The sequence below is a fragment of the Macrobrachium rosenbergii genome, chromosome 42 (assembly GCF_040412425.1).
Source record: "Macrobrachium rosenbergii isolate ZJJX-2024 chromosome 42, ASM4041242v1, whole genome shotgun sequence".
Classification (NCBI taxonomy): Eukaryota; Metazoa; Arthropoda; class Malacostraca; order Decapoda; family Palaemonidae; genus Macrobrachium; species Macrobrachium rosenbergii.
Window position 1 is genome coordinate 42,359,750 of NC_089782.1, and position 72,089 is coordinate 42,431,838.

At 36.7% G+C, this 72,089-nt stretch overlaps 2 protein-coding genes and 1 pseudogene across 9 annotated transcripts in view; all 3 read left to right on the top strand.

The window, feature by feature from the left end:
* The first annotated feature begins 1,338 nt into the window (after positions 1–1,338).
* LOC136828336 (nucleolysin TIAR pseudogene) lies at positions 1,339–18,397 on the top strand (annotated as a pseudogene).
* LOC136828334 (sphingomyelin synthase-related protein 1-like) lies at positions 2,530–59,373 on the top strand. Of its 4 annotated transcripts, none has more exons than XM_067086231.1 (9): positions 2,530–2,674; positions 18,547–18,593; positions 41,700–41,931; positions 46,377–46,570; positions 50,044–50,239; positions 55,221–55,354; positions 56,463–56,580; positions 56,729–56,879; positions 57,458–59,373. In XM_067086231.1, the coding sequence occupies exons 3-9, from the start codon at positions 41,758–41,760 to the stop codon at positions 57,823–57,825; spliced, it is 1,335 nt and encodes a 444-aa protein (XP_066942332.1). In that variant the 5' UTR covers positions 2,530–2,674; positions 18,547–18,593; positions 41,700–41,757; the 3' UTR covers positions 57,826–59,373. The 4 variants fall into 4 exon arrangements, with proteins under 4 accessions (XP_066942332.1, XP_066942334.1, XP_066942333.1 ...); XM_067086233.1 differs by having other exon boundaries at positions 2,532–2,642; XM_067086232.1 differs by lacking the exon at positions 18,547–18,593 and having other exon boundaries at positions 2,534–2,669.
* Positions 59,374–71,628: 12,255 nt separating this feature from the next.
* Positions 71,629–72,089, top strand: part of mdu (meduse) — a 452,262-nt gene continuing 451,801 nt past the window's right edge. For all 5 annotated transcript variants that reach the window (XM_067086250.1, XM_067086252.1, XM_067086251.1 and 2 more), the window contains exon 1: positions 71,629–71,954. The gene's annotated coding sequence lies outside the window, so the exon portion shown is untranslated. The remainder of the gene's footprint in view (positions 71,955–72,089) is intronic.

Below are 72,089 nucleotides of genomic sequence, written 5' to 3' on the forward strand. Positions count from 1 at the left end.
GAGAGAGAGAGAGAGAGAGAGAGAGAGAGAGAGAGAGAGAACTCGTCCTCCTCACCTAATGTTCTGAGAAAATCTTGAAGTATTTTTAGCATTTTCTTTTCTCGAAATTTCATTTAACCAGCTCTGAGACTTGGTATCTTGTTGTCTCAGTTTTTATTTATTTCAATACGTATTCTTTTTAGCTCTAATTTTTGTTCAACATGAGCTTGCACTCGTGTGGAATAAATTTCTTAAAAGACTATTAACTTGCTAGCTAATCTTCTTAAGAACAAGATATATATGAGGTAAAAATAATGGAAAGTATTAAATACCAACAGATCTCGAGATAGGTATAAACTATCCAAGCAGAGGTAAACGACTGATTCAAATGGATTCCACAACTTGGCAGGAGAGGGAATAAAAAAAAAAAAAAACCTAAAGCATAGACAGTATGACATAGTGACACCTCAGCAGAATACCGTTGATCGACTGATTTATGTACGCTGGCGTTGCAACGCGCATGGTCACCACTGCCGCGGATGCTGACGGTCTGCAAAACTGGAAGCATATGGTAGTTACAAAGCATCTTTCATGGTTGGATGGTTTGCTTAGCCTTATGCCAGCGCGGGCCGTTACTATATGAAGGCCTGCAAGTGTGGTAAAGCAAGATGTTAAAAGGAGATAAGATGCCTGGATTGGACATTTGGTTTCTTCTATGTTACCAACAAAAAATGTATGTTTAACGAATCGTGCTTGGCCACAGAAGCCATCTTAGTCTTGTGATACTTTTGCTAGATGAATAATAATAATAATAATAATAATAATAATAATAATAATAATAATAATAATAATAATAATAAATGTTATTACTAATTTACGTGGGACGGACAGAAGGATGGGAACCATGTCGTCCTTGTCCATTATAGTTCTTCAAAAATGGCAGAACGGAAAAGGGTCGGTGATGAACTTCTTCACTAACGATTCAGAAGTTTGAAAAGGCCAAGTTTAAGATTTATTTATAGTGATGATTTTTTTCGTTGAAACATAATGTACATTAATCATGACAAAACGGACTGTGCGTTGGATCTACTGTGGCATATTTTCCCTATTAAACTTCGTTGTTTTCGCTGTCCCACATTTGCTGTGTTTATCAGTCCACCTTATCTATTAAAACTCACCTAATTTCAATAAATCTTCTTATCAGCACATTTCCATGTTATATTTAATCGGCATTGGTAATAACTTTTCGTGGCCCCAAATCTATTTACAGTCGTTTAAACTCACTAATTTGCAACAAATATCTAAATAAAACGGAGACAGGGATTTTCTCCAACGGTTCACAATCATTTCCTGAATCCCGTTTTCGGGTCCTCACAGTCGATGTACATCTACAGTATGTACGCCTGTGGTGTGCCAGTACCCGTATTCATCCTAAGTTGCTGTATGAAGCGTGTAACGTCATCCTCCTCATTAGAATTTTCGCTTGATAGCATAGTTTTTTTAGATAACCCCTCACCTTGGCGCAAGTGTTCACCCCGAAGTGGGATACAAGTTTGTATAATATTGTGAAACACATTCAGTTAACTGAGTTTTCAGCTTCGCTTTTTAACAAAGGTCCGCCTTTCCTTTGAATAATAATTGTTTTTTTTTTATTATTTCAGTAGCATCGTATTCCCGAGAGAACGTGTTTGAAAATACCACATTTGCTGTTCCCTTTCATCGCAGAGGTTAGTGTCTGTCATGCTGACATTCGCTTCTGATCGCTCAGCAATTTTCATCACATCTCTTTGAAGAAATTAAACGGTGCCAGGAAGGTCTTTGTCTCTATCAGCTTTCTCCCTAACCCCGTATTTTATCTTTCCTGTATATTTCCATAGTTAATAGTTTGCGAAGGTTATTTATGAAACATGTGACCCCATTTAGCTTCTTTGATTTGCGCACGAATGTTGAAAGGCATTCAGTACTTCACCAAACTTTACCAGTGTTACAAGTTTTATGTGTGTGCATATGTTATATGTTTATGAGTTGTGTTAGTGATCTCCGAACAACTACTCATTAGCTTTTATCGATCTTAGATTTAAATGGCGGAGGATGAATGATGGAGTTCTGCGTAAGAAGAAATCCCAACTTTTTGCAGCATGAATCATCGGCTGTTCATCTGGGTACTATATCCGTGTGATAAGTATACAGTTTCGGGGAATCAGAACAAATATTAAAAGCAAAAATTCTAGACGATAAACATGACAACTTATCTTAAACATATATTATTGTCCAGTATATACAAAAACAGAAATATATCAGTGATATAGAAAAAAAATACACCTCCCAATTTCTGCAGTTCGACATGTCACCAAGAACATGTTAGATTAATATTCTATATCTATGACTTTGGCCAGCACCATTTTACTCCTAAAATCTGCCATATCTACGGAGAATGGTCAATAAAATCGTCGTTATTGTAAAGAGTATAAAACTGTGAGTGAGATATGTGACGTGGATAGTTTCTGGAAATTTTGGGCTAACAAGTCAGAAACGGAAAAAGAACCAAATGCTCAGTTGGTGTCTGACGCTGGCCGAGTAATGGCTGCTCAAGTTGAGCTAAATATTTAAGCTAAGAATCGCATATTTCTAGACCAGAGTGTTATCTGACCGCTTGCAAGCAGGTGACTAACGTTTCTCCGTAGATTAGAGTAAGGTGAGAGGCTGCGAAAACGCCGCTAGTGTCTTTTTTAAGAGGAGAAAAGGGCTGCTGTAGTGTGGTTTGACAGTTGTTGTTGCGAGTGTGTTATTGGTACAGTGGTTTTTTCGGGTGGCCGCCGCCACCGCCGCCGCCGCCGGTCCCGTTATCGTGAAGAGTGAATGTCCTCGGAAACATCGATTCGGGGCCCACGCTGGATTTCAATTTCAATTTAGCCAGCCCTTTACGAATGTGGTTTGTTGATACATTTTTTTTTTTGGGAAAGTTCCTTTTTTTTTCCTTTTTTTTTCGTAGGCGAACCACTCAGGAGGAGGAGGTCGACGTCCTTGTATTCCTACATATGAAAGGCCCCGACTGTAAACAATGACGAAATAGGGCCGTCAAAGGCCACGTTTCGGTTTTCTTGGGGGAATTGCCACCGAATTCTTTTAACTTTTATGTATTCCCTGCATAGTGTACCGAAGGGTGTAGGTAGGTAGGTCTGTGTCACAGTTTCGTGTGTGTGTGTCTGTGTGTTTCAGTTGCGTGCCAGAGGTTGCCTTAGGCCTCCTTTTTTCCTTTTTTTGGGGGGTTTTGAGGCCACGAGGGCCTACTTTAGCTTTTGGTCGGGGAACGTAGACAGATTTACGTCTGGAGTTATAAGTTAAAAATGTGTAGGGTCTTGTTTTCCTATTATTGAGGAGACTGGGTATTTGGGACAACATTCTAAACCCGTAGCCTACTTAGACTGCTTAGGGTAGGTGTAGGCTAACCACATGGCATTTATGCCTTAGCTAATGCACACATGGTAGGCATTCTACCATTAGGAAGAGGACTTGGTAGAGGCATACTTCACTTACCATACCGTAATGGTAATTGTAGGTCACATGTAGCTTCATATTAGGCTACCCAAGTGTAGGGAATCACACATGGCGCAACTTTAACTACCGTTGCGTAGTATTTTCTGGTTTAGACAGGTATTTGCCTAATTTTAAGAGCAACCTGGGTTTAAGCAATGGGTAAAACTGAAGAATAGGCTACTACGACTTGGCTCGCCTCCTAGTTGCCGACCAGCATATTTCCTGCCTTTTTTTTTTATGTTTGTTTATGTTAGTCTTTTTTTCATGCTATTTTATAGTATTTTGTCTGTTTTTACATTCATCCCTTAGAGATTATACTAAACATGGTGCCCATATTGCACTAAAAAGGGTAACCTAGTTACCGAACCAGAAGGGTGCGGTAGTAGTCTTCAGTTTTACTGAACAGTGGTAGGCTGCTGGTTTTGCGAATTTGGAACAGATATTTAAAACCTTTATATGGACAGTTATTTATTACAGGCTAGGGTCTGAACCTACAATCATTTTGATAGTTAATTTGGTAGATAAATGAGCTTAGGCCTGTTTTAGTCAGTTTAGCAGATACGAGAGCTGAGGCCTGTTCAAAAGTCTTTACCTGTTGGCTAACCTTGCTGGGACTGCCTCAGGTAGCCATCAGGTCTAGCTGAAGAGCTTAGGTCTCAAGCTGAAATAATTGTTGAGGAATAAGATAACATAATCAAACTTAAAATGGGCATTTTGTTTTTCAACATAAGAAATGTAAATGTAAAGGAGAATGCTGCATGAAAGTATCCCCTAGCGATATAATCTCATGACTTGAGAATATAGAAAAGTGTGTACAAAATATAGTACAGGTGAGATAATTGGAGGGCATGCCAAGATAAAGGGAAATCTACTGTCTCTCTATAATATTGCTTTCATCCCTTGAGGGGCAAGAGCTTTCTCCATGTTCAGTACCAGGCCCTCAAGAATGAATGTTAAATATGGTAAATTGCTCAAATGATCCCACCTATACTGTTATTATATACAAACTTTTCTATATTGTTGGTCAAAAAATTATATTAGTAAATGATATCTCTGTGCGTCCTTTACACTTACCAAAAAAACTATTCGAGTAGGGGTAGAACTTTAAAAGAAACAATACTCTTTGTGGTATTGAACCAAAACTAACACCTGTCCATCCCTGGGAGTACTGGAGTTGTGGTTTACGCTATAGGGTAAGCATTTTAAGTTTGGCGTATTCTTTTCAGCTTCGAGAAGATTTTAAGCAAATTGAAGTGAAAGCATGTGGAAAATTACTCTAAACAGCAAATGTGCAATGAAACACCTGGAAAAAATACTTAACACTGTGGAATCACGTCATGTATCCCAACTATGTGTATCAAGATTAAATAGAGGAGACTGCTATCAAGCAAGGGGGGGAGGTGGGGGGCTTATTTTTGTATAGCTAGTAGGTACTTGGCAAAATGGACATGGAACAGATGGCCTCATTTGACATTATCACTTGAGCTCGTGCTGTGTTTTTCTCTGTTTCTAATAGTTTATTGTGAGTATCCTCTCTTGATTGCTGTGTATCTTGTACATCCATCAAAATTGTGGTGTTTGTGTTTGTGTGTGTGTGTGTTTTTCTGTTGTAGGTTCTTATCCCTACAGCGCAGGTGATTGTAATTGTGTATGACCTGGCTATTTAATATATGCACACAGTTGGTCCTTTTCTAGAAAAATGGCCAAGTGTTTTTGGAGAACACACAGAACATGCTGATGTCAAAGTGTTTCTATTTTGTGCCAATCCACAGAAGAAAATGTAGTGAAAAGTACTAGTAATAGCTGATTGAAGCAGGATAACTTCATTATCCGACACATTTCCAAGGCAATCACTTCTGAATTAGCATTGAAACTGAAATACAATGATAAATGATTTATGCTCTGTTCCTTCTGAAAATGATACTTGGCCATTAAATTTACCAGCAAGACAACACATTGACTCGTCATGGTGTTAGTTTGCTCCGTGAAATTATCCTTAATCCCAGTTTCAGCTTGGCTACATCCAAACGTAATGCAACTTAACCTAGGATACCATGGCTCTGGTTGTGGGTTTTGTACTGAATGGGCCCATCTTCTCCAGTTCCTCATTTGTAGGATCTGTGTGCTGTACTGGGGCAGGTGGTCTTTTGTGTCACACTTTTTCATTAATCTCCATTTTCGTTGTCAGTGCTGGTGTTTCTGCAGCATAGTGGTACAGGTGTTATGTACCCATTATGAGGCTGTTGTCTCGCAACCATTATGGCATTTTTATTTATGAGTAGTCTGGCAGTCTCCGTTTCATCCATGAGCAGCTACCATCTCACATACTGTTCTTTCAGCTGCTTCATAGTCCAGTTATCCTGAATGGGACAGAAATGCACTGCCTCTACCTTTTCTTCATTTGCTTATGTAATGCATTTCAGGCCACGAAAACCTTCAAAATCCTTCGCGGGCATTTCTTGTGACACCATCCGTTATGGTTGATGCATAGTTCTCACCTATCCCACAACCACCACGTTGCTCTTTCCTGTATTTAGTTTTTCCTTTGCTTCTTTTTCAATTACCATGTGATTTGTTTTGCATATGCTGATTTTCAATTTTCGTCCCTGCATTCCATTCTCCCACCTGTTAATTATTCCTGCCTCCTCTTTCTCAGTTTCTGCTGTTAATGAAATCCACAAATGGGAAGAAGTTTTGAAGATGTCTTTGTATTAGGCTGCAAGAAATTAATCACTGTAATTTTGTTCCTATGTTTAAATATCTTGCTTGAGACTTGCTAGATCATAGAGAAAATGTAATGAAGTACTGAATCAACCATGAATGAAGGCTTGGAAAAAAGGCCATTGCACTTATGGAAAATGTTTTGGTTACATTTTTATAATGGTGAATTAGTATGCAAAGACAAGCAACAAAATGTGTAGTTCTTAGTGTTTTTATTTTAACACTTTTGATAACTTAGAACTTGCTTACAGTTGTCCAGATTTCAGTTTCAAGTTGTTTGGGATGGGCTGTTGTTCATATTTTTGCTAGTGATTTATTTGAATAATCACATCCAACAATTTGTTTCTTTCTGAAAGAATTTCCTTGAGAGTGTCACAAGAAAGTACAAGTAATCTTGTTTAAAACACCACCAAAATATGTATTATAGCAAGCAGATATCAGACAGTGAACAGAGTAAAAATTAGTAATCATTTGAGGATGGGACAGACAGAAATTGCAAAGCCCCATTACTGTAAAATACCTTGATTCATGTCCGTACAGCAGTACAGATCCGTTTAATATGTAAACTTGCCTAAATATTCTATTTGATTTCCAGATGTCATTCAGGCTACATTTTGTATGCTTTGCCTTTTATAGATTTTTACCAAATTCCAACTAAAACTTGTATTGGGTATCATTCTTCTTAAGAATGTGAAGATTCAGCCTCATTAATCCTTGGTACATTGTTCTTTCACTCCATTGTGCATACTAATTACATTTTGTTAACCTGTATATATCTTTCGTGCTATTGCTGGATATTTGATGCTACATCTTGTTATCCTGTACATAACTTTTGTGCTATCTCTGGATATTTGATGTATTCTGTTAGGCAATCTTTGTAAATCGCTTGTGTTTTGTAGATCAAAATGCATCATCTATATAATCTGAGTCAGGTGTCTTTTGTGAACTCAAGCTGAACCTTCTCTTATATATCCAGCTACATTTCTCTATTTTAAAATCCATGAGAATGGCAGACAACAAAGATAAAAACACTTAAGACTCCATGAACAGTAAATTTGTATCTGTGATTGTGGGTAATTTCTGTTATCTGTACATATTCAGCATGATTGCCATAGTGTTATAAGACCTTCCATAAAATGTGGATGCATTCAAATCCCTTCTTTTAAACCACAAAATCCATTCAAAGGCAATTTTTAAACTCCATACACCTGCATAATATGCCTCTTCAAAGCCCAGTTGTTCGTCTCTTGAGAATTTGATAAAATTCTTTCTTCAGTCTATTGAGAATAAGCTCACTGAATATGGGTAGTTTGTAGAATGATGGGACTACCTCTAAATGGAAGCTAAATTTATCGGTTTCTGATGTTTAGTGTTACTTGGGGGGATCCAAGGGGCAAAGCCCCCCCCCCCCCCTCCCCGGCTAGGTCAGGGCACAGCCCCCTAAGTGAGGCTAGGAAGGTAAGGTCTGGTTAGGTCAGGATCTGGGATTCTAGGAAAGGTTAGGTTTGTTTACACCTGCAGTACCTGTTCCCGTTGGTCTACACTCTCCCCCTGAATATTTTATACTCCAGCATAAATGAAATACTGGCAGTTGCCACATTCAGTCAGATCATCTTTGTTTGGTACCTTTGCTTTGACTTCCAATTACCAGGCTTGTTTATTCATTCCATATTCAACAGAATTCTGCTTAGAATATATGAGGTGTCCTTTCATTGTCAGCAAGAAACAACTATAATTCTAACATAGTCTGGTGTTTTTTTTTTTTTTTCATAAGATTCTTTATTACTGATTCCACTTACGGGTCTAAATTCATTCGTCCGTACATGCAGGCCCGATGCACTTGCAGGTGTTATCAGTCAAATTATCATCCTTATACTTACTTTTATTCAAGATCTTGTAAAAATACTGTACCCATAATTGGACCAGCATTTTCCATTTTCTTTTCTCCCATGGATATTTTTCATTAATAACTCTGCTTACTACGTTAACATTAATGCTGCTCATTGGATACATGGCTTTCTCAGCATCATCTGCTTGTTTTTGCAGATACAGTCTATCATGTCTTTTTGTGCTTCATCTAAACTTCAGTGTCCTATGTACCTAGGTGCATACTGTAGCTTGTTCTACTGGGTGTTCATTGCTGGAATTTTTCTGTTATTACCTTTATGGCTGGTCTCTTTTGTGTCCCAGGTCTCTTCTGATATTTGAGGTATTCTGTCTTATCCCATATCCCAGTACATTAGCTTTTTTTACCAGCTGGTTGATATGCATTCCTGACTTGATCCTGTCCTCATTATTGCCGACACCACCTTTACATGTTTTTTAGTACAACACTGTAAATCTTTCTAAATTCAGTTCATCTTCAAGAAGCTGTTTTTTTGTTAAGGCTGGTTTCTTGTCAAAGTTTGCTAAGTTACCACTATAATTAAAACTATATTTGATTTAAAAAGAACCTGACAAAAATTATACTGAGTGGTCTCTTTGGTTTCACTTATTTACTCTGCAAACCATCCGTGGTTATTTATTGAATGCAGCTCTTTAAATCTTTTGAGCAGATACTGTACGTAGTTGAAGCTCATTTAAGCAAAGCTTGAAATGGAGTAAGATATTAGAAGAACAAGTTCGCATGGAGTATACTCAGTTCTGATAAGCCTGTTTTTGTTAAGTAGTCTGAAAGAGAGAGTATTTTTGGCTTTATATAGTTTTTAGGTTTATCCAAAATATTGTCACAAATCTTGAGTAGGTGTTATCTTTTATGGTTAATAATATACTGTAATATTTGTAGTACTCTTCTTGTATAGGGTGGGATCTTATTATTAGCTTGTCATTAGTGGTAAAAATGTTAATTTTTGAGGGATATTGAATATTTTGGATGATGTTACCACTATTTGGGATGGGTGTAACATAAATTTTTGACTGGTCAGTGATGATAAAATAGTATTTGTGAAGACTATGAAGAATAGTCATGTTCTTTCAGGATGAAGATGAAATATGAACCTTTCTTGTATGTAAATCGTGGTGTATTGTTAAAAAAATGCATAAAATCCTTAAGCATTTGCAGACTACTGCCCTCTAGTTTCATTCCCTCTGACAGTAAGGACAGTAATCCTCATAAATTTTAAGCATTTTAAGTGTATTTTCAACACACCAATATTTACCCGCAAGAAAAGGGTCTTATTTTATCGTCAGTAGTATTTGTGACAAATTTATGCTACCTGTCTGCCCTCATTAGGGAAATGGGGTCACAGAATGTGAAAGTTGTAAGAACACAATTTAAGTTGGATACTTCTGAACCTGTTATTACCTAGGACATGGCAGCTCACCTGCAAGTTTTTCCCTCCCCCTTCCCAACAATAATTAGACTGACTAAAGTGTTTATAAAATTTTTCTTAATCTTTGCTCAGTGAGTTCGATCTTGAGGACAGTCACATCAGACTTGCAATAGAGCATTGCCACCAGTCAGTCATGATAGTATCTGTTACCGTGTATCTTAACTGAAAGTATCTTTTACCTTATATCTTAACTGATTAACAAGAGTGGCTGCTGATTGGTTTATGAAGATAGTATCTGTTACCTTGTATCTTAACTGAAAGTATCTTTTACCTTATATCTTAACTGATTAACAAGAGTGGCTGCTGATTGGTTTATGATATTCACCTTAAATGTCATGCATAAAAAATCTTTGTCTTTTCCAACTGTGGGGTTTACTCATTAATGGGGGTCTGCCAGTGGGATTGTGGAGGTTTAGTAAATTTTTGGGATATTTATATTTCTTACATCCTGTATCATTCACTGGTAATTTTCTGTCGTGACAACTTGTCCATAGAAATATGCAGAAGTTATGTGTTTGCTCTCAAGTGTAGATAATGTAGTACTATTTACTTTAGAGGTTTAAAACAGATGGATTAAGCTTGTCTATCAATCCCATCAAAAGTGTTGGCATTATTTAACTAATTTTTGGAATTAACATCATGCTTACGTTTAGTACTCTGTCTAGTACTGTACATTGTTGACCTGCAGTTTCATGTTTAAAGATTTGGTTTAGGCAAATGTTTTAGTTTCATGTTTAAAGATTTAGTTTTAGGCAAATGTTTTAGTTTCATGTTTAAAGATTTAGTTTTAGGCAGATGTTTTAGTTTCATGTTTAAAGATTTAGTTTTAGGCAAATGTTTTAGTTTCATGTTTAAAGATTCAGTTTTAGGCAAATGTTTTAGTTTCATGTTTATAGATTTAGTTTTAGGCAAATGTTTTAGTTTCATGTTTAAAGATTTAGTTTTAGGCAAATGTTTTAGTTTCTTACCCGTAGACTGTCTTGTTGCAAAGAAAAAATTGGGTCTATGGGTAAAGTTTTATACTACTGTAGTCTGTCAAACACTTAAGATCACTAGGGTGTGGCAAGTAGGGATTTGCAGTGTGGGTAGATGTCTCATTTTTATGATAAAATTATGCTCCTAGCAGAGCCTACTCAAGTGAAAGATTTTTAAAGTACAGTCATAAGTTTAAAACTGACATTAATAACACACATTTGACTTTTTTTTTCATTGGGAACTGAATTGTTTTCATAATATCAAAGAGCTGTTGCTTACTTTTCGAGCTGTGCTGCCATACCTCAAGTTTCCATGACACATGGTCAGCATCAGGTATTTAAAAGGTCAGCAGTCACTTTACTGGCGTGATCTTGAACCAGCCATCTTAAAGAACTATCATGCTCAGACTGCCGTTGTGACAGGACTGATAAGACATTATAGAAAGACAGAGCGGAAGCAATGCAGTAAATGACAGGTCTCAGGCAAAGCCATAAACAAGGGATTAACATTAACCATTAAGGGATGGCAGGACTTTTTGATCCCAATATAATTGCATATGAAACTCTGATTCAGCACGTATGATTACTGTTATTTTGTGCCATAATGTATTTGAACGAACTATGCACGAAAATGTTCCTGTCACTTGAATGGGCCATAAATGCCTGTATGGCAGCACTTCTGGCAACACTCACTACTCAGCTCAGGATACAGGAAATTAGTGTGACTTGAGATTTCATGGGGGGATGTACGTCTCCCTGTCCCAGTACATCTGGTATATATTTGCCCTAAATATACTCAAATAGTTGCTGTTGGTTTTAGCTCTCATTTTTTATGATAGTATGTCAACTTTAATTGTGGTTTTGCAAAGTAAAGTACAAAAAAATAATCAGAACATGTATAAATCACTAAAAGGTGTACATCTCCCATTCCAGTACATTCCGTAGCGTTTTACCGTAAATATACTGTACTCAGGAATTGTTACTGATTTTAGTTTGTATATATTATGATATTATGGGAACTGCAATCATAATTTTACAAAATAAATTATTAGAAAGGGCGTGTATAACTTGCTAAAAGAGGAAAATTTCACTTTCAACTTCCTGTGGAAGGTACAGAAAATTTTTTGGATTTTCTTATACCTTGTGCATTTGCATATCATCCTCTTTCCCGTATTGTGGTTTTTTTTTTTTAATAGGCTGACCTTAAAGCTTGCCTGGTCTCTGGGTATAGTTAATGTACATGTATGTTCAGTCCAGCCGTAAGGGTTATAGGAAAGACTTGAATGGCTAAGTAGATCTGGCTGCCCTACCTTTCTGTCTGACTACACCCTAGCAGTCTTAGTGTTCAACAGACTATAATACTGTACTGTGTTACTGACATTTAAGCATTCAAAAGTATCAGAGAAAGTGAATATTGTGCATGAAAGACCACAACCACCAGAGTTACATCCGTAGTTGGGAAATAGGTTAGAAGGCATTTTTGTACCCATTTAAAGTAGGAATTTTATTGTGGCATTGCAAAGCATTGATTTTTCCAATGTCTTTGTACAAATTTTCATTGATCAGTTTAGCAGTAAATCTTGTAAATGCAAGATCATGGGAAATCTGACGAAACATGGTCACAACAAAACGTATTGAAAATTTGTTCTGGTCATGGCATCTAAATTTGTCGTGTATCACCTTACTGAAGATTTAATTTCGCTTAGGCCTAGAACATTGATATTATCACTGGATTAATTTAAATTGGATGATGAAATGATGACACCTATTATGAGAGTAGATAAGCTGATAGAAAGGAAGTTATTACAAAACTCAGAAATGTCAGCGTTTCAGTAACATGAAAACAAAAATTGCAAGAGTAGGCTGTTTTTCAGTGGAAAGAAATCATAGTAATTAAAGTTTGAATGGGCATAATTATAATGTACAGTATTGCTCTCAAGTTGAATATGATATTTGGGTTTAGTGTAAATATAATTTATTGAAGGCTGCTTTCCAAGTATAACTGAAATTTGCAGTTGCAGACTGGGTGACATTGAAAAGGTTGTTGATTATGAATAGGGAAGTTGATGAGCCTTTACCCTACCCTTGTGTCCACTCAGGTAGGGTTTAGAATAGTAATTTGGCAGATGTTAGGACAAATAATTTGGTTACTAAAAGAACTTGATCATCCCTGATATTAAAGGACAGAGCCATTTGAGCAAAGTTTTCTATATTATGAAGAGCTTCCTTGACTTCTTTCAGTTACTTATGTAATAGAATATTTCAATTTCCAGCAGAGAAGTACAGTGCACAGTACATGTTTTGCTGCTCTGTCACATATCAAATGCTTAGTTCAGTTTATTGTAGGTATTTTGATTACTCAGAGGTTTAGAAAAAGGTAATCATTATATTTTGTAGAGGCCTTGTGGAAGCTGAAAATGCACTGTAAACATGTATGTTGGCTTTCAGTTTTGGCACTACTATTGAGTAGTTCCCAAAATCCATTGATTTGACAGGATTTTCTTTTTATGAGGGGCTGTAGGTGATATGCAATTTTGGGATTATAAGTAAAATGGAGATGTTTGTTGATGAATTAGGTGTACACATCATGAGTTAGATGATCGGATTGGAGTGTCAGCACTGTTTTTTTTTTTATTATTGATTGCTTTGTTTGTGTCAACTAAGTGTCTGCTGCTGTATAATACCCTTGGGTTCGTGGCTATTATTTTCTTGTTACCATGATAAGGATGGTAGTATTTAGGCCCTGTTGTATTCAGAAGTTTGTTGAGAATTGTATTTTTAGTGAGTGACTGAGTTTGTTTGACTTAAGTGTGTTTTTTTGTAAGAAGTATGAAAATTATTAAACTATATATAACGTAGGATTTTTGGTGTGCACTGTACTCGCGCAATGTGAACTGTTTAGTATGAGTGGTATGGGGGAGGCTGTCACCCTCCATCAGACTGTGTTGCCACTATACTGTATTCTCTTTCTTCTGCATGTTCTATTTATTCTTCTAGTCTTGACTTTTATTTCACTCTTACAACACTGTCAGTAAAGGCAGTCCCCAGTTAATGGCGATCCGGGTTTATGGCGTTTGTATAGCAACGAAAATCGGCAATTTTCGGCACCGAAAATCGCTGATTTCTACTTATTGGCACCGATACATACCTAACAGAGGGGCCGATAACCGAAAATCGGCACTTTTCGGTGCCTATAAGCCCTGAAAATCACTGAGAAAGCGCCGAAAATTCCCGATTTTTGGTTATCATCACACCCTCAGAACGGAACCCCGCCGATTACCGGGAACTGCCTGTATTGTATCTGATATTTGTCTTTATTTCAGGTGTTTATGATAAAGAACATTTCTTTATATTAGGTTTCTCATTATTTTAATTGGAACAGTATTTACCATTATCAAATTCTGTTAGGCCTAAATATTGTAGAGGGGAAATAATGTTATTACATGCAAATGAGAGTGGTCAAGGGAGTGTAAATTGCATTTTCTAAATTAAGATGTTACAGCGGGATTTTTGCATCGATAAAAATATTTGCTCTTCAGTATTTTACTATTGCCGCATAGAAACTTAATAAGCTTTGCGTTTAAATGAATGGGTTAGAGCTTCATGGCCTTGAAACTGTTAGGCCTAATCAAACACATTGTAATTTGCTGTTGAATTGGGAGGATTGTCAAGTGTTATGAGATTGTTTTTGATATGATGGTAGGTTGGGGACCAACTGATTTAGGAAGGAAAATCTCATTGATGAGATATGACTGCAGTATAACAGAAACAGTTAGTAATGTTGAGTGCATTCAGTTCATCTCAAGAAACCTGTTTTGTGACCCTTTTGTTTTTGGCCCATTTCAATTTAAAAGATTCAGATACTTACTCCTCTGGTAGTTGCTCTAAATGAAGGAATTTTTGGTGTTCAAGGCCCTTGTGCAGAACTTCAGACAAATAACATGTGATAATCATTGGGTTGCAAAATATAATTTTTATAATTTTTAATTATATTCATAAAAAAATGGTCAAAATTTGATCCTTATAAAAGAAATCCTTTTTAGACCGTGGGCATTAGTGTTGTGCAGCAACAGTGGGGAATCACAGTATTTTGTCAATTTTGATCGTTCATTACTTTTTCAGTACAAATCGGTTTAATTAACAGTAACAAACATTAAATGTTACTAAGTGTAGTGGATTCCATGCTCCAATGTGTATGGATGGTGGTGGCAGGAAAATTCCATTGCCATGACTGAGATGGATTTGGACAAAATATGCCATAATTTAGCAGAATCAATGCAGTATTAAGCTGAGAATAATTTCTCAGTTTTTAAAAATTTGTTTAGTGGCCTTCCCCCTTAATGACTAATTGAATGTGCACTGTTAATGGGAAATGCTGTGATCTAAATTTTATGTGCAGTTGATTAAAAAAAAAAAAACATGAAACACTGTAGCATGGTCTGATATTAGTTTAATTCTTTTTTGTTTTTGGAACAACTGCATTAGTGTTTTCATCCTATATGTTGCTTAGAATTCTTTTTATATGGGCAGGGCTGATGTTTTAATTTAGGTATTCATATGTTTTACCTGTGTTTGTAGTTGTAAGGTATGGTAATGGAAGATCATGAAGGTTTTAGGAATTGGTCATGTTAAGAATTATAATCTCAAATTTTGACTCCTGAAAACATAAACGCTTTCGGTATATTGAAATGCTTTTAATATGAAAGATGTCATTTTCAGCTCTATGGGTTGCACTTAATAAATTGGGAGGTATATACCAGATATTTTTGCCATTTACTACTAATTTCTTTGAATATAAAGCTAAACTTCTTGGTTCACTTTATCGATAGGTGCACATTAGTGTGTACATTATATAGTAAAAATGACTGGTTGGTGGGTTGTGATTTTAAAGGGTGATGGTTGTGGTGTCTGACCTCCTAATGTGGTTGGTTCCACAGGTGAGAGGGCAACATGGCACACTCGGAGCAGAATAGGACGCTGTACGTGGGAAATCTCGACACCTCCGTCACCGAGGACCTCATCATGATGTTGTTTGGCCAGCTCGGAGAGGTCCGTAGCTGCAAGATGTTTAGAGAACCTACCACAGACCCTTATTGCTTTGTAGAATTTAGCGATCATGTTACTGCATTGAATGCAATAACCATGATGAATGATAAAGTGCTACAAAACAAAAAAATGCGAGTGGATTGGGCGACAGGTCAGGGTAACAAGAACAAGTATACTAAAGTAGACACTAGTAAGCATCACCATGTATATGTGGGTGACCTCAGTCCAGAAATAGATGAGCAAGCACTAAGAGAAGCTTTTCAGGTTTTTGGTGAAATCTCAGACTGTAAAGTAGTTAAGGATCCTCAAAGTTTTAAATCTAGAGGTTATGGCTTTGTTGTGTTTGTGAAGAAGATGGATGCTGAAACAAGTATCAGTGCAATGAATGGCCAGTGGCTTGGCCGGAAAATGATCAAGACCCGCTGGGCCACAAGGAAGCCTGCTAACACTCCAAATGAGACAAAACCAGAACTTAAAAAACTGAATTATGAGGAAGTGTATAACCAAACAACACCCACAAATATGACTGTGTTTTGTGGGGGCTTGAAACAAGACATTACAGAAGAAATGCTGAAAAAGACTTTCCAACCACATGGGCAGATTGAGAAGATAAAGATATTTAAAGAGAAGGGTTATGCTTTTATTAAATACACTAGTAAAGAGAGTGCTTGTCAGGCTATTGTTGAGCTTCATAGTACTAACTTGAATGGCCAAATAATCAGGTGCTCTTGGGGGAAGGACACAGGAGGAGAACAGGCGGGAAACCTGGGCCCAGAGCAAAATGGCGCACAGCCTAGTATGCACAGTTATGCAAATGGTCAAGGTTTTACCAATCAGATGGGGCAGATGGGATATTGGCAATATTACCCACAGCAAATGCCATATAACCAGGTGCCATACAATCAATATTCGTATGGATATCAACCAAACCCTGGTTACATGTGGATGGGATGGGGACAGCAGGGTTGGGGCCAGCCAGGTCAGCAAGCCCCCCCTGCCCCACAGCAGGGTCAGCCTCAATAAGGGGAATGGACTGTAGAATAAACTCTGGTCTCGGATGCGCCCAGCACATCTCCATGACAAGTTTGGTGCCACCTGATGATAGGGAGAGGAGCCAATGTTGCCACAATTTCTTTGTAAGTGCAAAGATCTTCAGACCAATACAGACAGTATGTACATAAGTGAATAGCTGATTGAAAATCTTTTTAAGTATAGATTCTACTTAATTATCTCATGTCCAAAAGCACTATCATGTAGTATTAGATGAGAACAGTGGTCTTCTTTTTGTAAGAGAAAGTAATTTTGTAAAGTTTTATATCAGGAATACAGTGAAATGTATTTTGTACTGTTTTCTGGACTTTTGACAGTGAATAGCTTTCATGGCTTACCATGTTAATCAGCTGTTGTAAATACTGTTATAATTGAAATTTTGAGTTTGTAAGTCTTGTATTTCAATGCTGTAGAATAGAATTATGTATATGCCATGAAAGTCAATTCATTATATAAATATTTATGTATTAATCTTTCAATACTATGATGCTGGTATAAGAGAAATATCGGATTCAGAGGATACACGGAAGATGATGGATGTTGTGTGAATGGAATTTTTTCAGAGTATGAAAGAGAGGGGAGCAAAATGTGTGTACAGTATATATTTACCCAACTAATTTCTAGCACTGGCTCATGCGCATTACTTGTGTATAATCACATTCCAAAGTGAACTGGTCAATTGGGAAAGATCAGTTCTCGTGTAACTTTTATCATGTCTAGTGTTTGTACATATGTATACACATGCATCATGCAAAAGTTTGTGTGTACACCTTATATGTATACATATATATACACATGTTTAATGATGAAATCTCAAGAAGCAAATGGGAAATGTGTAGCAGTATATATTTTGCCCAGTACTCAGAGACCCAGTTGATAATGAATATCTTCATATATTGGGACAAGAACGGTGGTAGGGATGTAATGAGCATTGTGCGTTTTCAGGTAGTTACAAGGGTGTCCAGGAGAAGTAGACATTTTTACTGGGGCTGTTAATCATTTCCACAGTTTTCAGAAGGAATTTTTATGACGGTACTCAGTGTCAACATTTTCATTGCCCTTAGTTTATTCATTTTATTGGTACCTGCTTTGACCATTGAGTACATGTGTACAAGTCTTCCCTTTTTATTTTTGTATTGGGAGAAGTTAAGGCCACTGCAAGACTTGGCTTTGAGTTTGTGGGAGGAATAGCCACCATTAATCCATAATCCTTGATTTAAACATCTCTTTTAAGACTGCCAGGGGCCCCTTTTATTAACCTAGCACCTTTCTTGCTTTGACATATGATCTTCATTTTTTAATTCCTAGAAGTGGCTTGAAGTGTAGGCTGAAGTGTGTAATTCTCCACATTTCTTAACTAGTTTGTTTTCCATTTATTGTATTTTGTTGCCGTTTGCTTAGTGTATTAACTTGTATATGTGTATATATAGTATATGTACATTTTGTGTATACATAGTGCATGTGTTTATGTATGTACATTCACCCACAGACTTTTTGTGTGTGTTTCTACATACACCACAAAAGCATACGTGTACTCCTTTGTGTACAGTGTGCGAGTGTGTATTTCAGTATACACGAACATATATATTATGTGTATATGCATACTGATGTATATGCACATATGTATATATAGGTAGATATAGCAAAGATTTGAATTGCAGTATTTGGATTTATGAATAGCATGAAAAATTTTGTACACTATCCCATCCATGTACAGTTATTCAGATAATGAAAATAAAGGAATGGCATGAAAGTCCACATTTTAGTTATTATTGACCATCAGTTCTAACTCTATATGCCATCTTTTTATTTCAGACACTAAAGTTTTCATTCCTCAAATTGTTTGGTTATTCATAGGAGAAGCTTGTAAAAAGTAAACTGGCTGATGCATTCCTCTCTTGTTGCAGGGGGTGCTGTGTTGCCTTGTTGCCCTTATTTAAGTGCAACACTGCAGGTCAGTGGGTCTCTCGTTTGTACTTACTACTTGTTCTCGTTTTGTCTTCACAGTAGTTCATCTGCACATTTTGATACCCTCGTCTTAGTGGGCAGGTGCCGGGAGCAGAGTAACCGGGTGTTCGTGTGCTGGCTCCAGGTGAACTTGGTGTTCAAGTTGACTTGGGCGTGGCATGCGACTTGATGGTTACTGTGTGCTGGTACGTGCGACACTAAGATTTCTATTTGTTGGTGAGTGAACTTTTGACAAGTCTGTCTTTCTACAGCTGCCTTTAGCCTGAATGCACTTTCAACTGCCAGAAACTTTGTGCTTGCAAGCAAGCATTGCTTTGGATAACTGCTTAAAAAAAAAAAGCTTTGGTTTTTTGTTACTGAAGTGATGCTTGTATGGCAGTGTACAATTTCTGCATATGCAGAGAAATGGGGTTCAGACTAAGAGCAGGGAATAGAAGACATTCTTTTTCATCTTCTGTTAATGGGATGGTTTTTAGAATGAAATAAGTAATTATAACATTATAAATCTTGTGATTACTCAGTCTTTTGTCATATTAGGTGACATGAAATGTCTGGGAGTACAGCAAAGACTTTTACTGCAAGAAAGGTCTTGTCAGTTTTCCCAGATTTAAAGTTAGTTAAGACAGTTGGCACTCAGAATCAAACCTGTATGAGTCAGATTTTGATATTTTCTTTCAATGAAACTCCCATTGTCAGGTACCTGATGATGTAAAAAGATACATTCACCAATGAAGTAGATAAGGGATGGCTGCTCAGGTAAGCCAACACCGTTTAAGTATTTTTTTTATTTTACTGTTTTGTTATGGCAGTACAAATGGGATCCTGCCCCTGCTGTGAGAGAGGTATGTTCAGTTGAGCCAGTTTACCCCAGTTTTTGTAGCTTGGTCAGTTATTGAGAAGTATGGATTGATCATTGTTTATTATGTTTTACTCTATACAGTATACAGTATTCATATTTTTATTCATTTTAAAACATCATCATGGAAAAGGAGTCTTAGTTTCAGGTTCGAGTTCTGTTTTTTTGTTGGTGTGCAAAGCATTGCAGAAGTAGCAGTGCTTGTGCATCTGTTTGAAATGGTAATGATTGACCTCAGTAATTTCATGAAAATTTAACATTGAATTCAAAAGAAAGTTACGTAATAATTCATGTTAGTCAAAGAATTCTATATCTGTCACAATACAGTAGTAGCTAATGGCTATGCTCTCAAAGACATCAGATTCTTCACAGCATAATTCAAAGTGTAATTTGATGTTAAACACCATTATTATTATATTTGGCAGTTTCTTCCATCACAGGTGATGTATAATTTAATTTATCATCATACGGGACTTGTATACATGAGCGTAAGGTATTGCACAAACTACATTGAGATTTATGGAAAATTTTATTTATATTCATTTCATTCATGAAATTGTTGAGGTTTGTTTCAATCTTTGTTGTTGCACTTAAGACTTAAGTGCAAATGGAAAGTCCTCATCTGCTGCAGCAAATTTGAGTGAAGCTCTATGGGGGCATGGATAACCTCTCGGCACAGGCTTGTACCAGTGGCACCACTGGTGTACTTCAAAACGAGTGAATCTGGAGCCCAAGGTAATACGACAACCCCTCTTCAGTTTGTTGTACTGACTGTATTTTATTAAGTTTCAGATGAACACTAATTTAATATAGTTTTAGGGTTAAGGAAAGTTGTAAGTATATATACTGTATAATGCATATAAAATGCAAAATATAATGTGAAGGGAAGTGTAAATCATTTGCCGTGGTTCATAATATGACACATAGCCAAGTTTTATTTGTAAACAATTACAAACCCAATTATTTTACATTTATGTTGCCAAAAGTAAAATTCAGTTGGCATTAGCTCAGAATATTGATTAAGAGTAGGTTATTCATGAAAGGCAAACCACTAACTACTTCACTGCAGAATCTGTTTGTGGTTTGAGAACAGTCTTGCAAGTGTTAGAGTAATTCCAACCATTGACCTTTCATAGTCATGCAATCATGTGAACTACAAAATTGTACTGCTTTTATCCATAAGTGTCAAGTAAATTATTTTTAAATTTCATTTTCTTTATGTACCTCTAGTCAAGGTCAGAATAGCTCAGTTATACAGTATTTGCCATGTTCAGCATAGATTTTACTTTCATTTTCTTTATGTACACTCTAGTCAAGGTCAGAATAGCTCAGTTATACAATATTTGTCTATATAAACCCATCTATCACAAGAAAGCCTCCTTTGCAGTCTGTGTTGATCCCTAGACTCTGGTTTTTGTTCACAAAGAAGAGGAACATTCTTGTGATGCTAGGATTACACTAACCCTTAGTATTCGTCCACCAACCACCACACGTTTTGTGCACGCTGAACATGTAGGTGTGAGGTAGGTGGGATTTGGAGATGGGAACTTTTTATATGATTGATGACTTTAAAAGGAGATAGCGTTATTTAAAAACTTCCCTTGTTCCTAATCCCATCAGGCATATAAATGTCTGTTAGCCGGGAGTTAAGTTGCAGAGCGATGGCAGTTAGTATGCCAGAGAATAAGGCTTTTGGGGGATGTGTTATGGTGCATTTTTTTTTTTTATAAAAGTTCAACCAAGAGAGAATTTTCATTACAAAAGAAATAACTTGATTTGTTCATTAAGGATTTTGCAGATTTATACTAAAAGTAATCCATTGTTCATTATATAGGGCACAAAACAGTGTAACAAAATAAGAACAAAAATGTTGAGGCAAGGAAGGGACGGAAGAAATGAATGCGTCATCATTAGCTCAGTGTATTACTGTAAATTGTTGTTAGCAGCCAGACATTGCCACCAACACTATGCTTACTACCACCACTTAATACCACCACAAGTTCAACAATTGCATTACACACTCCCACAGGTGGCCAGGGTCTTGGCCAGTTGAATGTGGGTTACTGACAATTGATTGTGTATTGATGAAAGAAAAGTTCATAATATAAATTTCAGGGTCTGATGAATAATATAGGATAAAAACTTTAAAAACTTTTGTACACATTTTGAACATGTGGATATGAAAGGATGAATTTGTGGTTTTAAGTTATAAAACTATATTATTTGATTCATAAATGCCCTCTTTTATCCTTGTTCCTAACATCACATTTGTATTGATTTTACCTTTTGGCTTTCAACATCTGCAAAGAGTCTTTGACAACCTGTATATCGAAATTAATTTTCCTTTTGCAAACTGTTAGATTATTTTCCATCCAGATATACAAGTAAATATGTCATTGCAAAGAGCATTAAATAATCTTTATTAAATAACTCTCAGGTTTTTATTTACAAAATTTTTAGATTATTATTGTTTTTTTCAGTACTGTATAGTATCAACTTTATGATGGCGATATAGATAATAAACAGTAAGGAGAAACCATATTCGAAGGTTTGACTTGAGGTCTTTTCCAGGTTAAGCACTATGTTTGATGCTTTCTCATGAATGCTTGGCATCCAGGCAATTGCAGCGTTTCTCATCTCCCAGTATGCCACGTGGCTGCTAGTTTTTTACAGTAAACCCCTGTATTCGCGGGGGATGCATACCGCTTCCCCCCCCAGTATTTTTTAATAGTTTTATCACAAAAAGTGCATTTAGTCATGAAAATTATTTGAAAATACAGCAATTAGTGAATTTTTCTCAGTGAAAAATACCGCGAATGGGGAAATATTATGCAAATAAGGGGTAGGTACGTTTCGCAGAGAAATCCGCGAAATTGTGAGTCCGCGAATCTTGAGAACGTGAATACGGGTTGTTTACTGTACAACTGATGCTTTCTAGTGTTCTGTGTTGCTACTTTCTATACCCTCCTGAATCTGTTACATAACTACATTATGTTTTAAGCAGCATTCATGTGTCAAGGAAATGCCCGTTTGTGTCACCTGCTTTTGGTAAGATGACAAAAAAGACAAGCAAGAAGAAATTTTAGATAATAGCTGAGCATGACTGTGTCATGCCTATAATGGCCGTTGCTCGGAAGCATGACAAACATATTAGTAATGCTGTGAAATCGTCGGATGTGGAAAATCCACTGTCATCATGAAGGAAAGGGCTGGACAGATAAGTGAGACAGAGAAATTACTTATTATGTGGATGGAAGATAAGATTTGGGAGAATGTGCTGCATAGCTTACTGAAGATCAAGACTTAGGCAAGAAGTCTTTTTGAAACCCTTAGAGCTGCCGATGATCGTACGTTTATGCAGCAGTTTAATGCAAATGTTGTAAGCATGTTCAAGGTAGGATAGTTTAGGTTGTGATGTTCTTTGGGATAGGTGTATTAAAAAGGTGTTTTTGTCCTGAAATATTTTGGTTTATTGGAAAGTAACCCCATTGTAATTTGGGAGTCTATTTCAGGTTGCAAAAGATTGAACACCTTAGTTTTTAGGGGGTATATAAGCAACAAATTTAAGATAAGCTAGTAAAAGTTTTGTTAAAAGGATGATTCAGTAAATAAATGTGAAAAATCTATTGAAAGTTTTGATGGGTTAGTGAAATAATTTATCTAGTGTGTTTTTTATGGTGGGTTAGGTGGAAGTTGGGTATGCTCTAAACTACACATGTTAGGGAGCTGAAATTTTGAAATGTTGGTGAAGAAACACGGTCAGATAGCATGTAAAAATTAACAAATTAATACATTTTAAAACCATAGCAACACACCAAGAAACTCAGGTGTTTACATAGTTGATAAATCCAGATAGAGCAAGGGGATTTGTACTTGCCTACAGTTTCACGAGGAAAGGTTCAAAACAAGCTAGCAAACAAGTAAGATGTAGAACTGAGAAATACTGAAAGACTTTAGTCTGAAAGCTGTGAAATTGCAGAGGGAGTAATGATACTGGGAAGAAAATAAATTAATCATCTTTCAAAAGAAATACATGACATGTTGCTGTTCCTGAATACACTAAGTTCAACCTATAGCAGAGGGTTCTAAACAAAGGCTCTTATTCCTACCTGTCTTGTCTTGTTTTCTGAGACTTGTTAAAGGATTTGTAGATTTCCTATGACAGTAAAGGTATGAAGTCAATTGGAGATAGGGAGAAAAACAGGGCCCCATATCCTTACTGCCTTTGCTGTGTGCTGGAAACAAGCAGAAAGTCTTGTGGGTTGCAAAAGCCTAATGACCAGCCATCCAAGCTCCACTGTTCTTAGACAAACTTTGCAGCAGTTATTGTAAGGTTAATCTGCTAGAGACCAGATTGACCTATATGAAAACTTAAGCAATTAAAAGATTCTCAGTAGGAATGGCATCTCTGATGGAGCCTAAAGGTTAAGTAACAAAACAGTCATTGGTAACTACAGTCTTGAATTACTCCCTGTAAGCTTGTCAAACCATTTTATACATTTGATTATGTCATGTCCGTCCTGGGATCTTGGTAGCCAAACGTGAGTGTGTTTATTCCACACTGCTGCTATTACATTCCTTGTTGTTTAGGTACAAAGTGCTAATACATGTTCCACTGACTCCGTGAAGGAACATAATTATCATTGGCACCTTTGCCCTCTTTTTGGTGACATCTGGACTCTACATAAAAACTGTTAAAATCTAAATTCACTACTGGGAAAGAAAACCCAGTGTTCCCCACTATCATTTAGGAAGCCATGTAATCGCTGGATAAAGGTGCTGGTAACAGCCTAGCAGAGGAGTGTCAACTGAAGACTTTACCATTGAAAAAGGTAGTCTTTGGCATGAAACATAATACAGTTGGTACTTATGCACCAGTGGTCACTGAAGCAGGAATGATCACTGATAATAGGATGATTGCAAGGTTGAAAAAATACCACAGTCAACTGAGCAGTCTTGAGACTCATGACCGCATAAGCATGTATTATGGTAGCAGCTGTCATTAGAGCAAGTTTGTTCACTAGTAATCACAAGTACTGAAGCATTCAAATGAGAAACTAATGTAGTGACAGAACTTCTGGATGTTTGAGCATGATAGAGCAGTCAGTTGTGGTTATCTCAAGAAAGATTTATGTAGCTCTCAGTGACTGACATTTTCATTGTCAGCTAGCACAATTTCTTCAAGGAGTTTGAAACTTCAATTGGAATAAGTACTTCAGTGGGCCAGTAACAGTTGTTTATGGTTCCTACCAGCACTTCCAGAGTGGGTTGCAACATATCCTCACTACAATTATGACTGCATTAATGCAGTAAATACTGTTGACAGATGACTGGCAAGAGCAGAGTGCAGATGATCAGTTAGGCAAGTAGAGTGCATTGGTAGTGAAGCTGGTTGAGATAAGCGGGTAGGTGGGCCCCTGACAAGTGGGTACTCCAGTTAGCAAACAAAACAGGTGTGGAGTGAACAAGGCAAGACAAGCAAATTTGTACCCCTGGTCCATGAGCAGAGCAAGTGCATAACAAATGTGGCCTGTAGCTGGCTGTCTAGCTGATGAAGTGATTGGTAACTGTGCATTGCTGGTAGTAGGATGCATGCAGGTCTGCAAGAAGAATGGGGGAACCCTGAACAAGCATAACAATAGATTAGAAAGGAAGATGACTGTTTCTGACAAGAGGACAAGCACCTCCAAGGCCTGTTTCTAACAAGAGGACAAGCACCTCCAAGGCCAGCAAGTCCACAAGGCACCCCTCAAATGTTGCAAGTACCATTCTTCACTCCAAAAGTATGGAAACCAAGATTAGAATCAACACAGTATATCTCAGGTGAAGAGTGGGACACAGTTGGCTGCAATTGCCAGGACAAGTTTAGATGGACATCATCAAGAGATGTGCAGCAGACCCTACCTGTATATTGCAAACTTTTGGCATGAATATTTTTTAGATAATTAAATTTTTGGCTCATGGCTATGAATTTCAGTCTTGAGTGTCTGGAAACCCCCCTCCCCCCTTGCCAACCAAGTGTAGTGTGAAAAAGTGAAATCTGTTTATGATTAACATTAAAATAATGAATCTTGCTGGAGACTTACTGCCAGCTTGACAGCCTTGCAAAATGTGGGGTGGTAGTGGATACATACTTGGGGGACCCCGTGGTGCTAATGTTGATGGCATTTACTAGGTTGATTTGTGGACTATTGAAGACTGCATTGATGGCATTTACTAGGCTCATTTGGGTTTGGGTATGAACAAAATGCATCAGAAAGGAGGGCATGTTGAAGGCTTCACTGTTCATTGACCACTGAGGGGTAACAGAGTGCAGAAATGGACATCATTGGGGCTTTATTGCTCTTGTGCCGTGAGTGTGTCCACATATCGGCTAAATACTTTGGAAGTAGACTTGTCCAACATGCATTCAGACTGTTTATTGGAGGTTAAAACTCATTTTATGCGTGATGCTGTAATAAAAAGAATAATTACTCGTGTAAAATTTTGTCATATCTAATTACAATTCATATTAGCCAAACACAATTCTGTATCCATAAAAGTAGAATGCAGCCAAAAGGCCCCAGTAAGGAAAGGAGCAAATCAGTAAATACTCATGTGAGGCTGCTCAGCAAAAAAGCATTTGCATAGTGTGAATTTCTGTACTTTTCTAATATTTTCTTAAATAAGTATATTAAAAAGTTTCACTCCTGTGAAGCTGTTATCAGGCTTCATAAATGATTGAAGCCAATTTACCAAGATTCATCATCAGAACTGTGAAATGTCTCCATATCCAAAAATGTAGAATGCAGCTGAAGGGCCTCAGTACTTCAAGATGTTAACCAAGAAAGATAAAATGAGTAAACAAACACTAATGTGAGTCTGCTCAGCAAAAAAGTTTGAATATCAGCATGAGTCAAAGCTTTTTCTCATATGGGTAAATTTGAAAGTTTGTCCTGTGTGGTTGTAATTAAACTTTGTAAATGACGAAGCAAATTCACCAAGATTCAGAATTATGAAATACATATGGCATGCAGACTGAGCCAGTTAAATATTTCTGCCAGACAATATCATGATTAAGGATAAAAAAATGTAACAACTCAAGTGTTTGTTCAACAGTTAAGATATACGTCAGCTTCTGAAGACGAAGGGAATGATATGTGCAAAAATCTCCCAAATCTTGACAGTGATTCTTTTGAAATTGAAGAGATAGATAGAAGTGGACTTTTGGAAAGTGAATTTACAGTAAAAAATGACAACTAGCATTTTAAATGTTTCATGTAGTGTCAGTAAAAGTTCTGGGGGTGGGGAATCCAATGCCTTAGACCTGCTAACAATCATACTTTCGGTTTTTTAGGTGTGAGTTTTGGCGCTTATAATTTGCTCCTTGCCTTAACCAGCTGAATCATTTAAGAGATTACACAAATGCAGGTCTCGACTCAACAGGTGGAATGGTAACAAAGGGAGTAGCATCATCTGCATCAGCAATGAGTTAGTTTCAAGTTTTTCAAGGCTAAATCACATGCTGTGTATATATAAGTAGTGTGCCAAGAAGATTAAATGGTGGGGGGAACATCAGAGATTACATGCCTGTAGTCAATGTTGTGACCATCAATTATTATTCTTTACCCGCTAAAAATTTGGTAATAATACTAAAAAATGAAGCCTTTGTTTTGAAAACAAAGGCTTCATGATTAAAAGCAAAAATTTCAACATCAGTCATACAAACTTCTTGACCAAAATTTAGGGATAATTGTATAACATTGGAAATTGAAAGTAGAACAGAATAAAAACCCAGGCCCTTTGAAAAGCTAAATTAAACCAGGGAACAAGGGAATACTTTCAGCATAAGCGTTTATATATTTAGCCAACAGAGTCAAAATCTTGTAAGGGATTTAAAGAAATTTGGTTATAATCTGCAGGGCTAGAACTGTTACACATATTTACCAACTGGAGTAACATACCAGTTCCTCAGCAGTGGTAAAAATAACTCCCTCTGGCTTGTTTCCAAAAATATAAGAAAAGTTTGGAGTTAAGTAATAACCTCAATAAGTATCTTGATTGAGTAAAAGACATTTAACTTCATGGGACCAAAAAGTTAAACTAGACAGTTTAGTTTTTGGAAAATATGGAGGAGGCATTTTAGTTATCTCATTGCTTAGCTTAATGTCAAACACATCAGCCCAAAGGGTTGTGTTCCCCTTTAGACAGAGTGGAAGAGGCATCTGGTTTAAGCAAAGAGGGAACTTTTTCATTTACCCAAAATGTTCTGATTTGATGGTAGCCTATTATTTTCTTGATTTATACCAGAGGTTGTTCTTTTATAAAATTGTATAATTGTATGTCATTAACCAGAGCATAAACTGTCTGGGCCACAGCTCGTCGTTGGGACATAATTATTTCATGTCAAAACAATCTGGTCCTTTTCCAGAGATTGTAAGCTTCCTTTTTCTCAAAGTATATCGGCAACTGTCTCTGAACCAGGTTTTGTCATGATACAGAAATTCAGCAAAGAAGGAATTTACTCGTTTTGTTGAGAAAATTATCATTAAAATGAACAATAGGCATGGATCTAAAAATTGTATGGTGCTACAGTCATCATGACCAGGTTTTAATTTACCCTGAAATGATGTGGAATAATGAAGTTCTGGAGGCATTCACCAAGAAAGGTACATTTTCCTTGGATCACCATTTAGGATGAACATGCTGCTTCATTGTATAGTATGTTTCATTTCATTAAGAACAAATCTTAGGTACATCTGTTGTAAGGAAGGTACATTGGACCAGGTTGCTGAGGTAAGAGACTCAAAAAAAAGAGGACAGGATGTCAGATATCCATACTTACAAGTGACCAAGAGTACGATCAGAATCTTGTATTAGGGCTACAAGAATTTTTGTTTGGAGAGCTGAGGAAACGAGTGTAGGTCCAAAGGAGAGGATGAGACTATTCCATCCCTCCCCCAAGTTTGACTCGCCATAACTAAAGGTTCATAACTTTTGTATGTATAGTACTTTGAGAGTCAATTAATAAGGTTGATTGAGCATCTACTCTGACAGAAAGAAAGTTCCTTATTGTTAAGGTCCAGACCACACAGCCACTAAAGCCGGTACAAGATTTGGAATGTGGACATGCCTTCTCAAGATTACCTCAATTATGAATCGGTGACATATCTGCTGCCTCTGCTGAATGAAGGACAGATCTTCAGTAGTCTGCTTCATTGTCCAATTTGGAGAAGCCAAGGTAATTTACATCAAATTGGATGGGAGTTGGTTTTGGATGCTGCAAGGCTTGGAATCTCTGCAGGCTAGTACTCTGTTAATTACTCATGAAATGCTTGGTAGCTCAAGCAAAGAATCTGCTGTGCTGCATGTCACCTGTAGGGCAAAGGAAAGAGATGTCTTATGTAGTGCCCAAGTTCTCCCAGAAACATAAGCTGAATTGCTGAATTGACAAGCATGTAAGGTTAAAAAATAAGTGGAGCAGGAAAGCCTTGTTTTTCTCATTGGGCTTCCTTTAGAAATTGTGGCATATTTGTTACCCTTCTTGGAATACTAAGGTCCTTTTATGTATCAGCTTTTGATTGACTTCACTGAGACAGGTGCATGTTCTTGTAGGGCAGATGCTGACAATTCTCTTAAAATGTCTGAAAATAAATGTAACATTTGCTACTTGCGAAGTCCAAGTTTCAATCAAAATATTTTGTTGTCTATCTCCTTAATAGTAGAACACTTGCTCCTATGCTTGGAAAGAGATAGGACTGTCTGTTGGCATCTATGATAATTCAGCTGCTTCAGATGAGCCTTCACTACCTCTTCCAAGCATGAGTTTCAGGGAAGCTAAAAGTTCTTGGATCATTAGTTCAGGGGAGCCCCAAAAGTAGATCCCATGCATAATTTAGAGGTCAGGACTTTTAGCTGGCAGTTCATGGTCTTCCACATTCTCTGTTGGAGAGACCATTTTGAGATCAGGGTATGGTCCCATCTGGTGTGAACTGCCTCCTGATTTGGTTCTCTTGGAACTTACCCAGGATGAGCTTCACAATTTGACCCTCTGACATTATCTGAAACTTCATGTTAAGAAAGCATCACTCTGTGGAGTTGCCTTACTCATTCCCAACTGTTTGTTAGATAGGTAAAATCTGCACAGCATTTTCAGAGAAGGAATTTGAAGTGACAGTCTAGAAGCAATGTCATTAGATTTTAGCAGGTTGATTAGGCCCTCATTCTAACCCAGAGTGTCATCTTAATACCCTCAGGTCCAATTAACATTGAGCCTTGCCTTTTTTTTTTTTGGGGGGGGGTGTCAGAAACTGTTGGCAGGACAGGGGCAGGGTGCATGAGAATTAAACTCTTTGGCTATTTCTACAAATCTTGGAAGTACTTAAGACATTTGAACCTCTTGGGGAACAAAACAGGATTATCAATCAAACCTTGGTAAGTCGATAAGGATGGCTCTGTAAGGTCACTTGACTACTTGGGCTGCAGGGTGAGCTTTTGAGTTTGGAACCCTACAGCTGCTGATAGGTTGTATATTCATGTGGAGAGGAGAATTGAAAGTTTTATTCAACTGCATTTATATTTCTAAGGACCAAAACGTATGGTAAGGCTCCAATTACTGAATTTGGAGATGTAAAATAACCAGTTGTATCAGCTCTCACTAATCTTCATGGCTCCCATGTTTATTACCAAACTCACATTGTTTTATGTTACAAGGGGGTTGTCAGGCCCCTTTCCTGGTGTCAAATTGCATAATAATTAAAGTCAATGGAGAGCCTGCACTGAGAGAAATTCTACAGTTCCTTTTCTTCAGGGCATCATTACACTCATCATCCATGAAGGAAACCATTAGCTCAAGAGAAGAGAAGCCTCCAGGATAGCTTTTATTCAAGTTGATTCCCATGGGGATCAGAATGACTTGAGAGCCCCATAGAGGGGTCCCCCCAGTGTCCTATCATCTCTTCGATTGACGGTGCAGGTGCACAGGTTTGCAGTAGTGTACTCAACACCTGGCACACTCAGCACAGCAGTCAGCCAGAAGCATCCCTTTGGCGGGGCGGGTGCTTGGGTTTGCAGTAGCACACTCAGCACAGCGGTTAACCAGACACACTCCAGGATGATGGATGTATGAGAGAGAAGTTTGGTTTCGCATCCATGATTCAAGCCTTGTGCTTGCAACTTCCCATTGTTTTGCCTGATTCACAGGGAGCTCAACAATACCTCCAAACTAAGTTCTGACAACTTGTGTTTGGTTCCTACTCAGTCAAGAAGCTGTGTCTAGGAAATCCATTTCTTTTGACCTAATGTAGTTACACTCCTCTTGTGAGGAGTGGGAGATGTAAGCAGTAGCTGCTGGTGCTGTAATTACCAGTTTATCCACAACCTGAGGAGAGTATTATGTGGATCTTGAGGCAGTTTCAGGAGAGTCTGTCCAAATAGGCACTCCTTTGATAGCAATGACACCAAGGTAGTGCCATGGGTACAATATCCTCCTCCAGAGACTTTTTGTTCTTAGGAACGTTGACCAGGACAGCATTTTCCTACACTTCCTCTCTTGGGACTTGAGCACAGTTCTTTTTAGACTTTCAGGAGTCTCATGATCCAAGATAGACACTCCTTGGTGTGATAGCAACGACACCATGGTAGTGCCATGGTCAACAAAAGGTCCTAGTATCCTTTCATCTGCTCTATTGCAGTGGAAGTACACGAGCAGACAGAAGAACATTTATTGCAGTACCAACCATACATCCCAAGCAAGATGGCTGTCATTACAACATTTATTCGCTGAAGTCAGGAGATACGGACATTTGATCTTGACACCTTGACTTCCGGATTTATTCAGCCCCTAAAGAAGCTTGATCATGGTCCTTCTTTCTCGACATACTGAAGTTGGCACTGTTCTGTTCTGTCTTCTCGCACCTTTGGTGCCCATTTACAGCTGGAAGCATGCGCCTTTCGTCATTCTGCGTTTCGTAAGTGTTCATTGAGATGGATCATTCCACTTCCCTGGTCCTGTGGTGCCAGTGACTGTATGACATCTGATGTTACCTCAGTAAAGACAAGACTTTCAACCCAATGTTAACAACTTGTTTGTTATTTTGAGTTGGCTGAGAAACGGTGTCCAAATTGTCATTTCTCTGACTAGTTAGATGATCAAATGAGTGTACCACACAACTTCTTGGTGGACATGAGTCCTTTTTGGACCAGATCTTTCAAGGCCAAGGCTATCAGTCTGTTCATCGCATTCAGGAAAAACCTGTTGGTCTAGTACTAGGATGGAATGTAATTGTGCAGATCACATTCATCTCCTTTTACCTTGGGATGTTGCTCATAGGTCCTTGGACTCCTTTTCCTTGGATCCTATGGTGGATACTCAAGCCATTTAGTACACCCAGCTCTTGAAGGACAGGTTGCATCTCACCTAAGGTAGTTGTGTGGCTGCTAGGAGAAGGTGTATGTGGGACTGGTCTCCCTTTCTCCTGTCTTCCTTCCTCTTCCAGTAGGCAGAGGAACAGTGAACGAGCTGTCACGTGCTGGACTGGTGTGCATGCAGGTGATCTAGATGACTGAGTATCTAATCTAACTACAGGCATTCCCTTGTTATTGGCGGGGGTTCCATCCCCGGCAGCATGATGACAACCAAAAATCGCCGACAACCGAAAATCAGCGATAATAGCGCTGATCCCCAGTTATCGGCACTGGTATCCGGTTATCGGCACTGATAACCGGGGATCAGCGCCGCTGATAACTGTGGATTGGCGCCTATAACTGGAGATCGGCGTCGATAACCGGGAATCGGTGTCGAAAATCTGTTTATCATCGTCTCTAGACCAGCCCCGTAAAACTGGATCGCTGATAACCAAGGCCGCCAATAACTGGGGACTGCCTGTATTTGGATTAGTAGATGGAAATCCTTCCTTTAGCAAGGGGAGAGAGAGGCTGACTATGAGCAAACCAGTGGGTTATCCTTGGCTTTATAGTCTCTGACACTGTGGGTTCATCCAAATCTTTTCGAATTAAGGATATTACATTCCTTTAATTCGTAATGCCCAGAAGTCTGCAATTGAACATCTCTCTTGTTCAGTGAATCAGAGGTATGGTCTTTTTCCTTTGCTCTTTCATGACCAGGAAGAGAGTACTCAGGTGAGCTAAACTACCAGTCAGTTCAGAGATTTCCTTAGAATCCTCCCTCCAAAAGCAAGTTTTACATTGTGGGCCCACCTCTTACCACCTGTGTCTCTTACCTGGGCCAAAAGGTAAACTGTGCAGATCTGAATGTGTACCGACTGGGTGGGCGGTGCTTCTGCCCCTACCATCGGTAACTGCTACCATAATCAACCTTGCAAACACTTAACGGCTATACTTCCAACTCGCTGAAAGTTAATCCAATATGTAAAGACCTCAGGTTTGTATGCTATGAAAAATACAAATTACTTTAAAAAATTTGTCATCTCAAGGCCTCAAACACTTTTATCAGTGTACATGTCTTATGTGTTTGTTAGTTAAGTGTACTAGAGTACAGGGTTACACCAGGAAGAATGAACAGCAATGAATCCATGGAAAAATGTAATCAAACTATTCAAAATAACAAAAAAGAAAATTTTATAAGAAATTGAAAATACCATATGTAATAGTGATCAAGCAAACATATGGAAGTAAACAGGTTTACATGCCAGATCCTGCTCTACACACTTTGGAAAATTAAAGTCTACTTCTAAGGTACAAGAACATTTATCAACAAAGATAGCTGTAGTAATGAACATAGTATGGTATGAGTGATGAATTTATTTAAAAAGCAATGCATATACTTTAAAGTAATTATGAAACTGCTTTACTTTTCTGAAAGGAGATAGCTAGTCAACTCTCCTGGTCTTTTATTTATATGGTCTGGGTAATTAGCAGATTTTGTATTAAATGAGAGATGAAGTATAGTACTATACTGATATTTTTACGTAATCTTTGTTACTGATGTTTAGTACCAAGGCCACTATTTTTGGATCTATATTTATCATAATATGCTGTGTTTGCAGGGTATTTAGTTGCTATGGCACCGTAAATGGACCATTTAATTATTGGCTGATAATGGATCCCAAAAATTTTTGGAGTTGGGAGATAAATAACTTTTCCCCATCTCCATAGCAAGATGAAAAGAATTTTAACAGCTGAGGCACCTGAATATGTGCTTCCAATACTTCTTCAGCTGTGTTTTCATCAAGTCTGTCATTTCACAAAGGCTATGTGAAAATTAAGGAGTGTTGGGTCTGCCAGTTTTAAATGTCCCCAGCATCATTCTCATAAAATCTCAAGATTTCCCTCATATAAATTTCATCTCAAAGAAAAAAAGCCTATTAAGATGGAAAGAAAGCAGTGAGACTGAATTATATGAGACCACATTATACAGGTTATCCGAATTTTGACATTTCTTAAGACTAAACTTGGATACACATATTGACTTGAAAGCTTGTGTTGGATATGTGAAGACCATTAGTAATTAGGTTTAAAACTTTGGGTGCTGATAGATTAACGTGTGTGTGTGTCAGCTTTTCCCCCTATTCAATGGGCCCTTTAATGTTGCCACTCTCTTGTCTTTTTCGCAATGTTAATGAAGTCCCATCCTGTCAAGATATTCATCTGACTGTTTCTCAGTTCACCTCATCAAATGTCCAAGCCATCTCAAGTGTTTGTATAAAGCAATTAAAATACAGGTATTAGTAATAGATTTAACGGAGCTTCTCTATACAAAACAGCTAGAAACATCCCTGAAGATTCAACTCGTTATGGAGACTTGCATTTCCAAGTAAAGGTATACCAGGAGACTTGCAACTGCCTGAAATACAAGTATTAAAGAAGCAGTAAAGTGGTAAATACAAAATTATTTATTAATCAGAAACACTGACTTACCATTCCACACGAAACCTTACTAACTTACTTATGCAGTAATTCCAAGTAAAACTACCGAGCATAAGAATTCTCATTGTTAATACTGTACATAATTTCTAAAGGTACTGTAAATCTGAGAACAAAGTTCGGTTCTACTCCGGATAAAATTTTCTCGTGGTTTTAAATCTCATACTGTATTATCTTCCAGTCAGAAACTTTCTCACTATCTACCAGGACCATTGGCTTCACTGTCTAATACTGTAGACTGATGGGGTAACTGAAAACTCATTATTTATCTTCCAGGATCTTTGGCTTCACTGTCTGATGTTGAAGACCGATGAAGTAATTGGAAACTGGTTATTTTTGTTATTTTGAGTGATCCTATAATTGCAGCACTTGAAAATTGTCTCAGATTTAATTGTAGGACAGGTTAGATGTATCCTTGAGTTTTTCAGTCATTTAGATGACAAACTCTGCTAAGCTCCTTCTCTTGTAGGCACTATAGAAGCTCTTCTGACTAGATCAAACAGTGATTGATTAATCACAAATTACCTGGCATCAAACTATCCAGGTCACCAGCACCAGAGATTAGATACAGAGATTTTCGTTTATTATTGTGGCAATGCTGAAATCCACCAATATACATGAATGACATCTTGTGGAAAGATGGATATTATAGTTAATGGAAGCTTTGTAAAACACAGTAGGGTTATGGTATGGTACTCGGTTACAAAAAGAATTACGTGCTCCTTACTGTAGTAGTACATTATACAGTTTGATGTGATGGTTCATTAAAGGTAATCCAGTTCTGGTCTTTATAAAATAGTTTGACTAATGTTAGCTGTCAATGACATGTTACACTTAATTTCAACCAAGAACAGATGGTAAGGCAGACCTAGATCTTAAGGGAAATAACACCAGAATCTCCAACATATGCAGCCTATTCATGTATGTGTGTTATGAATATGTAACCTATTTAAAATATTTTATCATTAGGAACTTAGTCCTTCAAATTGTATAAAAGCGGAGTGTCTTTCTCTTCCTGGTCCACATAATACTTTCGCACAGCACTTTTATCTCACAACTGAGAAACTGAATTTGATCATCAGATCAGGAAAAGAAGTTGCTATGTATTTTATTAACAGCCCAGTTCAGTTTTTTTTTTTTTTTTTTTTTTTTTTTTTTTTTTTTTTGCAAACTGAATTGTGTATCTGACTGTTAGGCAACAATTGTGAGGTGGATAGATTAAGAGGTGTGATTAATCCTCCATTTACATAAATGTTATCAAATTATTGAAAAGAGTTTCTGACAGGGTAATTCTCATCTGACCTGAGTGAAACCATTCAAAAGATATCTCTGCAGTCTTCACTATTGTCTTGGGCTAATTGTTGCCCCCCATTTAAGGTTACTGTTAGTAATTTTTTAATAAGTCATCCTAATTGTTTCTAGTCTCAGTGTTTGCCCCAAATTGGAGTAGGGTGAAGAACAGTTAAGTGGGAAGAGCCAAAGTGAACAGATGGGAAGCTGAAGACAAAAACAATGCACCTGAGGTCTGCAGGGTTGTAACAGAAAACCCTTATTACTGTACCATCTAAAATGTACCGTATATGTTGTACTTGTAGTCACCCCGAAAGGCATCCCAATTATTACAAATTGATTTTCCAGCCCCATGGGAGTAGGATTGTGAAAGGGTTTGTATTAAAATCATCATCATAATCTTCAGTATTCCCACCACTGTGAAATATTAATACCAATACTTCTCATGATGAAGGGTCTGTCACATCTGTGCGAGTGAAACAGAGAGAGGGGAGACAGTTGCTAGCTATAGCACAGGAGCCCTCCTGTCCTGAGTCCTTTATATTCTATCACTGCCAACAAGCAGTATTCTGGCCTAGACCAACTAGAAGAGAATTCTTTGTAATTTGTTGAAGATGAACGGTGGCTATGTTGTCAAAAATATATATCTTCAGGACTAGAAGATATTGAAGGAAAATAGAATACTTATGAATTCATGAGACATGAAAGCTTTCTTCTTTGATAAAGAGTAATGTACAGCATATGATCTTTTCCTTACAATAACTGCCCTAATTTAGGTGTTTAATTTTTTTCAAGTTCACCAAATATGCATCAGCACTATTATTTATAATTATTTTATAATTATTTGTGCAAGATTTTTTTGGAGAAAGTCAATCTTAGAATTGTGAAAAATAGATAACTTGAATAAGATGAAAAATTTAAAATTATACAGTACATTATAATTGCTATGTTAAGTACAGTTTTGAGCTTATTAAAAAATGTGAATACAGCTAAACTGAACTGTAAGTACATCAGTTATTATTAAGAGTTTTCATGCTACAATGTTGGATTAAGTGAAGTGTCTCTCCCATATGTTAAAAGGGACGAAAAATTCTTTTACCAAGAGATACAGTACATGATAAATATTCACGAGCATTTTTAAAATTTAGGTATTTCTGAAGGAAAAGGTAGAAAGTATTACTTGTAGTAACATAAGTACACTTGAAGCAGGGGTGGAGGTACAGTACATCACATTGGTAAATACGTACTCTAATGTAATAAAAAAGTAACTATTTCCATTAATTATATTCACAACAGACAATGGTCACATTGGCAAGTGAAAAATAAACTGGCTGTGAGGGACACTTTAAAGATAATCAGTTTCTTTAGGTAACATGCAGTGAATTGCTCATCCACCTTCTAAAGCCTGGAAAGCATTCAAGATAAAAACAATAGGTACGTAATAGGACTGAAATGTACAAATGATAAACTCAGATTGTTGATAAAATAGAAATTATCTGGGAATGTTTTTTATCTTGTAATTCGCTTGCAAGATTGGCTAGTAATGTATCATGGTGACCTGCTGTGTTATGAGGAAGAAATTGTGAAACTTTCAGGATAGTCTGCTTTGTTTGGTGATTGTATCCAATGTGGGCTGTATGATGTTCTAAGATGAACTACAGTGAGGTAATGTGTGATGGTTAATGATTTTATGCAGTTGGTTTTGACCTAAATAGTTTAATGTTCTGGAATCAATAACCATGGGCTGATCATCTTTTGTGAAGAAGAGATATGATGGCAAGAATGGAGAGGAGGGTGAACCGGGCTTATATGCTTTACTCAAGATTCATGCACAGAAGTGTACAGTAGTAGTAGTAGTAGTACTGAAATTTAAATAGACAAAACTGAGGCAAGGAAAGCAGAGTGAGATAGGTTGAACTGAACTATGCCTATTGAGTTCTCATATTCATCTATGTAGAGTGTAACTCGGCCATAAACAATTACTAGGACATCAAATTGGTATAAACAGATGAACCTCCGTAACCACTCCTGTTGTGACCCATTTTGTTGGGATTTGGAAACCTCATGGTCACCTACAGTTAAGAGGGAAGGATGTTTTTTGCGCTCAGAGTACTTTTAGCCAACATCAGCTGCTTCTTGAATGCCACTTCTCGGGCAATAATTATGGTCCGGTGAATGGAGTGGAGTTAATGTTGACATGTTTAGTAGATCTTGATGGGTCTACCTAAAACAAACATTGCAGGGAAAACATTAGGTAACAATATGGTGAACTGTAATGCAGAATGGGACTCTACACTGCATCCCTGTTTTAATTGTCAATTCTGTTTAGTGTTATGAGTGAGGAGAAACTTGGTAGTTTTTATTCCTATGTTGGCACAACAATTGCTTTTTGGTAGTTTCTATTGATTAAAGCCAGTGATGTACCCCACAGTCTGAAAGAAACTGAAATTTTCTGAGGTATGAATTTTGGTCCCCCACGAGATTCCAAATCATCTGGCAGGCTATAGACCATGACATGCAGCAAAGACTGTTTAAGAACACTTTCACCTGCTGTAGTCCATTTCGTAATAGGCCAGTTTAAATGTTTTTGACAGTTCCTACGTACAGTAGCTCATTCCTTTGTGACAAGTCAGCACATAACAGTTGAAATGAATATGATTTATGGTGGTGTGGGTGGGTGCAGTTGGTGCATGTGATGGCAATTGCTATAGAAATACCAGGCCTAGATACGCATGATTTTTTCCATTACTGGCATGGCTGTTAACACTAGGTGAGCAGTAAAACAGGGAGATACATTATTAGGTTCAGGGCTTGGTGGTATTCTGATTTACCCGTATACTCAATAACCCCATCATTTGTTAAAATGTGCTTTCTTATTGGTGGTACAGGTATTTGCAAAGTGGGGTTGGCAGCTCAAGTCAAAATTTTGGTATACTAGATTCTGTAATGTTTGTAGGAAAGTTCATGTATTTGTCACCAGTGATGGTTAATATGATAGTCTAGTCAGTTGAATACAGACTGGAGAAACATACTGTATATGGAACCATGGATTCATCTCCGTTTATTTCTTGGGAGCTATTCAGTGTGAATGTCAGCAAGGAAAGATAGTCACATCATCTGGAGGCTAATCCTTTATGCTAACAATATCGTGTAATTGACACTTGCTGAAGTTTCAGAACCATTTGGATTACTCAATAATATATCTGCTGCTGCATCATTTGCTCCAGGAATATTTGCTTGGCAGAACCTATAGAGCTGTGTTTTCATTCTGCACCTTGTCCATAGAGTGGTAATTAGATGCTTTCAGTAATGGTTTGAGACATACTGCAACCATCAGATCTTGACATTTAAGTACAAAAAGCAAGCCTTATTCAGGTGTACTGTATTGAGTTGAAAACCTAGAATAACATAATTTGATGGGTTCACAGCTTGGCTCTATGAACAATTGAGATTGCTTGGGTGTTCAGTCCATTTTTCATGAAGACGATGTTACAGGTGGTGGTCAAGGGCTGCCATTTTTGAAGATTGCAGGTTTTCAGATGTGGTTATGAAAGTTGTCTCTCCCAGCCATCAAACAGTTGGCAGGTGGAGTTCGTTTTGAAGTGTCACTTTATTAAATTTGACACCCATGATCAAAGGGATGCTCAGTACTGTAGTTGGAGCAAGTGTGGGAACAGGCAGAGCATGTACTCTTTCTGGTTCTGTGTGATGTCATTCTTACTTCTCCATTTACACCACAGTTAAGAAGCTATTGTTGTCAATTCAGGTGTGACTGGAATTTGCTTCCCTTGGACAAACTGCTACTGCCTGATTACTATATGGTTTGTGGAGGTGTATTGCTTAGCCATGGCTTGATTCTTTAGATTAGATGAAGCTTAAAATCCTCCTCTTAGGTCATCCTTAAGTGCATTCCTAATCAAGTCTATATTTTTGGAGACACTAGACTTACAATATAAGACCCCCTGAGGATGCAGCTGGTGTAGTTGACATAATTGTCAAATCTGTGGCCCATGTAATACCAAATTGCAATTGCCTGCTTGGTCCTGTATCCCTGCACTAAATGACAGCAAATATTAATCTCATTTGATGGCATCACATAAGATAACTTGAGTGTCCATGGTATGTTCTTCGTGAACAAGTTTTTTCCAGTCTTACTAGCAAGGCCTCAGCGTGATTAGTGACACTGTCACCAGCTGCGTGAGTGACAAAGTCCAATTGAAGAGACTCGTAACATCTTGCCAGTTGTAATCTGTTCATTTCATCATGAGGTCTGCAGCCATTTACTATTATTGCAAGTTAAGTAGTACACCTGTTTAAAACAGCAGAATGCTACAAGGCCAGTGGCCCCAATGGGGAAAATAACTTTGTATAGAAAAGAAATTGAGAATTAAATAAAACTGTAGAAGAGAAATAACAGAGGTAAACAAATGAGATAAATAGCAAACAAAAATCAATAAGATGAAGCAACCATTAAGCAAGTCATTTGAATCTTCCCAACGAGAAAAGTACAAGTACTGTATTTGCACCAAGTTCAGTTCTACGAAGTTCCAACAATTGAACTACGTGGTTCAGAAGACAATTCCATAATTTGTTCACAGCAGTAATAAAACCATTAGAAATCTATGGTGTATTTACAAAATGAAAAGCTTTAGTGAACCATAAAGGAAAAAGAAAGACTTACATACACATCTGATATCTGGTAATTGTGTAATCTGGGAAGATCTGAATGCAGAGGACGATCAGAATTACGAAGGATTTTGTAGTGTTCAGAGTGAGCTAATTCAGCAGTGGTACCAGGAGATTAATACTGTACTAGGGGTCTGTGAAAAGAAATTTAATAGTACTTAAGTTTTTGTCCAGTGATTAATGGTGCAAGTAAACTCCCAATGATTAAACAGGGAAACATGTTTAAAAATGGCAAAATTATGTTTGACTTTTTCAATCTTACAGTGTTGGTTAGTGCTGTCTGTACAGGTGTTTGAGCAAAGTATGCAAAGATGCTTGGAGAGGTCTACCAGAGTGGTTACTATAACATTGAAGACATCTCCAGTTTTGTATCCGCAATTTGGGATTTTGCAATTCCCTGTGTCATTTTGATGATAACGCCAAGAAGGGTAAATGAGAACTAAATGTGACTATAAGTAAGCTATGGCTTTTTGTCCTCAGTTCACATCAGATAATGATCACATTCATCTGTATGGTCAAAGCCAGCAATGAGGGACTAAATCTCTATTAGGCTTGTACAGTATTGGTAAATTGCTTATCCACGACCGAAGTACAGTATTCAAATCATATTTCTCAGCAATGCATTATAGGTAGACTTTAGTGCTAAGGTAATGTAGTTTATGCTTGGTCTTAATGTGGTGTTTTACTCATTGGTTGCATTGGTAACCTCTTCATTTTGTCACTTGTTCTAGCATGTGCATTGTCAATGCTCTTTAATACTTTTAACAAACCATTATTGTTGATAAAGGAACCATTAAATACAGACAATTTGTGTGGACTGGCAGTCCTTACCACCACCAGAGAGTAAACTGGTTTTCCTTTCAAGAACAAAGGCACAAGTTCATAGATATTTGTGTCTTCTGTTGTAGATATTGGTTTGTTATTGTGGTAACTGACTTATTCAATTATCTGAGAGGAAGTTTTGTCACAGTGCTGGGATTTTATATCAGTTGCAACTGATATAGTGAAGACTTCCTTCTTGATAGGCAAGTCTTAATGTGCTTTAAAGTAGTGTTTGGAGAGGCCTTTATCGAAAGTTTATTTTAATAGGTATTTTTGTGAGTTCATGCTTTAAAAGACAATTTGTTTTCCATGTTGCAAAAGTGCATCCTTTCTCTTAGTTTGCTCATGAAATGAATCAAGTGGCAATTTTTTTTTTTATCAAAGAGCTCTTTATGTAAGCTCAATACATTGTACAGTATATTTTAACTGCATTGTGATTTCAGTTTCTGTTATAGAATTTCTTTTTAGATTTGTTATATTTCATTTCATTTTTTGATGCCCAAACCAACTTTTAATTACACGCCATTCCTTTGATATGTAAATTATATTTTACAGGTATTTAACGGGATATTTTAAGTGAAAGTTTCAAAGAGAAGAAATACCGAGCGTCAAAATGGCCAGAATGGTTGGCAACAACTACGAGTGGTGGAGTGTAGCTGAAGTTGGTTGTTGGCTAGAAAGGTTGGGCTTTGCGCAGTATAAAGCTGCGTTTACACATCACAAGATAGACGGGGAGGTACTCCTACTTCTTACAGAAAAAGATTTAAAAGAAGAATTGAAAATTGATGTAAGTTTAGATTTTTATTTTATTTTATATCAGTACAGTAATAACTTCCCTCTAGAAAAAGAAAAATGTCATTCACAGATGTTTGTAAGTAATGTTCTTATAAAACTTTGAGTCTGCAGAAGTTCTGTATAAAATTTTAATCGAGCATTCAAAAGTGCTGGTGTGTTTACTATCTAGAAGTTATAACTTGTTCCACTGTAGTTTTCCTGAATAGAAATAGTATTTTGTAGTTGTGATGTACAATAATTTCTGTAATTTTAATACAAACTAAAGCTTTGCGCAAACCTCAATTACCTTTGGGGGTTTCTGAAACTCATGCCTATACTGCATGGCCTGGTCAGTCTAAATAATAATAACCATAATTGGTGGATTAGACGGTTAATGATAATTGCTGCTAGCCTGTTATTTGTTACTTAGTACACCAGTGGGACTTGGCTTTCAGAAGAAGCAAGTTTTAACAATACAGGCAGTCCCCGGTTAATGGCAGGTTCGGTTAACAGCGATCCGGTTTTACGGGGCTTGTCTAGCAACAAAAATCAGCAATGTTCAGCACCGAAAATCACTGATTTCCACTTATCGGTGCCAATAATTGGGTATTGGTGCCGATACATGCCTAACAGAGGTACTGATAATCGAAAATTGGTGCTTTCTGGCTCCGATAAGCCCCAAAACTTGCTGAAAAAGGGCGGAAAATCGCAGATTTTCGGTTATCATCATACCCTCAGAATGGAACCCCCGCCGATAACCGGGGACTGCCTGTATTTGATAGATTTGGGGATTTTAATCCTCCCTGGCATTTTACTTTAACTATTTTTTCTTAATTTTGCAATCATTTAACCAGTGTCTTGTTTGACATATCCTGATTTCATCAGTGAGGAATTAAGAATATTAAATGAGATGGCCTTGACATCCCATTTTGAAGTTTTCATGCAGATAGATTTATACATTTTGATTAGGAGCCTAAAGTGAGGTCAACTTGATTGCTTCCTTTTCCAGTGGACTACACAGTACATTATTTAACGTATTTTCAAGGACAATTATTGGTACATGATATATGACAGTCTGCAAAGGAGCTTGGTTGAAATTGTTGGTCTTGGTTAGAAATCTATAGGCAGATCTAGCTTCCATTGTATTAACAGTGCTTGGAGGAGAATTAAGTTTAATAAATAATGCAGAAAGTGCAACAAGTTTTCATCCTAAACATTAAATCTAATTATACTTTTGATCATAAAAGTGTAGCAGCATGTGGTTGTAGAATGGATACGGGGTGGAAGCAAGGATAAGGGGATGAGAAAAGTAGATTCTCTCTCTCTCTCTCTCTCTCTCTCTCTCTCTCTCTCTCTCTCTCTCTCTCTCTTTTTCTCTCTCTCTCTCTATTTTTTTTCCATTGCTCTGGTGCTTCAAATATGTGTTCAAGAATAGTGTCACCAGTCCCCATACAAGATGAAAGGGGTATCATCATTGTGAACATTTTACAATCTTTTCCAATTTACTTAATTGAACTTTTGTTGAGTTTTCAGCTCTCTTTTATTTTGTTCACCTTCTGGTTGAATTCCTTGCTTTTTCTTGCTGCTTCCAAATGTACTGATACTTATTACTCATTGCTTCTCTTTTCATCATTTGCCTCAGCTATATCAATCCTTGAGATGCCAGTCTATTTTCTATTCACTGAATGCATCTTTCAACTACTGTACAATCATCCTAACATAGCAAGTCATGACTCTCGGCACTATGTAGTCACACCTATTCAGATTTTTCTGTTTTCTACTTAAATACCTGTGTCTCTTCTTCACAAAGAATCACAGGTCTTATACATGAATCATGAATGTTTGTCCTGTTTACTTAATGCACAGTATAACTTACCAGTGTTCCAGCAGTCTTTGTTCACCATCCTGTTTGCCATTTTCTATTTTTCTTGCTGCCCTCTTATTACTAGACTGGGTTTACTGAATACACAATCTAGTACTGTACATGTCACTAGGGCAACAGAAGAGCCAAGAAGGGTATTTGGCCAATCTCTGGTCCTTATTTCATCTTGTCACCACTTTCAGAATTTTGTAGTTTCTTTTCACTGAAATAATTCATTTAAAACTATGTGTAGAAATGTCTTTAGTTACCACTGAGGGAACTACTGCACCTCAATCTATAAAATTAGTTACCACTGAGGGAACCACTGCACCTCAATCTATAAAATTGTGTTAAATTGTAGAATGAAATGGAAGCCAATACATATTCACATGCAGACTTGCATATGTCATCTGTTATTATGTGATGACCTGATCATTGATTTGTTGAGGACCATCATTCAAGAAGTTACCGAGGTGAAGTTTTTTTGTTTTTATGGTAGAAGATGAGATTGCTGTTTTTATGGTTTATGGTCTATATTCCCAAACTAGATTATTTTCCAACTTGTCTCATCAACTGTGAGAGAATCTTATACAGGTAGAAGGCACCTGGGAGTGTTACTAGATGAGTTAGTGAACTAATTTATTGCTTGCCTTCTAATTGTAAGCTCCAGGGATTGGCTCTACTTGGACTTCCTTTGCTCAAGGTTTCAGAGTTAAAGCCTAATTTTATGACAAATATGGCTATACCTCAGCTTCCATTGCTGTTAAGTGTCTGAATTTTGTGGTGAACGCAGTGAAGATAATGACACTTAGTATTTGAGAGAAACATCAACGGAACACTGCCGCCTGTGATTGATGCCGGAATTTTACATTCTCATGTATCATTTATGCCCCATCATATGACATCCGTAGTTGCCTAGAAACATCAGAAGCACCTATGATAACATTAGAGCAAGTTATCATGTTATACCAGACACCTAATACCCTGCAATCTCCTTTCCATTCTTCACAGGAACCTGCCCAGTATTACATTACTTGATCAGTGTGATTTTTCCACTTGACAGGTAAGCTTTTTATTGTTTTGGTTGTAACATTAGTTGTGACCTCTGGCACAGTGGTTCCAGTCTCACATACTAGCATTTGTCCTGTATGGTATGCACTTCAGATGGTCTTTTAAATGAGTGGTCTGATTAAATTAATAGTAATACTATAATAATAACTTGAGGTATTGCTGTCCGTTTGGCACATTCCCCAATTGTACTCTGGAGCATGGCTGTCTTCCAACACTTGTCAACCCAGTTGCATCCTATTCATATCTGTCCAGTCTTCCCATACTATGGTCTCATTTTCTTACAATTTGTCCTGGACATTGGATCCCCTGCAGTTTGGATCTCTCTCTCTCTAGTAGCATGTGCATATTTTTGTAGGTTGGACATTGGGTCCCCTGCAGTTTGGATCTCTCTAGTAGCATGTGCATAATTTTTGTAGGTTGGACATGAGTCCCCTACAGTCCTGATCTTTCAAGTAGCATATGCATAATTTTTTTAGGTCTCTCAGTAATGTACTCTTTGTCCTAAAATGGTTTTGTGTTTATAAGAGCATATTTAGAACTTTTCATTAGTTTTAAGGTGTAGCATACAAACCTTTGTTTTACTTAATGAGGTTAGTTTTTCTCACAGCAAAAATATTGAGATGTAATTGACAACTTATTGTTACTGTAGGCTGCCAGATACCACTGGAGGTGTTATTATGTAGTCTTATCCATTATTTTGGAGTACTCCCTTAAAGTTACCTGCAGCCACATGAGCCACAACGGCTCATGTGGCTCCCTATACAGACACAAAAGTGTTTGTATAAGAAAATTATTCATTCATAATATGCAGGCTTTAGTTATGAATTGTGTCACTTGTGTAATTTGTCTTGCATTTGATTTTATATATCAGTCATTAAATTTAGAAGGACTCTGTTACAAACATTACCTTAGAATGTCTTAGGTTATATCAGCCCATGTCATTTTTTCTAGTCATTTGTTTAATATTGATTTTTATTTACCTTTGATATTCTGATGTATTTTTGCAGGAAAGAAAAGTGGCCTGAGTGGTTTTTTCAGAGCATTTTTTATAACAAAATAAACTTCTCTTTAGAAAAACAATCTGAAATTATTTTTTCTTTTTGTTTTTCAAATCTCATTGGTTTTGATACCAAAAATATAGTTTTGAAAACTCTTGGTAAAGCAAGTCTTGTCAAGTTTTTATTTATTTGTTGGCAGTAGGATGATTAGTATTAAAACCTTAGTGCAGTAATGGCTTTTAACCTTCAAATTGGATACCTTTCATATTTTTGTGGTTGATTGTCATTACATTAAGGGCCAAGGTCTGTCAGTCGTAGTTTTTCTGTTTGCTGTTAGGCATAATCATAAAAATATTTAATGATATCTTACTGAAATAAATCTTAAAGTAGGATAGGCCTTATACTTGAAATTTACTTTATAAATGATTTATTTGATTTCAAAGATGTCAGAGAAAGCAGCCACATGATTTACTGTTTTGGTCTCATGCTTCATAAAGGTGACTTGATTTTGTTTCTTCTAAATTTCAGCTCCTAGGTGATTTGAAGAAGATAAGTGTAGCAATTAGTAGGTTACAGAACGATTATAACCATTTGATTCCTGAAGCTCCATCTAGAAATTTTTCTCCAGGCGCCCTCACAAATTCCACACTTCCAGTCCATCAGAATCTTCATCCACCAACTGCACATTCCCCTTGCACAAATTCTGCTCACTCAAGGGTCAGGTAAGCTCAAATTTCATTTCTGTGTATGAAACTTTTTTAGTACTCTGCATAAGATGTTTTGAGAAATATCTAATGAAAGTTTCAGCAAATGCCACACGAAAGTTAGGCATTGTTCGTAAGGCCTCTTGTACTTATAACAGTGATAAAATCATTGCAACCTGTTTTAGGTCATTTGTACCTCCTTTACTGGAATACTGTTCTCCAGTGTGGATGTCTGCTTCTGCCAGAGATTTATCTCTTTTTAGATAGAGTGGTTCTAGGTGGTAGATTTATGTTTCCTAATAGTAGCAGTTATGACTTTGACCATCGATGGATGGTCTCTTTGTTCGTCACTTTTTCGTAACTTGTATTCCAACAGAGATCTTTCACATTCGCAATTGATCCCTGGTCTCCTTTATCTACTTAGAGCAACCAGATACACTGAACAGCAGCACCAATATGGTGTTAGGTGTATGTTTCCAAATAGTTCCAGTTATGACTTGGACCATTGATGGATGGTCCCTTGTTTGTCACCTTTTCGTAGGTTGCACTCCAGCAGAGGTCTTTCACATTCACAATTGATCCCTGGTCCTCTTTATTTGCCAAGAGCAACCAGATTCACTGAACAGCAGCACCAATATGCAGTGGGTGTGCCTCGCTGTCAAGCTTCTCAGTTCCAGAGGTCCTTTTACCTCACACCGTTGGACTGAGGACATTGGGACTTCGGAAGTTCAAGTGAAAATGCAGTGCATTACTACCCTAATACTATTCTTCTTGCATTTTAATACTTTTTTATCTATTCATTTATTTATTAATTTATTTTTTGATGAGTGGGATCTCTTCTTTCTGTATTTCACTTCCCCTTGATTCTTCCTAATGAACACCATATTCTTTGGGAGCTTTAATTTCAAGTCAATGGCACCCGTGGGCTTGTTCCATATGAATAGGTTTCATCTATTGAATGATAATAATACAGTAATAATAAGATTTATGGCTAAATATCCAGGCCAAGTTAATAATTGGAGTAGAAGTAATTTTACTTTAAGATGTAGTAAAAGTGGATGTAGTACTTTGTGATGTACTATATGAAAACTTTAGCCCTATTTTATATGTGGAATTTCTAATGTGTTTTCTGTAGGGTTAGCCTATATGGCTATTTTTAAAGAAAATCATAGTCTTTGCTGCCAAGGCAAATTAGAAATAGTCTTGGATCAAGGATATTTACATCTTAACCTACATGAGGTCCATTTGAATGAGCATATATTGTAATTTGTAGTAAATCATCACTGTGTGCCATTAACAAAAGTTTGATTGGTATTGTGAATTTGAGGACAGCAGCACAGGTATAGTGTTTACAGAGGAATTCACAATATCTGAGGTGAGGTAGAATCACTGATGAAACTTGAGGAATGGAAAACACCAAGTTATGATGGAATCTGTGCAGAGATGATTTTAACAGAGGATACTAACTAGACTTTTGCAGATTATGGAATTGGAAGTCATCAAAGGGACCAAAGAAAGATGACCTACTTCATGTTATAACTGTAGAGGTGTAACTCACGTGTCATTTGTATTGAAATAACAAGTATTTGGTATGCTTTTAGTTGATGTTTGCGTTGATGACCACTGCTGCTATTATGCCAAATAACTTACTTTTGAAGGTTAAAAATTAGCATTTATCACATGGTAAAATGTTAATTTCATTGTTTTCTATTAATGACTATAAGGTTATAATATGGGGAAAGATGTAAAAAATTTGTTTATTTTTATGATGTTTCACATGACCACAATGACAGATAATAAGTAAAATGTTTTTTTTTTATACATTTTAAAGATTTAAAATTAGCATTTATTATGTGATATGAATGTTACATCCAAGTTTGTTTTCCATTAGTTGTGAAATACAGCTTGGAGAGAAACTGCTGATACATGATTACAAAATGTATTAAAGTAGTTGTTTTAAAGTGTTACTTATTACTCTCTTTATTGACCGTAATTATGCTAAATATATTGCAACCGTGGAATTGGGTATGTCCCAAAAAATTGATATGGCTATGGATATATGGATTTGGTTGTGTCTTCACTTTTCTAATAAACAGTCAAGATGCATCTCTGTCATACAGAATTAAGGTTTTCAGAGCACTTTAAGCTGTTGTAGCCCTGGAATGTAGATAGAGTAGTTCAGTAGTTGGTGATCTACCAATCACTTTCATTGGGGGAGCGAGACCCTTAGGGAAGGGGCTGGGTCTAGTTATGCTGTTAACCTGGTCAAGAGCAAGATTCCAGTCCTGGCATTGGCATCACTGACTTTTGACAGTTCCACCTGGCGCAGCTCTCACCCCAGCAGTAATCACACATCTGAGAGCCTGGGAGGTTTTGCCTCCCTCATGGGCATTATGTATAATTTTAAAGATGTCCATCACCTTCCCATATTTTCGAGACAGTAAACTAAACCATTTTATTTCCAGGACATAAATGGCTAAGTGAGTCTGTTTGTGAAGACTACCACGTAAGGAAATAAGTTTTGAGAACTAGTTGTGAAGACTGCCACTTATTGAAATAATTTTTGAGAACTGGTAAATGAGTATGGGACTTAATATCTCAGAGACTGGTACTGTACATGTTTCAGAACAAGCAAATACTTATATGTTGTAAGAAGGGTGTGCAGGTGGAGGATATGAAAGAAGTTGGTAAAAGAGTCATAAACCATTATTAGTGTTATTGTAGGCTATGATCTTATGTTATTACTGGTATTATATATACAGTAGTATTATTTTTATTGTCATTATTAAAGATACAAGCTAGAAGCTTCATTGGAGTTTCTTAATTGTATTGCATTGTGGGTTGCTGCCCTGCCATGGAGCAGTAGTATTTTATAACCACTGGGTGGCATTTTCAAGAAGGGCTCATATTTACAGCATGTTATCAATTTTTATCTGACTTTTGAGGTCAATGTTTGTATTATATAAATGCTTTTTGCATATAGAGACATATTTCCATATTCTGAGCCTGCCTCACAAGTTAGGGACTCATATTACATGAATATCTTGTATGAGGATAATTTAATTATTTATAATCAAGTTAAATAATGGGTTAGTGATTTTTATACTTTTTCACAATATATTTTCAGAATTGCGTGTCTGTATCTTAAACATAAGTTTAATGAATGACTAATGAAAAGAGTTTAACTATTGACAGCTAATGAAATTAAATTTTTTCAAGTTCCCATATTGTATGTCATGTCATTTCACTACTCGGTCATATTTGGCACCTTAGGGTCTCGGTGCTTTGGCTACGTCCCTATATTCTTTATATCCATCTGTCCATCCATAAGTCTATTGCAGTGTTTTGTATGTTAGAGAATAATTTTCAGTTTAAAGTTCTCTGTGATGTGAGTTATAATTTATGGAAAAATTTATGGAAACTTCAAAAACAAATTGTGAAGTGGAGTACAGTACAGGATGTATATAGTCTGAATCTTATTTTCTTCACAGAAACTATTCTTCAGACTCTCAGGCTTCAGATCTTCAAGAGCAACAGAAATTAGGTGGATTTAGAAGGCCTAGTGGTGTAGCCACGCAGCTGCGCCCAGAGTACTTCAAGACACTGGTGTCATGTCTATATATGCTTCTTGTGACTTGGATTACTGCAATTGTAATGGTGTTTGTTCATGACAGGGTTCCTGATAGGGTAAGATTTTTTGTGTATAACATTCAGGTAGCTAACTGAAAACAGTTCTCTCTTTGATTTCATCGTCTTGTGAGAATCACAGGAGAACATTATAGCTAATCCTGAAACTTGAGGTTGATAGTGCATATTAGTATTTCAGTTTAACCTCTCAAATTTCTTTAATAGGTAAAAGCTAGTGATATCATATGCAGTTGGTTTTTTCGCAAAGTCAGCAACCTTTGGGACAGGGGTGATGAGTATTTAGAAAAGAATAATAAAGATCTAAAGCAACTAGGATAGGATAAGGACTTCCTCAGCCGAAGCACCACTTCAGGATCCAGGCTCTTACTGGACACATATTTTTAACTCATGTGCAGAGCTATGGTTCAGCCATAAATGATATTTGTTTTCATTTTTACAAATAGAAATTCTGGATATTTGATGGTTATTTCCTACTTTTTTCTCCTCAGTGTTTGCTGCACGGACTTTTGTCATTTTACTTCCTATTCCTTCACTTCGAACAATTTTCCTTCCATTTTTTTTTCTTGCTCACTTAGAATCTACATTGAATCTTTTGTGATGAGACCTAGAATCTACATTGAATCTTTTGTGATGAGACCTTATAAGCCTTCAGTAGCTACTATGTTATTGTTATTTACTTTGATGCTTTGGTTTTGCTAGCTGTGACCCTAGTAAGTGATTCCCATAGGCCTTTTTTTTTTCTAACATTGTTTCTGCTTGTTCCTAAATTCCACTTTGGGTATGGGTGTCATTTCCTTCCCTTGACCTTGTTGTTGATGTTCCATTTTGCCTTTTTGTCCATACAACTCCTTGGTTTTCCCCCAGTAGGTTGCTTATTGGCTTGCAAGTTTCAGCTCCCATCACATGACTTAGGCTGAGTTAGTTCTGCCTTCCTCATCTTGTGCCCCAATTCTGTTCTCTTCTCCTATAGAGAGAATAAATGGGATTTTTTGTTGATGCTAAACTCTTATACTTTGTATTTCATGTCTCTACTATCATTGTATTTCATATGTGTCTCTGCTATCATGGCCAGCTTTTCCAATGCCTTTTGCTTTTCAGGGACTAGTTTTTGGCTTTTAGCTGATCCATTCTCACTGTATTTAGAGAAGAATAAGGCAAAGCTGAGTTCTTTCTAGCAGTCTTGTTATTATCAAATAGTTAGAAATAACCAGAATCTTTATAAATGTCCCATACCATTTGACTGTATACATACTCATTGCAAGTACTGAGTCCTTACACTTCACTGGGAGGTACAAGGACAGCTATTTGTCCTCCCTTTTTAATGCTCCAAACTCTTTTAGAATAGGTACAGTTGTTTGTGTTAGAGCAGTCTTTGAAATAGCTGAAACAATTATGCTTGCCCAAGTGCAAGCCCTCAGATTGTGTGTGTGGGGTCCTGAAGTGACTGTAAAGATTGTATTTGTGAGAGGGACAGTTCCTGAGTGAATCAGGAACTCCCCTTGCTGGTGTAATGACCCATGTTACTCCTTCACGTGAAACACTGAAAGGAGGTTTTCACTTTTGGATGACTTAATGAAAATCTAATTAAGGAATTATTATTATTTTTATCACAATTGAACCATTACTGTTAATGATAATGGTTATAGATGAGAGAGGCAAGATACAAGTGTACAGGTTGTAAACTGCAGTTAAACTTGCCCAACCAAGAAATCTTCAGGTTATGCAGTACTGTATTTATGCATACCAGCTGTGAGAGAGGTTAGTCTCGAGCATAACTGCCTGCAGACTATTGTCTACACACTAGGGGTTGGTGGTGACTGTGGAAGTCACATATTGAAAAAATAAATACATGGATACATTTTGCATTTCATTTGGTAGGGTTATTATTATTAATTACAGTATAGTAATATTTTGATTACTATTCGTGGCCAGTTGTGATGCCCTTGTTGTACAGCTTGCATCCTAAAATATTGGGACTTGGTTGTGTTGGTTGGGGAGGCTGGGGGTTTCTGCTGGTGGGTCCCCCTCCATGGGTGTGATTGCCCTCTCTTCATCTCTTATTGGTGTTTGGTACCAGTAGATGCCTTTCATTTCTCTCTCTCTCTCTCTCTCTTGTTGGTGGGCATCAGTAAAACACCAATGAAAGAGAGAGAAAGAAATGAAAGCAGCCAACTAATACCAAGTGCTAGTGAAAGAGGGGAAGAGAGGAGATGAATAATCATCCCCTCACCTGAATGGGCCATTATGCTAGTCACACCACTTTGAGACACACCAGCTGAAACAGCCTCCCAGATCAACACAGCCAAGGAGGTCTCAACATCTTAGAATGTGAGCTTTATAGCAAGAACATCTGGTTTTCCAACTAGCCAAGAAAAATTTAACCCGCCTAAAATTTCACTAACTTTAAACCCACTCCTCTCTGTATATTATTATTATTATTATTATTATTATTATTATTATTATTATTATTATTATTATTATTATTATTATTATTATTTATTATTATTATTATTATTATTATTATTATTATTTATTTATTTTTTTTTTTTCATTGAACAATATGGCTGTCTGGATGCTGTTTAGTTCGTATTGTAGTTTCTCAATATCTTGATTAGATGTACCCTTGGCTTCATTCGCCTTTCGAGTGTGGCAGAAAGCTCTACTGAAATGTCAAGGTAAATAAATGAACTTTGGACAGACGCTGTATGGTTGACCTGCTGCTACAAAGAAACTGATTCGAGAAATTGAAAAACTACAATACAAACTAAATGGCATCCAGACAGCCATACTGTTCAATGAAGTTTCCTTGAGAGAGGGTCTTCTTCTTAGATATTATTATTATTTATTTTTTATTTATTTATTTATTTTTTTTTTTTTTTTTTTTTTTTTTTTTTTTATCACAGTCATCCTGTTCGCCTGGGTGGTTTTTATGGTGTGGGGTTCTGGGTTGCACCCTGCCTCCTTGGGAGTCCATCACTTTTCTCACTGTGTGCCGTTTCTAGTAGCACACTTTTCTGCAGGAGTCCTGGAGGTACTTCAGCCATCTAGTTTTTCCAGATTCCTTCTCAGGGATCTTGGGATTGTGCCTAGTGTTCCTATGGTTATAGGCAGAATTTCCACTGGCATATTCCATATCCTTCATATGTCTCTTTCTTTCTCATCTACCCTGATGTCCCATGGTATTGCGACATCAATGAGTGATACTTTCCTCTTGATTTTGTCAATCAACATCACGTTTGGTCTTATTGGCACGTATCACCCCATCTGTTCTGATATACCTTAGTCCCAGAGGATCTTTGCCTGATTGTTTTCTATCACTCCCTCTGGTTGGTATTGGTACCACTTATTACTGCAAACTAGCTGGTGTTTCTTGCACAGGCTCCAGTGGAGGGCTTTTGGTACTGAATCATGCCTCTTTTTGTACTGGTTCTGTGCAAGCACCGGACATTTACTTGCTGTGTGGTTTATGGTCTCGTCTTCCATATTGCATTTCCTGTTTATGGGTGAGATGTTATTTCCATCTATTGTTCTTTGGACATACCTGGTTCGTAGGGCCTGATCTTGTGCTGCTGTTAGCATTCCTTCTGTTTCCTTCTTGAGTTCTCCCCTCTGTAGCCATTGCCACGTTTCATTGCTGGCCGGTTCTTTTGTCTGTCTTGTACTGTCCGTGCATTGGTTTGTTGTGCCATTCCTCTGTTCTGTTTTTCATTCTTCTGTCTCTGTATGTCTCTGGGTCTTCGTCTATTTTTATCAGTCCTTCTTCCCATGCACTTCTTAGCCACTCGTCTTCACTGGTTTTCAGATGTTGCCCCAGTGCTCTGCTCTCGATGTTGACACAGTCCTCTATGCTTAGTAACCCTCTCCCCCCTTCCTTTCGTGTTATTTATAGTCAGTCTGTATTTGCTCTTGGGTGTAGTGCTTTGTGTATTATCATGTGTTTTCTAGTTTTCTGGTCTATTATTTATTATTATTATTATTATTATTATTATTATTATTATTATTATTATTGTTATTAATGTAGTTCAGCCAAACCATTTACTTACTTGGCATGGACAGCTAGGTGTCAAGAGACCAAAGGGAATGGAAGACAGATTAAAAAACAATATAACTGAGACCAAAAATATGGTGAAGAGAACTTTTTAGTACTAGCTGCATGTCAAACAAGAATTTGCATTAATACAAATTAGAATCCGCGTTACAACAATCTGAAATAATAAAAAAATTATAAGATGTTCAGTTGGAGAATGTTTTCACCATTCTCCTTATGCTAGTGACACCACCAAAGCAGTAGGTCAGTCACCCTTAAAACTTGGTTGAAGTAGCATTGTGAAACATCAGCTCATGTTCAGGCTGTTTCAACCTTTGCAGTCTGTATTTCAAAACAAAACTTACAGAACTCCTTATTGCTTCTCCATAAGTTCTAATTTCAATAGAAATCCACACACAATAGGCCTAGATATGTCTGGTTGACAAAATAATTTTGTATCCAGAAGGGTAGAATTTTGACAGATCTTTTTATTTTATTCAGAGGAGGATGATGGATGTGAAAATTTAAAATTATTAATTTGCAAACTTGATCATTTTAGCTAAAATCTAGGCATATTTATTTGAAAGTCTAAATAAGGTTTTTATACCATATTAATTTCATTCTTGTAGAGCAGCTAGTTTAAGAGTAAGCATTTGAAATTTTTGTATTAAAAGGATGGGAAATTGAAATGTATAATGATTATTTGGGGATGAGATTGTCTTATAATGATGTTCTTTATTTCTGGTGTAAATATCATAATGAGGTCTCAAAAAATAATGACATTTCTTCTAACTTGCATGTCTCCTTGGGAAGAGAAATTGTTTATTAGTTTTGAAATCCAGGGGATTTTACCAGTAACCTGCTCTTACAATGCTTGCTTTGAAAAGTAGCTTTGATATGCTAAGAGTCTAGTGTATATAATTTGAAATATTATGTTATATATTTTTCTTCTAAAAGGATATAATTTTTAATTTTTTTGTCTTTTTCCCCCAGAAAAGACACCCTCCTCTGCCAGATATCTTCCTGGACAATGTTCCACATATCTCTTGGGCATTTCAGATGTGTGAGATAACTATACTATTGATGACAACAACTTGGATATGCATACTTTTCTTCCATAAACACAGGTAAGAATAATTTCGTATTGGATTGTGCTATCCTTGAAATTCCTGCTAGATTGTGTAGACTTTACTTTTTGTTGATAAAAATATTATAGGTTTAATGGATAAACTGCTATTTTGATAGACAGCATTATCATTGATAATTAAATCAAAGAATATGTTAAGGTAGAGTCCTTGAAAATGCAGTAAACAGTAAAAATTGAAGGGAGGGAGATTCATCCAAGCAAGGGGATGAGACTTGGGAAGGAAGAAACTCCACAAAGAATCCTCCTTGTTCTTGTGGTTGTGGAATTTGTTACTGTGTGACAAAAAATAATTAAGTGAGAAGAAGGAAAGAAAATCAGCAAACACAAGCATAGATATGTGAAACTGAAACATAAAGATAGTACCTGTCCCTGAAAACTGGCACCAGCAGAGAAGGAAGTGCAACAAATATGCAATCAACACAACATTAATTCACAGTCTGAGAAATGAAAGCACTAAGATAGGAATGAATATAAAACTGGAAACATAGTACTGTATAAGGCAATTGCTATCATGAACAGAGCAGTAACAAACATCACTGTTAATATGTAATAGTGAACAATTCATTGTGAGTACATAAAAAGAATAAGCTCTGAAACTCATGCTCTAGTTCAGTATCATGAAAGTGCAAAGGTTATTTAAATCTAAGATCTTTAAAATGGAGATACTAGACACTTGCCAATATTGAAATTACTAAAGAACCAATGCAAATCTTTGGTAAGGGCTAAGCAAGGGAAAAAATGACTCTAAAACAGAAAATACATGACCAAAAGGCAGCCAAGCAAGGGTACCAGAAAACTGGAACATAAAAAGTGCATAAGAAAGAAATGGATGATACAGCAGAACAACAGGTAAAGAACTCTGTAGACCGTAGGAAGCACAGCACTTGTTGGAGCTACACAGAATAATGACATATTGGTTAGTGGACTATGAGGTGGGCATGTGTAGGGGACTTGTTCTTATTTCATCTCTTCATGTGTGTGGGGCTGGGCCCATTTTTGATAGAAGGAGGTTAATTATGATAAATGATTTTGTATATGAAATTAGAATTTATGAGTTATGTTTATATGGTCATATTATTTTCTTACAGGTCTATTGTTATGCGACGGTTTTGTGCTCTGTCTGGTTCTGTTTTCCTTCTCCGCTGTGCAACAATGTTTATTACCAGTCTTTCAGTTCCAGGCTCACATCTTGAATGTGCTCCAAGGGTAGTAATCGTTTTCATGTTAAGTTTGTCTTCAAGATAACTGTTTGGCTATACGATATGGCTGAAGAATATTTTCATTTTGTGTGGTATTGAAAATCTGTTTCCTATTCCTTAATATTTTATCATAATCATTTGTTGTCTTGTTACAGGATCCAAGTGACTTAATGACCCAAATGAAGCAAGCGTGGGTAATTTGGCAGGGAGGAGGGCTTAGCATTAAGGGAGTGCGCACATGTGGTGATTACATGTTCAGCGGACACACTACAGCTTTAACTACTCTTAACTTTTTCATTACTGAGTGTAAGTTGTTTAATTGCTGAAACATATACTGCTGCTTTGTATTGAACATCCAAATTAAGTTTTGTCAATATGTAAAATAAAAGTTTTATTTACTGGCTAGCCCAGAAAATTATAAATTTCACTAATTGCCATTTTGCCTTTCTAGACAACCTGAAATGGTTTCAAGTTTATTACTGTTTACCTATGCAGTTTCTTTGTTCTGTTTTCTCTTTAATCATCAGGTATAGCAGTTTTAAAAGAAAATTGTTTGTAACTAAATCATGAAATTAAACAATTCTAGGCTTTTCATGAGAATATTGTGAGAGCATATATCATTTGTTTCAGTCAAGTGATTTTTACCATTCAGCAGTTAACAAAGAAGGCCTTGACAAGTAAACTGAGATGTTTACAGAAGACATGATAGTAGCATTTATTCATGTGCATAAAATAGGCAGTTTTACTTTAGATTTATTTATCACAACCAGTGCTGTGTATTACAGTACTGTAATATAAATACGTTATGTAATTTTACTTTAGATTTATTGATCATAACCAGTGCTGTGTATTACGGTACTGTAATAATGTTTGGTATTCCACAGATACTCCAAGAAGAATGTATTATCTGCATATAGCATCATGGGTCCTGAATACTTTTGGAATATTCTTCATTCTAGCAGCTCATGAGCACTACTCAATTGATGTCTTCATTGCCTTCTACATAACTTCACGCATGTTTTTGTATTACCACTCTCTTGCCAACAATCGAGCTTTACACCAGCGAGATTCTTTCAGAACGAAAATTTGGTTTCCAATGTTCAGTTATTTTGAAGCTCACATTGATGGTATTGTGCCAAACGAGTATTCCAATCCCCTGTGTAAGGCAAACCTCTTGTATCTCTGGAGAATATTAATTGTTACACCATACAAGAAAATTTTGGGGAGTAGCAAAAAAGAAAAACGAAAATAAAAGGGTACCGTTGCTATCACCCATGACATAAATTTAACAGGTTGTGAACATGCTCAAAACTACAGAGGTAAGAATTGCAAGGGCATTGCTGTAAAGAAATCTTTGCTTTTACAATATTTATATCAAGAATTTATGAAAGCAAGGAGTGCTTAGTAAATTGTTTTACAGTACAGCACAGGCAGTCCACGCTTACTGGTGGCATCAGTTAACAGCGTTTCGGTGTTATGGCACTTGGCTAGTGACGCCGTTAACCAGATTTTGGTGCTGGTAAGTGGTTTATCGGCATTGGTAAGCGGTTCGTTGGCGTCGTAAGTGGTTTATCGGTGCCGATAACCGGTTAGCGGAGCCTCTAAGAGGTTTATTGGCACTGTTAGCGGCGATTTTTGGTTAGCGGCGCTCGGCCGGGAACGGAACCCCCACCGTTAAGTGGGGGCTGCCTGTATTTTATATAAATTGTCTTTAAGCCTTGAATTTGTATGTATAGTAATGCCTCACATTAACAGACCTCCAGACAATGAATTTTTGAAATGCAGCAGGCGTTGTTTATGTTAGAGATGAATTCTCACGGACAAGAATGAAGGTCATTAAAGGTACTTATGTCTGTCATGACAGGCTAGCATTTTATTTCCTCATACAGGTGTAAAATGTGAGAAATACTGTCAGAATTCTGCTAACATTTGTTGTTACAGAGAGCAGAGTGAACAAAGTAGTTTAGTGTATGTCATAGTAACTTGGCATTCTATATACAGTACTGTGGTTTTGTTCACATACAGTAAATGATATGTACAGATTGTGACCAATTGGTCAAGTTTTCCTAAATAAAGCTTTTGTTTTGTTGATACAGTAACACTCCAAACTCACCAACCAGCTGTTAAAGTGAGACATTACTTTATTTAGATATTCGTATATGCTTTATATGTATAAAGCTAATTTATAAATATAGCGGACTTACAAAATACTTAAGGGATGTTCTCAGAATTACTCTCTACATACATTAAACAATGTGTATATTTCATACTAATACTAATTTGTAAACATCAATTTCGTGTAGTGATTTTTCAACTCCCGTCCGTGAACAGCCAACATCACTCGATTTGTCACTCGATTTGAACTGCATATTTTGCTAGTCCGCTGTTCATCCTTGTATTCGTGAAAATACCCCACCTCAACATGAAACCCTTATCAAAGATGTGTAAATGCTTTAGGTGTTACTAAAGCTTCTTTACAGCATCGCTTTGGCCTCAAGCTGCATTTCTTTTGTGTGAAAACTTTTTCTTCATTTCCTTTGGTCTCTTCCCACCCACCTGTTCAATTTATTTAATTTTTCCCACCTGGCTATTTAGCTTATTTAATTTTTCCCTGCTCAAATTTTCACTCTCATTTATGGACAGATCTTTCAGGCCAGCTTATTGGTCTGATTTTTTTGCTTTATAATGAAAGCAGTTATATGGATTTTGAACCCATTACATTTGAGAGACTTGAACACTCTGAACTGCAATTCTAAGAGGAACAGATTTAATAACTTCTTCTCATATCCAAAAAAATAAATGTCTTTATTACCCGATGGTGGCTGAATAAGTGAACTCGAGTTAAATGCGCAGTACTGAAATAGTGTTTAGAGGTGCTGAGAGACGCATGCACAACAGGTGTGGGGAATGCTGTAGCAACAAATCATTTTAGTTTAAATTCAACATTAAGTTTTGTCTTCTCATAATGTGACATAACGCTAACCTTTGGGCGGCATGCCTTCTGGTCCAGGAGGGTCATTTACAATAGCACTGTCTTGAAATTTGTTAAACCAAGAGATTAATTTAGTTTGATATAGCAATGTATGTGAATATGTAGCGAATGCTTATAAATATTCCATAGTCATGCTTAAGGTACTCTTAACATAGTAGATTCAGGGAATATTTTATAAAGCAACAAGGTTCATTTTATTTTTACTTTTCATATGAGGTGGAATTTTAATACCTGACTTTAGTGTGACATGTCCACTGTTCTTAAGCCAGAGAGTAAAGTGGTTTTCAACTTGAAATTATCCAAATTTTGTATTGCCAGGAGCAGCAGGAACAGGCTGGTCTTGCTCTTTGTATCACATATAAAGCATATACAGTATTTATGCTTATGAAGCATTGGATTTGACAGTGTAAATGGATATATAGAAATTATTCCAAAGTTCTATAATTGTAATGTTTGTTCAAGCTACGTTAAACATAGAAGGTTCAATGTTTGTTAAGCAGTGCATAAGGGTGTCATACAATATATATGTAATCTACTTTAACAAATCTCCATTTTACTGTTCACCTGTCAGTAAAGTTTTTGTCTACAGCATGTGGGATGGGATTTGAACCTCCTACCTAAGTGTAACATATACTCTATTCATCTATACCACAATACTGTAACGATGTCCATGTATTTGTAACAAGTATGAAGTTATGTTTGGGACTGATAAAACACTGAAGATACTGTAATTGGTTTATACCAGTTATGAGTAAATAACAATACAAATCACCTTAGTTTGAGAGTTCAAATCACCTTGGTGCAGAAAGAAACTTTGTCATCTTTGACATTAATTTTTTTATATTTTCTTTACACATTATCTCCTGTTTGTTATGGATCCATTCTGATTGCTCATACTAGTTTGGAAGAGGCTTACATGCCTTTGATATGATACGAAGATTTAGACCAACATGCTCTTGCTAGCTAACGGAGAAACAACGGTTGGAAAGGAGCAGTTCACATGTCACCCAAAATTTGTGAGTAGAACCTCATTGAAGAAAAGTAAAGACTATGACTTTGTATACCTGATTTTATGGTTTATAAGTTCATATATATGTACACATATGATTATGTAAAATATTTCAATTGAGAGTGTGAAAGATAACAAGAAAAACAAAATTGTGCGTTAAAAGGTGTGAGGACAAGAAAAGAATGTAATACGTTTCAGAAAATAATTCATCAAGGTATAGAGGTGGCAAGGGATCTATACCATATAAGTGGTAAGGGAGTGAAACTGTCAAGAATGTCACAAACACACGTAGACATGCATTTAGATGATGAATTAAGGTCTTGATGAGTACTTGCCTTCACCTCCACATAGGTTCCTGACAATATTGTTGTCTTCTTACTAGCAGATAATTTCATAAGAAGGCAGTAAAAGCAAGGACAGTGATGGACTGCCAGTGATTGGAAAAATGGTGCACTCAGTTGCCATTACATCACATGATTACCATAATTCATATGTGTATATACTATACAGTTTATGATTACCATTTTACAGTATATATGTTTATTTATATTCATTTTCAGAATTACAGTGAATATATTACATTTTATTAATAGTTATATGTATAGTAGGCAATGTTCTGCTGACAATTTTATGTGTAAGCCACTAGTTTTGCTTTCTTGGTGGCTAAAGTAATCATCCCATTGATGGCTGTGATGGTAAACTAATAGTAAAATCAACATTCAGAATATTTTATAATAGTTGTTCAATAGCATAGATAAATATTTATTATTTTATATAACTAACTATATCTTGCTGTGTCTTCATTATTTTTAAGGTGGAAACTGTTACATTACATCTAGTTGTATACCAACGTAATTTATACCAGAATATTTTACACATTTTTTTTATGTTGCAACATTTGTCAGAGGATCAGTGAATAAGAGCATACATAGTAGAGGATGATCAACATTCATAGCTGTAAGAAAAAAATTTAATCTCATTTACAAAAGTTTGCAGCCAGCTATTACTAATACATGTACAGTACCTTTAATCCCTAGAACGGCATTACAGTGTGTGTCATGTGGCATACTGTAGACATTACTAAAGGATTTTTGCAATATCCCTCCAGTCCTCAGGTGCATTTTTTTTACTTTACTTTTCAATCATTCCAGTTTCTATTTACTGCCCAGTGTCCAGTTGCTTCAGCTCTGCCTTTCCTTCAAACTATGAGTTTCCTGGGTCCTTTGATGATGAATTGCATTAGTCCGTGACTTGATCAGGAAAGTGAAGTAGGATGGCAATCCTCGCATCTATTAGACTCGAGTAATTGATGTGTCCGAGCAAGGGGAAAGTTTTATCTTCAGGCCCCACTGAGTGTGATTTTAATGGATGATGACCTTTAAGGTACTAGGTTTGGTGCTAATGTCTTAAGAGTAGCATTGCATAGCTGGCCACCCAACTTGGAGGGTTAGATCCTTCCCTTTATTTGACTTGCTGGTGAGTATGGGAATTACATAGCCAACATTTCAGTAGTGCCTCACGACATATTCTCCTTATCCTCATCCTTCTCCATCCCACATATATTTTCTTAGCAATCATGAATTTTGCATGGAAATGGATGTGAGTCATGGAGCTCTTTAGGAATTAAGAAATGACAAAAATGGAAAACAAAGCATCTTTGAAACTATAACAGTGGATAATATTCTAGGTACAGTAGTTGAAACACGTTTTAAAAGTTAACAAATTTGCATATAAAAACACTATTAGATTCACTCTTGAAAAGATATTCCAGTGGTATAGTTCTGGAATTATATGACTAGATAATTGATTTATGTTAGAAGCAAGTGTCCTAACTAATGGAATTCTTTAACATACCAAATATGAAACTTTAAGAGACCTTCATTTTTGGATCTTTGTTTCAGGAAAATATTATAGATTGTGTTCCAGGTATGGACTTACAAGACTGAAATGCCATGATTTTATTTGTACATTTTATGGTTCATTCAATCTTCCTGATATGGGCTAACATCAAGATACCGTGACTTGGTGATCATTCAATCGTAAGTCCAGCTGGAGGTGGACCAAACCAAAACCTGTTAGATGTAGACAGACACTGCTGTATCAGTACAAAAAGGGAGATGCTAATGTAGTTCCATTCTCTGACAATTTGACTGGTTTTGTACACACTTATTTTACAGGGGTTGGAGGAAAAGCTGAGAAAAAAGTTAAAAATCAGTAATTGTCATGCCATAGAGATCAATGACAGAAGCACTGTTTATAATGAGGCACCCTATAGGAAAAGTGCCATGCTGAAGAGGAAGAGATTAAGTAAATCTTGAAAAGGCATTTGACAGAGTACTAAGACAAATAATTATTTTTTTGAAGACAGAGGTTACCAGAAAGACTTATAAGCCAGTGAAGTTATTTTACCATAACACTACATCTACAGTGAAGACAGTGGCAAGTGTATCATATATGAGATGATGTTTCCCATCAAGGATCAGTGCTGAACTCCATTGTTTATCAGTCATGCAGAAACTACAAAAGAATACAGACAAGGTACCTCCTGGGAGCTGCTTTCTACAAATGACCGAGTGTTCAGAATCTGAGGAAGACGGTGGAATTTTAAAGAGGTGAAAGAATGTAAATGGAGATGAGAGGACTGAAAATGATTGTAAGCAAAACAAGGCTTATGGTAACTTTGAATGGAGGCAAAGGTAAAATTATAATTAGAGAAGTGGTTATATGGAAGTTGTGAACTCTATTTTGTATACGGAATTTAACAGATAGTGTGACAAGAGGTGCTCAGGTTTACAAATACCCTGTATATATGGAGTAAGGTTTTCAATGACCAGTATGTGCTAAAAGAGCAAAGGGGGAAGAGATAGAAGCTGAGAACCTTGGGTAGGTCTTGAAGAAGTGAGAGTACATCTGTTACCTTAGGACTGTAGAATATGAAGCAGGAATGGAAAGAGAACAGTTAGAGAGTGAGTAACTGCAGCATAGATAAAGCAACGAGTGTGCTTGACGACTAGTAATTAAAAAAGACCTATTAGTGGAAAAGAACAGATATCTACGCTATTTTGTGCAGCAGAAAGATAGGCATTGACGAGGAAAATTGAGATTTTCAGGTGTTGTAACCCTAGATGTTAAGATTCATGGCTGGAGAGCAAAGATTTAGATGAGTACCACTTGTGATGAGAGAGGATAAGGAACAGTTGGTTAGAAAATCAGTAGGTATAGAAGTAGCAGGATGAAGACCTGTAGGAAAGCTCAGGAAATCGTGGGAAAAGGAGTTAGATGATAAGAATTCTGGCAAAAGAGCGCAGGATGAGTGTGTGGAGAGAACTAACTTCATGTCCAACCCCATAAATGGAAAACTGGGATAAAATTATTTTTAATGATAATTATCCCATAGCAACCCTTCAGTCTCTGGCTTTTGGGGAATGTTACGACATTAACCAGAATACGAGTAAATGCCAGAGTGGCAATCGGTGGCAAAGATGCAAATGAAATTTTGTCCAAATTATCAGTATTTTTAGTTTTTGCAAATACAGTACTGTTGCAGTTTATTCGATAAAAGTTTCCAATTTTATTTTGCATAAACAAACCTTCCAAGCCAGGTATGTAAGTTAAAATTTTTAACTGAGATGTCTCATCAAAGCCGTTTTTTTTATTAACTTAATAACGGGGGGGACATAAATTTCCAACTAGAGTAAAATTGAGATAGTGACAGTTTGGTAAGCATTCAAGAAATTATTAATTTTAGCCAATCAGACCCTCACAGAACAGCTGTGTTATCTATGCTGCTGCATTTTCAAGTTTTTTCACTCAAATGCTACAGCTGGTAATTCTGAATCTGTCAGTTAACAAGGACCCCTCCAGAAGAAATTTTTAAACAAAGAAATGGTTTAGTTTCTTCAGCATTGAAAGCTCCTTGATTAACTGGTATGAATTGTTTCCTTTTCAAGACTTCAAGTGCACACACTAGTGGAGTGAGTCAAATTTTTGAAAATAAGAAATTCAAGCCAATTCCGATTCATTACTTGCTAAATACCTTGTAGCATGCCAATTGCGATTCATTACTTGCTAAATACCTTGTAGCATGTGAGAGCAGTTTCTTTTGAGGACATTGGCGAGGTTTGCTTGAGAACCAATATAGGAACAATGTGGATGAACCAGCTGAATGACAATTGCATGATTAGAAATAAAATATGAGCTCAAAGAACAATTGGAACAATTTTAGCATTACGCTAATCCTATCAGATGCACAATAATAATTGAACCTTGCAGTAATTAAACAATTTATCTACCAATAATGGAGTTTAGGCAATAGATTATAATGAGTGAACATGAAGATTCATTTATATACAAAGGGTGCTCATTAAAACCCAGTTACTGTTGCCTATTCTTCATGTAACAAAGCTCAGTCCCACTTACCTGTGCCCTTGAATATTCAGATGTCCTCACTGTGCAGCTTCCAACCAAGGGATTGATGCTGTTGGGCTGTCATTTTTCATCACTTGTTAAATTATTGTATGTCTTTTGATTTTAAGTGCATTTTTATTTATTTCACTTTATGGCCATATTGTCTTCTTCCCTCAGTCCTTGTCTTGTCCTACCTGGGTTTTTCCTCCCTCCTAAATTGTAACTTAGGCACTTCAGAATTAATGAGGTTGTAATGAACATTAGTGGTTGTATAACACAAGAAAAAGATGTAAAAACATTCACAACGATGCCAATCTGTGTCTGTCTTCCCTTTTTTGTTGCACTCATCTTTGCCTCTCGGTTGGCACAAAAGAACGAAGTATAACTGAGGTATGTAGTGAGGGCATTTGGACCTTGATCAGTACAAGTTGGTATGAATGGGCAACATGCGGGTAATGGGGTGAATGAAAACGTTTTATGTTATAAAACACTTTGAATCTTTACTATTTATTGAGTATCTATAATGCCCATGGGCTTGTATAAAGAAACTATGAGCATTCAGTTTAAGGTGGATACAGGCTGAACACAGTTATTGTATGTGCAATGGTAAAGGGTACCAAAGTTTGAAAAAATGCAGGGTGGACATTAACTACAAGTTGGGTGCCAGTGACATTTACCAAGTGAAATTTCATTACCACTGAGAGTAGGAAAGTTGCTGCTTCAGACCAGCTTATCAGTCTTCTGCCCATCTCTTCTGAAATGCACCACTGTATTTTTTTAATCTCCCTCTTATGCAGTTACTGTACATATCATGATTGATCGTGGATCAAATGTTTGTATATTACTCTTGCCTGTGTTTTTGTAAATGATAATACATTTCCAGACATATTTAGTTTCAACAGTAAATTCACCCATCCATGTAATCAGGTCATTTTTAACCTGTCATGTATTGTTTCCTTCTGGTTAATTAATTCCTCAATATTTAACATAGAATGACTAAAGATGCTGTTATTTCTTTAGAGAGATCTTTCTCTTCTCTCTTCAGTTTGCTATACAGTATCATCATGTCATTATTGTTTTCATCCCACGTTGTTCTTTGTTTGGGTTGATGGGAACTTGTGCAATGTGCAGATTAGTGTGACTTTTGTGTACTGAGACATGTGACATTTTTTGTTTCCACATTCGTAACGTACAAACCACCTGCACATTTTGCATGAAGCTCAGCTTATGAAATATGCAAATTGGAAACCTGTAACAGTAGGAACCTGACATGTAACGATGAGTGCAGCAATGACTTTTCCACTCTCAAGGTAGTCAACTTTCACTGCAGTGGTTTATGTTAGATTTAGATTCCTATGCCAGGAAGTATATAGAATTATTTCACTGGCGTATTAATATAGAATATTCTTTTGAGCTTCATCTAGAAAAAATTATTGTATTAGATGAAGTAAAATTCTTGTTAATGAAAACTATCTTGAGACAGATTTAAGCTTTAACCCAGACGGAACTTAGATTTAAGCCTTTTGTTGTTTCCATGCTTTTAAGAAAAAATATTACTCTTAAAAAAAGATACATTGAAGTATATTTTAAGAATATTTATTGACTTTACAAACTGGTAAGTTTGTTGAACATTTTGGCACAAACCAATGTTTAACAAATGTTCTATGGAGCACAATTTAAAAATCTAGCTTCCACTCAATACATACCGCAATTGGTATTTGCTGCAAAGTGTAGTACATGGAATGCATTGTTATGATTTGTATTTGTGGTACTTGTAAACGTTACTTTTTAAATTGCAGTGTGTTTTACTTTGTTTTGTTTCTTTTATGTTTTATTTGTGTTACTGCAGTAATGTGGATTTCTTTGAAACTGTTGGTAAAATACTCCAATATAAAAATCTTTATTATAAAATTTTTAAAATAAAGCCATTGCATTGACAATATGTTTGTGTTTTTGAATTATTAATCCTTTGAAGCCTTTTCCTTTACGCTAACCTGATGTTGAGACAAAGAAAAGCCATAAGTGTTTGCAGTTTCTAGTGAGCTAAAGCAAATAGTAGCACCAGACTATGACATTTAATTTGATTAATAAATTAATTTTGGTAGTGGTTAAATGTTAATTATAACTCGCCAAGATTTTCGTAGCTTCAAGGATATTACATTAACCAAATCAATTATTAGGTGTGGCCAGGTGTAGGAGTTGCTATCTTGAATTGCTTTTGAAACTGATTTTACCTAAGGATAATCAAGCAATGTAGGCATACTTAAGGTTCTTTGCGGCATCACTTCGGTACCTAAGGATAATCAAGCAATGTAGGCATACTTAAGGTTCTTTGCGGCATCACTTCGGCCCCTAGCCGCAACAGCTTTGATTCCATTTACTGTACCTCCGTTCACATTCTCTTTCTTCCATCTTACTGTCCACCCTTTCCTAGCAACTGACTCAGGGTAACTGTGAGGTTTTCCTTCTGTTACACATTTCAAACCTTTTCACTGCCAGTTTCCGTTTCGGCGCCAAATGACCTTAGTTGCCTCAGTGCTTCGCATGTATGCCCAAAATCTATCTACAACCTAAGGATAATCAACTACAAAAGTTGCCTTAGAAAGAAAAAAAAGTTACTGTATTTAAAATTGGACTTTGAAATGCACAGCTTAGCCTAGTGGTGTGATTAAACAGTTTAATAATAAATGTAAAGGATGAGTAAAAAGGCTATTTACTCTGAGGCAACTTTTCAAAGGGCAGGTGACTTAAAATGAGGTGGTGGTTTTTTTTCAGTAAATCAAGAAAAATTACAGCTTGAAACAGAACTATTCCACAAAATATTCAGTATACGTAATGAAAATAGAATTTTTTTACTGAGTGTAATTTCTGCAAATGTCATATTTTTATAATATTCAGCAAAAAGAGAGAATTCCTGATTAATCACCAGTTTGCGAGCTTGAAGAAATTAATAAGCCTCCCTTTTCAATTCTTGCGCTATATTTGTAAGCCACTGTATTCAGTTTTAATTTTCTAATACCGATTAGCAAAATCTGTATAGTAAACTGGTTCCTGCTGTCAGTTTATAAAGGCAGAGTCACAGAATCATTTTTACCACTTTTTAAGTATTACTATCCAAGTTTGAAGTAGACAATGGCAACGAACATTTGTGACTACAATTTAACACAGAAAAAAACATTGGCTACTTGGCGCAATGTTTGGTGGCAAGATGCAAAGAAGCCAGAAAAAACTGACACCACTTTCATAAGAGGTCCTGTGTAAATAACTTGTCAGCGATATGGTGGCCGTCACTGAAAGGACCTAGGTAAAAAATTGAACATCATAATAGAAGTAAGTTGTGTGCACTGAGAAATAAGTGACAGCCCAACACCACAGCTTAGTTTGGGAAGGTATGTTATAAAATTTACCATATTTGTAAGTGATTAGTTTGTTTCTTGCCCACGTTCCATTTGAAGTCATCAGAAGGAAATCAACTCTAGGTGAGATGGCTAAACATCAATCGAATTTCAAGTGATAAACTGATACAAGAGAATCTTCATTGGGCATGTGAATTTTCAATGCTCGAAATCATAGGGAAGCCAGCAATTTGAGTAATGTGTTATTAAAATGACAAATTCCCGATGAACTGACTCATTGGATCGGACAAATATATTCCCTCGTGCTCTGAGGAGACTATACTCATTTCTAGAAGCAGCAAAAAGCATATAAAAGATTATCTTAAAGGGTAAAAGAAAATTTAAATTCATGGATATTAGTTTATAAGATAAACTAAGCTAAAACGTTTTTCGAACAAACATTTACCCAAGCATGAAATAAAGAGAAACAATACGAAATAGTAATTACTATAACGCTGCTTCTAAATTTTTTTTTTTACTAAATACAGTTGTCTCAATCCCAAGAATTGGGACTAGGGACATGAGATGGGCTGAAAACCAAGTTTTCTATGAAACTAGAATGAATTTAACAATCAAATATAAAACTAAACATACCTGTTTGTCATTTGGGCTGCTTTTAGGTCTTTTATATCTCTGCTTTAAATTATATATATATATATATATATATATATTAAATATATATATATATATATATATATATATATATATATATATACATACATATGAAATTGGTGCTGGGAATGACCTCTCCAACGTGGTTGCTGTTTTTATGGTTAATGGCCTTTAATCCAGGAACTTAACAGCAAAGAAAAAGTATGCAGTACATGGGCTCATAGAACCACAGTATGCCATCTTCCCGTCAACCACTTGGAATGACCAAATAAAACATATTACTGGCGAAAGTCTTTATACACCTTATCCAGATTCTGAGCTAATTCTAAGTCTTAAACCTTCCCTAAAGTCATTGTAGGATGTTAAAGGTAAAACTTTTAAACAATTTGTATATTATCGACATGAAATTAATGTGCAAGATACCCTCCAATGTCCTTTCATTGAGAGAATTTAACCTACAGAAAATTGATCAAATATTAAAGTCCCTCATCAAGTCAGACATTAAATAAAAGGTTTGCATAAGTAAAGATTTATAGATATATTTATCTAGTTAGCACGGGGGGAAAGGTACTACAAAGATTTTTGTTCTTACATATAAAATCCCGTCCTTCAATTTTAACCAATCTACAATCGTACCCGTTCGAGCATAATAGCACTGGTATTCCATGTCCTATATGACGCAAGATTTTCTCCGGGAAACTTGAAATATTGAATAACAATAGCGCTATTTCTCTTCCTTTTTTTTTTTCCAAGAGTGCAGTTTTTTGTTTACGGCTTAAAACTCCAATTGCCATTATTGCATAGAACGATGCAGACATAATGCAATTTTGCTCGACCATTGTTAATTGAAAAATTTACTCACCCACTAGTTCTTCCCCGGGGAGTCGAATGCTACTGATCATATTTGTTATGCCTTCAACGTATGCACCTGTCCCTCGGTTGGGAGGTACGAGTGTAGACACACTGTATACAGAACGTACAAGGGTACTGTGCTGGCATAACGTCAGCTTATTTTAAACTAACCAACGGTTGTAAACCGTCGATATTAAACCGGTATATATCCAACTTTGTCAAAGTCCAGGTAAACTCATGCTAAGAAAAGAGGGGTGGAGGCAGTTTGATTGTTTAACTTCGGAACTACCTGTTTTATGTTGTTTTACACAACAAAAATACTGGCGAACTCGAAAAACTAAGAACAAGTCAGTTGGCTGAGTTGGGTCCCAAAAGTAGACGCATATGGCTTCGCGAGACCCGAATATTTTCGAATTTTGTTCTCTAATTTCGACAGAAAAGCAGGCTCACGAATTTGCACGCTAAAATGGTTTGCTACCATCTCGGCAACAGCTTCAACAGCAGCAGCAACAACAACAATGCATGCTTGGAACGCCGGATTGCACTGGAAATGTCAGCCAAAAAACGAAACTCATGAGTCAAAAGGATAATGAGGGTTTTCGTTGCAACAAGTGCAAGAAATGGAGAGCAGCGAAGAATGTAGAAATAATTGTTTCAGTGTATTTATTGTCTTGCCCCCGAGGCAGTCAGGGGAAATACGTCGGTGCCTCTCTTATGTTGGCGTTAGCTGTCGTACCGGAGCCCAGCTGTCTAATCCGGAATTTTCCAATATTCGAGAGCATGTGAGAAAATGCAAAATAAATATTGAATATAATCTATTTAAAATTCTGCCGAGGGCTCGTACTCCTCAGCAGTTGGCATCCCCTCGAGTGTCTTTATATAAAACAGGAAGTTTCAAAGTTAAACACTCGAACTGTCTCCACATCTTTTCTGAGCTTGAGTTTGAACTGGACTTTGACAAAGTCACGGTTTTTGTCTTCGAATTATGCCGACCGTAGCCTCAAGTTTACGTTATTCACTATCAGAAAATGCAACAACAACAAGCAGGCGTTTCACGGTTGTCTCGTGTTCCTTTCATCGTATATTTGGCATCGTATTCTTAGTACTTTACATCAGTCATTTACATTTCATTCATCGAAATTATATTTCTGTCATGGTTTTTTTTTGTTATGCAACACCACACCAACTGATACTGATGTTTTATTTCAGCGTCAAGTTTCCTCGAACTTTCCTAGGCACCCATCCACGGTTGGTTGGTTCACATTCAGTCGGTCTTACGCAACAGCGAGCCCTTGCCCAAATGAGATATATGCATGTAAAGGCTGCCAGTCGCCACTCACGTTCAGGTATACCTTCGCAGGTCTTGCTTGTGCAGGCAGACATGCGCAGGTATACCTGAATGTTAGTGGCGGCCTTAAAAGAACAAAGAAGCGCTGTGTGGACTTTTGTACTTGGAATAACCGACCGAGACGACAAATTCATTTTTTTTCTTTTAGTGATTTACATCATTTCAGCTAACAAGACTTGTTCATACGTGGCTAGTATAGTTCACACTTGACTATCATATTCACATTTGTGTGAATTCATTATACCTTTCGCCCTTGAAATTTAGTTCCGCAAGCCAACCAACTTTTACGGGCTGCTGTTACGAGCAAGAGACCGTGCTGACATAAGCCCAGTTTCGTAAAAGAAAAGAATGGGGACGATAACTTTAATTGGCTAGCTGGCAACGCAGCCGGCGGGAACTACCTACATAGACAAATCTCCCGCCGGAGTAATCCGAAGATCAGTTGTCAAGTGACGGTTGTTCCGCGCAGATATACAATCACCTTCCCTTGTGGCGTTACCGACTGAAACTCCTCTATAGACAAATTATCGTATTGTTTTTGTGACATTCGAGTGGAAAGTTATATTTCAGATGGACTGGTTTTGGAAGTTAGTGGATGTTACAGTGTTTAAATAGACAAAGTCTTTGAATTTTGATTTTTTGAAAAGTTTTGGCGCTTGTAATTTTTCAAGTGAACATTGCGACCGGGTCTGTCTTTGAGGAGACGATTTTGTAACTTTTTGAGCCACATTGACGTAACTTCGTTACTTATCGTGTTGAATTAAAGGTGAGTAGAAGACTTAATGCCAAACTTGAAACTGCTTTCATATGACAAGTGATTATCACAACTTCACAAGTAGCCAGGGCTATTATTACTAGCCTATTATTATGCATTATTCTTAGACTAATTGTTTTTTTGCCC

Bases quoted from the DNA above. Each gene is read 5' to 3' on its own strand.
- LOC136828334 (XM_067086231.1), top strand. From the start codon at position 41,758: ATGGCCAGAATGGTTGGCAACAACTACGAGTGGTGGAGTGTAGCTGAA. The intron at 56,581-56,728 runs GTAGTAATCGTT...GTCTTGTTACAG, and splicing joins ATCTTGAATGTGCTCCAAGG to GATCCAAGTGACTTAATGAC. The intron at 56,880-57,457 runs GTAAGTTGTTTA...GGTATTCCACAG, and splicing joins TAACTTTTTCATTACTGAGT to ATACTCCAAGAAGAATGTAT.